Here is a 60948-nt window from a genome sequence, read left to right as displayed (position 1 = left end):
ACGTAGCCTTAATGTATAGGAATTAATTCGGACTTTATGTCACAAGAAACAGACAATGAGATACGGAGCTTTTCACCTCCAGAGCACCAGCCTTGGTCAGTTACCAGCTGAGAGTTATTTGGCGAAACCATTAGATGGCTTCAGTCCAGTTGTTCCATACAAGGTGGCCCCCACATGATCAGATGGCACAGGTAGTAGAGAGGGCAATGATTTAATGAACTATAGACACTCAAGAGTTAGAGGTGCTCCTTCTAAGTCAGAGTGAGTGCTGTCTGTCCTGCAAGACACCTGTGTTGTACCTATTCTGCAAACTGAAGTCCTGTAATCTCGAGGCCTATCAACATGACCCATTTCACCAGCCCAGAATTCACTTACCTCTTAGACAAATGTAATGTACAAGCAGTTACCGAGGTTAGAGTGGAGGAAATTAGAAGTCTCTTTGAGATACTGAGGCTTCCTAGGTTCCCAAGTTTGCGTGCCTGCAGTCAGGAGGGCAAGAAGCACGTGGCATGAAGAGGGATAAGAATCTCACAATTCAGGAGGTTATTTATCCAAAGGAAAGTTTATTTGAGAAAAATGACAAACTCCCCAGACCAGTAATTACAGGCAATTCTGTGCAAGTTCCCCATGTCTGTTCCGCAATCGCCATACCATAGGAGCTAAAAGCAGAGACAGAAGCTGAGCAGTATCAATGTGACTTCAGAGCAACAGTCATTTGGGTGTAATGCTAGCCTCACAACCTCAGTTATGAAGAGACCTCACTGTGCCATTTTAGAAAAAAGGGGGGGAGCGAAAGCAGAGATAGGAGAAGGTGCTCCAAATAAGTCTTTTCATTCTCACCTTTTTTAAGCCTTAGCAGCAGATTGTGGGAAGATAAACTACCTATAACTACCTTTTCTAGCTCAATCCCATCCTGAGACATCACTGCTGTGGTGGTGTAACAGCTTATCCATGCTTAAAGTGATAAACCAGGAGAGCCTTGGGTTCTGAATAGAACCATTAAAAAAGCAGAAACTAAAAGCAGTTTGGGCACTTGCAGGTAGAATTAACACGGTCAGGATCTTGTAAGTAAGGAAAGAGCAAAGAGTCTAAAAACATACAAAATTTCAGGACAAATGATACAAAACTCCAACATGTCTAATGAATTTAGAGGACATTGGAGGGTCTTTAGATATTCTCCTCTTTCTACCTGATAGCCTCTGGCCTTTTTTTTAAACAGCAGAAAGATAAATTCAGACTAGAAAACGTTCCACAAAGTAATTTCAGAAAACACAATGTTTTGTCTGACTAGCAGGGAGACCTATGGGCTGGAAGGATGAGGGGGTAAGCCCTGCGGGGCTTTTGGCTCTAAAGGAATGCAGAGAAAATGGAAAATGTTTCATCATTCTGCCCGGAAACTCCTGTGGGACAAATCTGAGAAAGGAACATACCTGGTTTTCTCCAGCATGGCCTGTTTAATCCAACACCATATTTGAACAACAAAGGACAACAAAGGACTTCTCAATCAGTGCAGCACAGCTGCTCTCACCAGTTTAAAGGAGCCCCCAAGACATTTCTGTCATTGTCTCATTGCTCTCATCAACTTAAGAGATCTTTAAGTAGGGGCATATCCATGTTCTCATTGTGTACTATACTCCAGTTTATCTGCACTCCCTCAGCTCCTCTGAATGTCAGCCTTTAGGGCAGTGTTTCCCAAATGGTGCTCCGTGGAACCCCGGGGTTCCATGAAGTGAAAGTAAGGGTTCCGCGAGAATTAGGTCTCCCCCCCCCCCCCCCCCGACCTCAAGAGACCTTCTTCTCTTAAACCTTCTCTGGTTTCCTGCTGGCTTTCAGACACCTCCCCTCCCCTCCCCCACTGTCACTCTGCATTTCCAAAGCCAGCTCAGGACATGCGTGACTGCATTTTGGCCGCAAGGTCTCCCTGTTTTTTGGGGGGTTTTTCCCCTCGACAAATTTTCCTCCCGGCTGTAGGGGTTCCTCAAAATTCTTCTGAGCTTAAAAGGGTTCCATGGCCAAATAAAATTGGGAAACACTGCTTTAGGGCATTCCACACATCCCCAGAACACAAAGTAGGGCATGTCATATATAGAGAATGAAGGCCCTCCAAGCTATACTCAACATTAACTCTAGCTGTCTCAGATGAGAAGACTTCACAAAATTCCCAACCTACCATGCTCCCATCCAAAAAGGGGCCCAAGCCTACACTGCCAATCTGTAGCTGAGCAAGTTTTTCTTGTTTGACAAAAAGGTCTCTCAGTGACCAAGGCACTTTCAGGAAACTGCCGCATCATTTCAGAAAGAGAAGCAAATCCAAGATAGACACCTGGGGACAAGGTGGGGCCAACTCTCAACAGCTTGTTTGAGTCAAGCAGGATTCTCCTCTTCAGGCTCTGCAACATCTTGCCAAGTCTGTTAGCTCTCCTTCTTCCCAACCCAACCCTTACGCACTTGAATGCACTGACCCATCATAACAAAAATTCCAGCTCCCACAGGAAGAAACACCAAGGTCTGTGACAGGTTAAAGCTCAGTGCTCTCTCACTTCTAGCACTGTAACCCCTGTTACTTTGCACCAAGCTCTGTTTCATTAAGGGTTGGGTTCCAGAACATCAGAGCTCAGAGTTCCCCCCTCCCATATTTTAGCTCATAGTACCTAATAAGCTTAGCCAGTTCAAGTGGTTCAGAATAACGTGATGGTCACAAACAGATGGGCAACATCACCAAGCTTAGAATATAAAAGGAGAAAAGACAGCGTGCTAAACCAACTGCAGCTGTCATTGAAACATAATGTTTATTTCATCACTGCCTTAGGAGTCCCCAAACCCACCATCCAACAGGAGATCAGAATCCCCTCTGTAGTCTCCAGTGCTTATACTCCCCTCCCCTCTTAGGGGACAGTTCCTGCAGAAAACCTCTAGTCAGCATGAATCATCTGCAAGATGGCTCTGAAAGGCCATGGCTGGGTCCCAATGGTGTCCAGCTAGGTTTGAGAAGAGGGGAAGGGGAATTGCCCCTTTACTCAATCAGCTTCTTGGCCTTGAAGAAGCGACGCAGATAGAAGACCTGCCAGGTGGCCAATCCGATGAGACAGAACATGGAGAAGATGCTGAAGTACAGGACCCGGGTGTTGGTCGACTCTGAAACAGACAAACCAAACCAAAGCTCAGATGCCCAGTGTCAGGATAAAAGATCCTCTTGAGGAGAGGAAGGTCTCTCAGAATTCCTCTTCCCTCAACCCTGCAGAATGTCAATGGTGAAATTTCAGGAGATCTGGGGGCCAGAGGGAGGGTACTGGGTACTGAGCAGATGCAGCACCAACATGAGGTTATTCCCATGGCAGAATCATGAGCATTGTGTGGGAGGGAAGGAAATGACTTCTAGAGAGGACTTATTGAGTGTACTCATCCCAGAAGCTTAAAGGTCTCTCAACAGAGTTCAGAACAGATAGCAACAACTGTAATTGCCTAATCCCACATTTCTCAAACTGTGGGTCCGTACCCCTCGGGGGGTCACAAGCAACTTAGAGGGGGGCTGCGGTATCACAAAGTTTGAAAACCCCTGGCCTAATCTTCAAATTCTGTTCCATTAACCAGATGTAGTGAGAATATAGCTCTTACAGCTTCAGTCTTCCTTGGGGGTATATGCACTCTTACCATTGGTGTCCCGCATCTCCTCCTCTCGCTTCTTCATATAAGCAAAGTCATTGACAATGGACTCAGAGAGGTCCTCCAGGCGCCGTAGTTCCACCTCCAGGGGCTTTAACTTCTCCACCTTAGCAATCTGTTAAGGGAGAATCGGTGATTCACTGAGCTAGAAACAGCAATCCTTACATGGGTCTAAGCAATCAGCCTGACATCATTTTTCAACCTCACATGGTCTGGGCCTGGGCCATTTCTCCCTTGGGATGGTGCCCTCTGCAGACCAGAAAACCACAGGCATCTTCAAAACAGTGAGGGTCTCCACACTATTACTCCATTACCCCATCCACTTCTAGCAAGATATCTATAGCTGCTCCTGCTCACAGCAGGAACATAGCATGCATGCACGTATTAAACATATTCCCTTCTGCTTCTGCCTAGTTCTTGTTCCTTCAGAATTGGTTTCTGGGGCTTGGGCTGATGGAGTCTGCCATGTGGCTGAAAGTTACAAGAAAAATTACAGGTTCTTTTGTGGTTGGTATGATAAACTCCATGCCAAAGACCTGCACTCAGGCCCTCCCCACAAGCTGCAAGGAGGATAGAGAAAAAAGGCACAGGAAATTCAGTTACAAAGCCCACACCAGTACTGTAACAATTTCAGGGTTGAAAATTTAAACATACCAAATCAGAAAGTTCTAAGTTCCCCTTTCCAGAAGGAATGTAACTTGATTACACTGCACTTAAATCTAAGGCATCAATGTGAGCACACACAATTAGGGATGTTAAAATGTGTTTATGTAAACATATAACCACTGAAAAATTCAGCGGTTACACCAGTGTTTCCCAGCCAGGGTTCCACAGAACCCTGGGGTTCCGCAGACCATCGTCAGGGGTTCCGCAAGAAATCATGGAATAAATAAATACATTTTTTTTCTTACAATGTAAGCTGACATATAACAGCTCTTTACAAATACATTTTCTTGACAATAATTTGGTCCTGCCTTGAGGGCGGGGGGCTGGACTCGATGACCTCTCGAGGTCCCTTCCAGTCCTATGATTCTATGAATTTAGCAGTAATTGAATTGCGTTCCCCGCTGTCAACTTTTTCTGGCCAAGCAAACGTTTTCATAGGTAGGGGTTCCTCAGGAAATGAAAAATTATTTTAGGGGTTCCTCCATGGGAAAAAGGTTGGGAATCACTGGGTTACATGGTCACATGTGGGGTGGCAGTTGCAGTTGGCTCCCACTGCCCCCCCCCATGCTTTTGTCTCTGATACAGAGGGAGGGAGGCAGCTCCAAGGGAGCTGGTGCATGCAGGGAGCCAGCTTTTAAGCCAGCTTCCCATGAGTACTGGGAGCCTGCGTGTAAATGCTGTTATGTTTTCACATCCCTACACACAATATGTGAATATTATGTATACAGGGGCTGCTGGGAACAGGATGAATACAAATTGTTTATTTTAAAATTTAAATCTGATTTTTTTTTAAATGTAAATACAGGATTTTTTAAATACACTTATTTTTTAAATTAAGACAAGCTATATTAAGGTCTAAAGTTACTATATTCAAATTAATTAACTAATATTAAGCAATATGTTTGGTGCCAATATTTAAAGAAATCAAACCACTGAACTTATTGAAGTCACTGTCTCGGCATCTAGAGTCAGCTTTTGACCACAGTAGCCTCTTCTTCGAGTGCAGAGAGAATATTTTCTTCATTTTAGTTTATTCATTCAGTTCAGTTTAATGACTAACTCAAAGTTAAGAAACCAATAGGAGTCAAAAGACCAGAAAACTAGTTTCCCCTCTTCCAGTGTATAAATTAGGGATGTGAAGGACTAGTTGACTATTCAATAAGCAAATGCTTATCGGCAGGGCTCGCCAAGTGGTGGCAAGCCCCGCTCGCCAGCCGCGCGGTTCTGGGCTCTGCACATGCACAGATCATTCTGTGCATGCGCAGATTGCTCTGCGCCGGGTCTTCCGGGGTGAGTAGATTACATTGTTTGTCGAGCCCTGCTTATCGGATAGTCAACAAGCTTGTCAACTAGTCGCTTCCCCCACCCCTTTGCTGCCTCTATAAGAAAGAGGCAGTAAGGGGGAGGAGGGAAAAGAAGGGAGTACTTCAAAGCGGCAATGCTGCACAGAATCTGGACCATACCTGGGCTCACACAGCGCTGACACTTTGAAACGCTGCTGCAGGAGCCTGGCATCAGTGGGGAGCCAGCCTGGCCGTATGGAGCCCAGGGTCAGTGGGGAGCCCGGAGTCAGGCTCCTCATGGCATTTCAAAGTGGCAGCACCACACAGAGCCCAGGGTTTGCAGGGAGTCCCCAGATGATCCCGGGCTCCACGCAGCACTGTTGCTTTGAAACATTGTGGGAAGCCTGACTCGGTGCTCCTGCAGCGTTTCAAAGCTGCAGCGCCACATAGAGCCTGGGGTCAGTGGGGAGTCCCCAGCTGACCCTATGCTCCATCTGGCACTTTCGTCTTTAAAGAGTAGCAACAGCCCTAGAGCAGTTTCTACACTTCAAAGGCGGAGATACCCTATCAACTAGACAAATAGGAGATGCAAAATGCATCAACTATTCGATTAGTCAATTACCCGCAATTTAACATCCTTAGTATGAATAGAGACTAGGATAAGATAATAGGACAAGATCTACTTGTTCTAAAATCCTAGACGTGGTGATCACAAAAATCATGTCAATTCATTAACTACAAATATTACCTTTGTTTAACAAATTAGTTAATTTTAATGCAAAACATGGTTTGATAAACTTTTTTCTTATATATTCAGCACATTTAATATAATTTTAGTTGTTTGTGTATTTTAATTGAATTTGAATTTTTATACAAATAAAGCTGGTCAGAAATTAGAATTAAAAAATTAATCAAACTAGGAAATAAGAAATGCATCATTCATTTTAATGTAATAAAAATGTAAATATAAAAAATTTAAATAAATGCAAGTTAAGCTATATAATAATTGTTTAAATATGTTAATGAATCAAATCAATTATTTAAATGAATCAGCCCTGGCTGGAAAGCAGTTTACATTTCTTGCCATTGCTACATTTATATTCTCCTCCCTAGTGCCGTAATAACACAGATTCCTGCCATTTATTCACCATTATTAGTATTGTCATCTGCTCTCTGAAACCATACTGAGGTGCTAATATGCTTAGTAAAGAATCTATTAATCAAAAATCTTTCCCTGGATCATTTCTGTTGTCTGCATTGTTACATAAGTCACCTAGGCTCCATAAATAAGGTAGGAACAATCGCCTTATTGGACCTGGATCTTGTTGTCCTGTAGGGAACAATAATTCTGTGCTTGTGTAGAGATGCAGAATTCCCCCAGGAGTCAAATAGACAGCAGAGAGTATTCTATAGCTCCAGCTGGTTTTTGTGGATTGTGTGTGTTTATAGAACTGGGGAGCGTGCTGCCCTATAAACAGTTGTTTTAAAAAGTAGCAGCAAGGGAGAGTGTATTTAAAAAGATATTTAGGATCAAAAACTAATATTAGCTAATTGATCTTTTCATTAAAGGGCTTTACGTATACCATGTGTACCCTTGGAAAGAATAGGCATTCCTACTGCCACTGCCTTCTCAATTAATCCCCTTCCCATGCAGGGGCTCACAGCAGACAATCGTTCCTAGTAGTTTAGGGTATATTTACACTGAATAAAAAAACAGACACACCAGTCATCAGAGTACTGGTTAACTTGTTCTGGCTCGAGCTGTGGGGCTAAAAATTGCAAGTGAGAAGTTTCAGACTTGGGCTGGAGCCTGGGCTCTAAAACCCCACAATGGAGATGGGTTTCCCAGTTCCAGCTCCAGTCTGAGCCTCTTTCCTGCCATTTTTAGCCCAAAAGCCTCAGCTTCATGAGCCCCGAGACAACTGACCCAGGCTCTGAGACTCGCTGTCACAAGTTTTTTTCTTTTTTGCTTCAGTGTAGATAGCCTCAGTGACTAAATCTCTGAGACACACCCCATGAAACAAGAGTGGAAGTGAGTGAGACTTGGATGACTTCCTCAAAGATGTTGCTCTCTTCATCCAGAATTGAAGGGTGGTGAATGGAAAGGCCGTGCTGGGAAAACCCTAAGCTTCTCATAGGCCAAGCCCCGAACACACCTTTGGCCAAACATGCAGGATTGAAGGGGGATAATAGGTCACGCACTGGTGCAGCTAAGGGGAGATCTGTTAATTCACTACAAATACACCCAGGCATCCAGGCACCCCTCCTGCTCACTATAATGCCACTATTCCATTACTAACAAGCATGGATGCTCTGAGGATTTGTCTAAAGCAGTTATTTTTGCAGTGGCACAATTACACTGGTGCATATTCCAACCCAGTTGTACTGCACTGGTGTGAAAGTGACCAATATTGGTGCGGCTTACCTGGTTTGAAACTAGGGTGAGCCCAATCTATAACAAAAACTTGCATCTGTGTGAACAATCTCCTCACGAACCCTGCTCATCCATCCCTCCCTCTCCCCAAGACTTAATCAACCATTTGTCTTTGAGGTAAGAATCAGAGTCACAGTTAAAGGGAGACTAGAAGCTGAAGTTTTGCAGAAGGCCTTGACGGGTAGCATATTTCAACATAAGAGGCAGGAGCAGAGTCCTTTGAATCCAGCTGTATCTAATTCACAGACTGTGCACTAGAGGGCAATCCTTCCTCTGCCAGCTATGACTGGGCCCTTCATCAACTTGTGTTGTGAAAACTTGGGAGGAAATATGCATGGACAGAAAGAAAAGAGCTCTTCTGCAGAAGGAGACTCAGAAACTTGTGTGGATACTAGGCACCCAGCTTTTTCACTGTCCCTTACTCTAGGCCAAGGAAAGTCTTCACCACAATGCACATGAGCTGTTGAATCAGGGAGTTGCCCATGACTGGACACTCTATTTTTAGATATTAGAATAATAGCCATGTAAGTCTGAAAGGGACCTTGATAAGTCATTCAGTTCAGTCCTCACACTGAGACAGGACTAAGCGTTACCTAGATCATTCTTGGCATGTGTTTGTCTAACCTGTTCTTAAAAACAACCAATACAGGTGGTCCCACAGCATCTCTAGGTAACTTGTTCCAGTGCTCAGCTACCCTTACAGTTAGGCAGTTTTTCTAATGTCTAACGCAAATCTCCCCTGCTGCAATTTAAGCCCAATACTTGTCCTATCCAGTGGAGAAGGAGAAGTATTTATTACCCTTGACTTTATAACAACCTTTTAGGTAACTAAAGCCTGTTACAATATCCTCCCTCCGTGTTGTCTTCATTACACTAAACAAAAACAATTTTTTTCAATCTTTCCTTGAAGGTCATGTTTTCCAGATCTTCATTTCTGCTGCTCTTCTCTAGACGTCTCCAATTTATCCACATCTTTTCTGAAATATGCTTCTCAGAACTCACACAGTTCTCCAGCAGAGGCCATAGCAGTACTGAGTCAAGTGGAATAATTACTTTTCATGTCTTGTTATAACACTTCTGATAATATTATGGGAACACTGCTTCAAGCTCTATTTCATCCTGACTGTTGTGGGACTGAATAGCCTCTCTTCTGCCACTCCAGCTGCTAGCACCTCTTCTCATCTCTTTTCCTTTGATTATGTTCATCCTAACACAAGTGAAGAATACAGAGTGGAGGGAGGAAGGGAGGATTCTGTATACTGAGTAAACATAGGGTTCCCTCTTGGCCTTAATGCCCAGCTTTGCCAGTGGGGATGATTAGGGATGCCTGCCCGCCCACCCACACTCTGCCTTGCATACACTGTGGGGTGGAAACACTGGGGCAGACCCAGCCTACTTCCTTGATGCCTAATCTCCAGGAGAACAATTCCCTGGGATGCTTATATGAAGGGGAAAGGAATCCAGGAGAGAATGCACAACAGGAAAAGCAAATAGGGTAAGCAACCAGATTGGCTTACCAGGGACATCCTTGGTGAGCTTAAACACAAAAAGGAAGCTTACAAGAAGTGGAAACTTGGACAGATGACTAGGGAGGAGTATAAATATATTGCTCAAGAATGCAGGGGAGTTATCAGAAAGGCAAAAGCACAATTGGAATTGCAGCTAGCAAGGGATGTGAAGGATAACAAGAAAGGTTTCTACAGGCATGTTAGCAATAAGAGGATGATCAGAGAGGGCGTGGGGCCCTTTCTGGATGAGGGAGGTAACCTAGTGACAGATGATGTGGGAAAAGCTGAAGTATTCAATGCTTTCTTTGCCTCTGTCTTCACAAACAAGTTCAGCGCCCAGACAAATGCACTAGGCAACGCAGTATGGGATGGAGGTAGACAGCCCTTGGTCAGGAAAGAACAAGTTAGGAACTACAGTAGATTTCCGATAATCTGGAACCTTTGGGACCTAGGTGGTGCCGGATTATCAGATATGCCGGAGTATCAAGAGGTACTCCGGTGCGGGGCTGTGACGGGCTTGCCAGGACCTGCACTGCATCTAGGGGGTGGGCCGGGAATGGCACGGGGAGGGGCAAACCCTTCGCCGTTTTGCAGGAAGGTGGGGGAAGCCCTGCGCCGCCGCCGAAAGTTTCCGGGAGGGGAGCGGGCTCCCCACCCCCCAAACTGCAGTAGTTATGTGGGACCAACTGGGCAGCACCCCAGCTGCTCTGCTCCGCAGCTTCAGTAGTGGCAGCAGCAGACTTGGGGAAGTGGCACGGAGCAGAGCAGCTGGGGTGCTGCCGGGTTGGTCCCACAGTACCACACCTCTTCCCCCCCCTTCCCGCCGCTCAGCGCCCGGCAGCACCCCAGCTGCTCTGCTCCGCGCCGCTTCCCCAAGTCCCTCACTGCTGCTGATGAAACTGACAAGCACCGGACTTGAGGAAGCTGCGGAGCAGAGCAGCTGTGATGCTGCTGGGCGCCAAGCAGGGGGGTGACGGGCGGCGCTGAGGGACCAAACGGGCAGCACCCCAGCTGCTCTGCTCCGGCACTTCCCCAAGTCTGCCTCGTCAGTTTCAGCAACGCCCCTCGCCGCACTGTTCCCCGCCCACCGCCCACCCGGTCGCAGTGTAGGTCCCAGCAGACCCGTCACAGGGGTATAATCCCCTTCCCCTGTTCTCCCATTCCCTTTCCCAGCTGCGAGCGCCCATGGGGCTCACAGTAGCTCCAATTGTCCAGCTGGCTGGAGCACTTCAGGGTTCTAGTTGGTACCGGACGATCGAGAGTGCTGGACCACTGGATACCGGACAATTGGAGTTTTACTGTATTTAGAAAAGCTAAACCTACACAAATCCATGGGCCCAGATTTAATGCATCCAAGGGTACTGAGGGAGTTGGCATTGTGGAGCCTTTGGCCATTATCTTTGAAAACTCGTGGAGATCAGGAGAGATCCCAGATGATTGGAAAAAGGCAAATGTAGTGCCCATCTTCAAAAAAGGGAAGAAGGACAATCCAGGGAACTACAGACCAGTCGGCCTTACCTCAGTCCCCGGAAAAATCATGGAGGGGATCCTAAAGGAATCCATTTTGAAGCACTTGGAAGAGGGGGAAGTGATCAGGAATAGTCAACATGGATTCACGAAGGGCAAGTGGTGCCTGACCAATCTGATTAGCTTCTATGATGAGGTAACTGGGATATCTGTGGATGTGGGAAAGTCAGTGGATCTCATATACCTTGACTTTAGCAAGCTTTTGATACAGTCTCCCACAATATTCTTTCCAGCAAGTTAAGGGAATATGGATTGGATAAATGGACTGTAAGAAGGATAGAAAGCTGGCTAGACTGTCAGGCCCAACGGGTAGCGATCAACGGCCTGATGTCAGGATGGCAGTCGGTTTCTAGCGGAGTGCCCCAAGGATCTATTCTAGGACCGGTTTTGTTCAACATTTTTATTTATGACCTTGAAGAGGGGATGGATTGCACCCTCAGCAAGTTCGCAGATGACATTAAGCTAGGGGGAGAGGTAGATACACTGGAGGGCAGGAATAGGGTCCAGAGTGACCTAGACAGATTAGAGGATGGGGCCAAAAGAAATCTGATGAGGTTCAACAAGGACAAGTGTAGAGTCCTGCACTTGGGATGGAAGAATCCCAAGCACTGTTGCGGGCTGGGGACCGAATGGCTAAGTAGCAGTTCTGCAGAAAAGGACCTGGGGATTACAGTGGATGAGAAGGTGAATATGAGTCAAGTGTGTGCCCTTGTAGCCAAGAAGACGAATGGCATATTAGGGTGCATTAGGAGGAGCATTACCAGTAGATCCAGAGAAGTGATTATTCCCCTTTATTCAGCTCTGGTGAGGCCACATCTGGAGTACTGTGTCCAGTTCTGGGGGGCCCCACTATAGAAAGGATGTGGACGTATTGGAGAGGGTCCAGCGGAAGGCAACCAAAATGATTAGGGGGCTGGAGTGCATGACCTATAAGGAGAGACTGAGGGATTTGAGTTTGTTTAGCCCACAGAAAAGAAGAGTGAGGGGGGATTTGATAGCAGCCTTCAACTTCCTGAAGGGAGGTTCCAAAGAGGACGGAGAAAGGCTGTTCTCAGTAGTGACAGATGGCAGAACAAGGAGCAATGGTCTCAAGTTAGAATCATAGAGCTGGACGAGACCTCAGGAGGTCATCAAGTCCAGCCCCCTGCCCAAGGCAGAACCAATCCCAACTAAATCAACCCAGCCAGGGTTGTAACTTGAGACCATTGCTCCTTGTTCTGCCATCCGTCACTACTGTGAACAGTGGAAGAGGTCTAGGTTGGATATAAGTGTGGGAGAAAAGGTTACAGTGGGAGAGGTCTAGGTTGGATATTAGGAAAATATATTTCATTAGGAGGGTGGTGAAACACTGGAATGGGTTACCTATGGAGGTAGTGGAATCTCCATCCCTAGAGGTTTTTAAGTCTCAACTTGACAAAGCCCTGGCTGGGTTGATTTAGTTGGGATTGGTCCTGCCTTGGGCAGGGGGCTGGACTTGATGACCTCCTGAGGTCTCTTCCAGCTTTATGACTCTATGATTCTAATCTTACCTATCTGTATATAAAATGAGCCAGCACTGTGGACTTCAGCGTGGATATAAAGGAGGGCCAGTGACTTCTGCTTGTGGGAAAAGGGGAATTTACAGGGTAATTTTATGAAAAGTTTCTTGAAGAGTAATTCCTCTGCTTTCTCTGTGGGGGCTGCCCCAGCCCAGCTGTGTACTTCAGGTTCCCAGGAGGAAAAGAATGGTCTTGTACTTGAGAAACAGGACTGAGACTGGGGCAAAGGTGAAAGTAAGACAGTGTGCCCTGTTGTAGCACACCAGAAAGAGAGTGCCCAGCTGGTCGCAGGGGTCTGGATGCTGTCAGCCACCATGCACTGGTGGGCCTACACCAGCACCTAAAGCCCCTGGGTAGCACAGTCACAGAGTATCCATAATCCAGCTCCAGGGGATCCAATGTCCGACTGTGTGGTCCCCAGTAGCCTCAGGGGATGCAGCAGCCAGGCAGCACCACCCCAGGGGATCCAACAGACCAGCAACATGGACCCCCACCAACCTACCCAGCCCCAGAGGATCCAGCAGAACAGCAGCACGGTCCCCCATCACCTGGCCAGCCTCAAGGGATGCAGCGATCAAGCAGTGCAGTCCCCGCCGCCCCAAGCTTTCCCCACCCCAGTGCCCTGATTCCTGCACCTCTCACCCCGTGCCGATTGCTGCACTCCTCCACACTGTGGCCTGACTCTTTCACCCCCCCCACCTCTGCCAATTCCTGTACTCCCCCACATTTCTACCACCTGCCCTGAATTCCCCTCACCTCCAAACACCCTGCCCTGAGCTCCACTACATACATACACACACACACACGACCCAAACCCTGTGCCCTGATCTCCCTGCACTCCATCTCACACTTACATTTCTTACAGGTACTGTGATATCACAACCCCTCCAAGCCCCTTCCCTAAGTCCCACAATATGACAGTACTGGTAAGAAATGTAAGTTACTTTCATCCCTGGACATGGGAGATTCCAAGATTCCTTTCCTGGCTCAGCTACAGGCATCCTATATGACCTCTGGAAAGTCCCTTCCCCTCTCCATGCTTCCACTCTTCATCTGTAAAATGGGGAGAGTATTTCCCTAATTTCTGGAACTAATGAGCAGACTGCAGGTCCACAGACCATGGAACTACCCAAACTAGACTCCCATCTCAGACACAAAGGACAAAGCACAGTTGGAGCCAAGCCAATCTCCAAATATCCCTCCCTCCCACAAATCCAGCTGCATGTGTCCATGTGTGATCAAGGCAGCAGGAGAGTGAAGTCAGCTTTCAGCTCTACTCCCAGCACAATGCCTTTCCCCAAAGCAGTCCAGCAGCACTGACTGAGGAGGACAAGAGATAGGTATCTATGAAGGGATAGCAAAATACGATGCCGAACAACAAAGGGGCTCAGACAGCTCCCTCCTGCCAGGCATGCAGAAGCTGTAGGAAAGTGTTAAAAGGGGAGCGGAGCTCAAATCTGAAAAGAGGACAGCTCTGGGAGGGAGGCCAGGACAGCAGCCCTTCCCCACCTAAGAATGTTAAGAAGTGGGTAACTGACTAATTGTGTAGTCAAAGACAACTAACATAATGCCAATATTTAGAAAGGGCTCTAGAAGCGACCCTGGAAATTACAGACCAGTAAGTCTAACGTCAGTACCAGGCCAATTAGTAATAGTAAAGAATAAAATTGTCAGACACGTAGAAGAACATAATTTGTTGGGCAAAAGTCAACATGGTTTCTGTAAAAGAAAATCATGTCTTACTAACCTATTAAGGTACGTCTACACTTGCTCCCTATCTTAAGATAGGGATGCAAATGCAGTGTACCGAAATTGCTAATGAAGTGCTTAATTAGCATAATCGTATCCGGCCGCTAATTTTGAAATTGCATTATTGCGAAATAAAATGCCCCGTGTAGCAGCATTATTTCGAGAGAAAACCCTTCTCTTGAAATAACTGTTAAACCTCATTGTATGAGGAGTAACAGTTATTTCGAGAGAAGGGGTTTCTCTCGAAACAACGCTGCTACACGGGGCATTTTATTTCGCAATAATGCAATTTCAAAATGACGGTCGGACGCGATTATGCTAATTAAGCACGGGATATTTAAATCCCGTGCTTCATTAGCAATTTCAGTACACTACATTTGCATCCCTATCGCAAGATAGGGAGCAAGTGTAAACGTACCCTTAGAGTTCTTTGAAGGGGTTAACAAACATGTAGACAAGGGGGATCCAGTAGATATAGTGTACTTAGATTTTCAGAAAACTTTTGACAAGGTCCCTCACCAAAGGCTGTTGTGTAAATTAGGTTGTCATGGGATAAAAGGGAAGATCCTTTCATGGATTGAGAAATGGTTAAAAGACAAGAAACAAAGGGTAGGAATAAATGGTACATTTTCAGAATGGAGAGGGGTAACTAGTGGTGTTCTCTAAGGGTCAGTCCTAGGACCAATCCTATTCAACTTATTCATAAATGAGCTAGAGAAAGGGGTAAGCAATGAGGTGGCAAAGTTTGTGGACGATACTAAACTGTTCAAGATAGTCAAGACCAAAGCAGACTGTGAAGAACTTCAAAAAGATCTCACCAAACTGAGTGATGGGGCAACAAAATGGCAAATGAAATTTAATGTGGGTAAGTGTAAAGTAATGCACATTGGAGAAAATAACTCCAACTATCCATACAATATGATGGGGGCTCCGTCGACGGAGCCATGTAGTCTAGACGTACCCTAAGTGTCCCTTCCTGTTTATTACAGGGTTCTTTACAAAAATCACTTGTTGGTGGCAGCCTATCTTGCAGAGTCAGTACATCTGTGATTCTGAGGAGGTTTTTTTTGTAAGCAGAGCCTATAGTGGCAAGGTGTTTAAGGTCTTCTGCAGGCCCCCACCTTCTCCACTCAAGAGTGCCAGAGTAGGGGAACAGCCCTGACACCAGGTAACCGATAACCTATTAGCATCCCTACTCATGACTGTGAGAAATGCTGCAATTGTCCCTAGAAAGGCAGCTGAGTCCCATGGATGTGAATGTTAATGTGTGTACATGATTAACGGATGAGCCTGGACTCATCGGTTAATCCTAACAGTTACATGCAGCAATCCTTGCCTCACTGCCTCTGTGTCAGAGGTGGGGGAGGGAGGAGGCAGGAGCTGGTGCATGTGTACCAGCTCCCGCAGAGCTGCCTGACCCCCACCCTTCTGCCTCTGATACAAAGGCACAGGGTGCCAACTCCCACAGGCAGCAGCTCTGGGAGGGAGAGCCGTGAGGGAGCCAGTGCTCAGAGAAAGCCAGCCTAAAAGCCAGCTCCCCACCAACACCAGCTCCTGCCTGCTCTTCTGCATGTAAAAATGTAACAGCTGTAAATTTCAGCAATTACATGTTTACAAAAATAAATGCATTTTAACAACCCTACTGAGTCACCTAGGAGACTATGGATAAGCACCTCTCATGATTGTGAATAGAAAGTATAACGCTTCACATTTAGGACAATTTGCCTTTTCCCTGCATTGCCCTCTGCTGTTAGGGCAGTGGAAACTATTGGCGTTAACCTGTTATTGACTCTAATACCTAAAACCATGCTGGCTGGCTAAGAAACTTATACCTTGGACCTCAGCCCTCCCAGAATTAGAGCAGCAGGTTTTTTTAAAACTCTACCACATGAGGTGCTAACAGACGCTTCTAGCTGCAATCAGGCTGTCATTGTGGCTGGGAAAGCAGTTTCCCATCACAAGTCCCTGATCCAAACACAGCATCACGTGAGTGATAGGAAAGAGCTCTGAGGTACTGGCACCAGAAAAGGGATATACCTCCTCATAGTTTTTTGCTTCCACTCCATGCTTCATGTCCAGGATCACGAGCTGGTCCGGCATCCGCCCCGTTCCTGGAAGTGCAATGAAAGGATTCATTGTGTGCAGTTTTCAGGCTGCCAGGAACTCACTATGCCCCCCATTGGAGAGAGACTCATATCACTCCTCCTTTCCTGGCAAGTCTCCAGCCAGCTGGAGAGGCAACACAGTCCTGCTTAAAATCACAGGACCTTCTGAACAAGCCCTGGCTGAGGGACAGGCTCCCACAGATAATGAGAACAAACTATAGCTAAAAACACTAAGCACACAGGACACAAACGGCTGCCTGGCACCGCGACAGCCAAAGTGCGCCCAAACTTTGAATAGGACTTCCCAAGGCAGAGGAGACACAGCCACCTTCATTCAGCAAGCAGGCTAGACACACACACAAGTAGAGCAAGGGCTAAAGCCAACAGCCACCCCAGTGCAATGCAAATATAAAGGGTAACAGCCAAAACACAAACCAGGAGAGAACAGAGGAGCCAACAGGCACACAGGACTACAGCCAACTATCACCTCTGGGAGAGGACAGGGGAAAAGAACACAAATATACAGAATTTTCCAGAGAACCATGCATTTCAGCCACATCAAGCTGCCTGTTCCACCACATGTCCCACCCAGGAAGTGTTTTTAGATGAGACACCCTCCCCATTCAAAACCCTCAGAGCCATCCCATCCATAGGACAATTTGAGGCAACCACTCCAGGTCCCATGCTTTGGGGGGCCCTCACAGCGGCTGTCCCAACCTCCTATGGACAGGACCCACAGTGATGGGAACTGGCCCGGGAAATTACTGGGGGTCCTGGTTTGAGGTGACAGCGAGGATCAGGACCCTCTGCACTCACCATGGCAGTGAGAGCTGATGGAAGCAGAGCAATGCAGCAGCCTGCTCCACACTCTGCCATCTCCCAGTCACTGGTGGTGGGAAGTGGAGTGGTATGAGTATGGGCGAGTGTACTGGTTAGGGCTGGGTCATTCTGCTTCCTTCTCCCATGAACCTGGCTGGGAGATAGCCAGTGGAACACAACAGGCTGCTGGGTTGCTCCACTTCTGTGGCTTCCACTGCTGCAGTGAGGGGAAGAGGACAGACAACCTTGCTGTTGTCCGATCCCAGGCACACCAGTAATCCCCTGGGTCTGTCAGGGAAGGGGGATTCAGGCAAAGGGTGCAAGCAGGATGAGAGAGGGGGGAGTATGGGCAAGAAGAGGTGAGGTGGTAGAGCAGGGGCAGAAGGAGGTCGGGTGGGGCCTGGGGCACAAGCGGGGTTGCCTCAGGCCTGGGACAGGAGCTTACCCCAGGTCCCAAACCCCCATAGAGATGGCCCTGAATACTCTGCAGCCTAAAGAAGGTGCCTGGACAGCACAAGTTCTGATCTCATCTCTCCAGACTGTGTACTTCAGAGTCCTTGTCAAGGAGCACAGCCAAGGCTTCCTTAGGAAATACTCAAGTGTCATTCCTCCAATTTACAAATAAGTAAAATCCAGTGTTACACCAAGTCACTTCAAGCTGAGGTGGGAAAATATCGCAGATCTCTTTATCCCCATCAGCTACAATTGTGTCAGAACTATGTGTTCAGCTATTGTCTCTAACCATTAGGTAACACTTCCCTCCGAGAGCAGAGACCAAAATCTATGAGTCCTGCTCTCCAATATCACATCAAAGTTAATTCGAAATAACAGCCCTTATTTCGAATTAACTTTAATAGTGTCTACACAGGCAAACCGTTATTTCGAAATAAAATCGAAATAGCGGAGCACTTATTTCGAATTTGGTAAACCTCATTCTACGAGGAATAACGCCAAATTCGAAATAGCTAAATCGAAATAAGCGCTGTTTAGATGCTTATTTCGAAATAGGGGGCCTCCAGCCCTTCCCAGGGTGCCCTGGTGGCCACTCTGGGCCAAACCAGGAGAACTCTTCTGCTCTCCACACCAGCCCCGGAGCCCTTAAAGGGGTAGAGTTTGTTTGGCCATAGTGCCTATGCCAGCTCCAGGTCTGCCAGCCCAGAGTCCGCAGGCCCTGCCCCTGACCCAGTTGCCAGCATGAGCAAGCCAGTCAGTGCCAGCCAGCCCTCCACCGCTCCCCAGGAGCAGGCTGGCAGCTCCCAAGAGCCTGCCAGAGGCCGGAAAAGCAGGTGTCTTCCTGTTCCAGTGCGGAGATCATGGACCTCATTGAGGTTTGGGGGAATCCTCCAATGTCCATGATCTCCGCACTAGACGCAGGAATGCAGCCGTCCACAGACGGATGGCCGACAGCCTGGCCACCAAAGGCCACATGTGCACCCAGGAGCAGGTGTGCATGAAAATAAAAGAGCTGAGGCAGGCCTATGCCAGGGCCACAGGGGACAGATCCCAACCTGGGCAGACCCAGACCCCTTGCCATGGACTGCATCTTGTAGGGCCGGACGGTCCATGCCCCCCAGGTGGTCATCGACCCTGGGGCAGAGGGTCCTGGCCAGGGCACAGAGCAGAAGGACGAGGAGGACGATGGCCAGGAGTCACAGGAGCCTGGAGGGAGAAAGACACTCACCCTGGAGCCCCGAGGCATTCCAGCACTATCACTGCTGTCTTCTGAAGCCGGGGAGGCCTCGACATGTGAGTGCCATCACATTGTCCCCTTATGCGGGGGAAGAGGGGGGGAAGGAGCCCAGGGACCTCACATGTGGGCCTTGCTGAGCACGGATCACGCAGCAACCTGTGCATGTGCCGTGCCAGTCAGGGCATGTGGTGGGGCATACTGGCGTCCAGCCGCTGCGCCTGCATGACCCCCAGGGGGGTCCAGAATAGGGCCTGGGGGTTGGGCTGTTGCAGAAGCTGCCAGGCAGTCTCCGGCACTTGCTGCCAGGCTTGCAGCAACACATCCAAAATGAGCACCAGAGTGCCCAAAGGCAGCTCTGGCTCCATGGTGCCGAGTGCTGTGGTGTCCCGAGTGAGAGCAACCAAAGCAATCAGAGAGAAAAATGCTTTGCTGTCCCTCAGCAATGTAGGCAAGTAAGCAGGAAAACCTGAGAACCGGCTGTCCAAGGGGGTCCCTTCAAGCACAGCCTCAGATAGCTGCCACACAAAGCAACTACTGACCTGATGCCCTGCTGGAACCATCCAATCAGTGTAGACGCGCTATTTTGAAATGCATTTTGTGTGTAGACGCGTTATTTCAAAATAACTTATTTCGAATTAACCATTTTGAAATAAGATATTTCGAAATAACGCTATAGTGTAGACATACCCACAGAAAAGAAAAATCCTTAAAACAGAACTAAAAAACATTATATCTGCCAGTGACACCACGATATGAAGCAAACCTCGGGGGTTTCACATTTCAGCATTTTGCCACACATTTTGTGTATGTCACGCAGACAGATTTGGAGGCTGAGATGGAAAATGGGGAGCTACAGCCAACAGCCATGCAATGTCCTTCAAAGCGCGCAAATCAGTGGGATATATTTTTTGCACATTATGTAAGTTACAGAAGTTTGGGTAAGATTTTTGGGACCTTCAGGCTGAGGTGAGGAGAGCGAGAAGCCTGGTGAACAGGACAACAAACCTTGAAGGGTGAGATAAGGGGATTGACACCACGCAGCAGGAAGAGTGTGAGAGTGGTGAGTGCAATAGGGGAGAGGAACAGGAACTTTATGAGGGGTTAACATGTTTAGGGGCTTTCAAGTGGTGATTCTCTGAAAGGCCGCTAGGTTTGGAGCCCAGGGTGTCTTTTTATGGGTCCCAAGGACCTTCAATAAATTCTCTGTTCCCTCTTGTCGCTGAGGAATTGGTGTAGTTAAGAGTAGTGATCCAGAGCTTTTAGAGATCGGGAGTCCTGATTCACTCTGCCCAGCTCCTGCAAAGCCCTTTGTGAAGACAGGGCCTTTCACAGGCCACATTAGAAGAGCTGCTGGAGCTATCCTCAAATGGGAAGGGAGTAACTGGGCATGGGGCAACTTCACTGGTGTCCACACTAGGGATGTTAGACATTGGGTAATCGAATAGTCGTGTAACCACATGAATTCTTATTGGTTATACAACTATTCAATAGTCCCCAGGGATCCTCATGCCACCCTGCTCTGCTGCCTCTGTATCAGAGGCATCAGCGCGGTTTGCCAGGTGGGAACCAGTCCACATGGGGAGCCAGTTTAAAAACCAACTCCCCATACAGAATGGCTTTCTGCCACCCTGTGCTGCTGCCTCTGATACAGAGGCAGCAATGTGGGGTGGCAGCAGCCCTTATCTGTGTGGTCATAGCTCCCCATGTACGGAGGCTGCTGTGAAGGATGTGGGGGGACGGATGGGGAAGGCTGCCAGAGGCAGCAAGGCAGGGAGTGGGATAAATGTGTAGTTTACAAGATTTAACAATAATCCTAGGCTTATCGGTTAATCGAATAGTGGACTACATGTTGACATCTCTAGTCCACACAGCTACTAATGTTATATCTCAAAGGGAAAACATGCAAGTTAACCTGTGTGTGTCAGACAAAACTGTTAAAAAAGTCTGTGCCTCCAAAAGAATATCAGGAAGAGAACAGACTACTCCAGACAGACAATCTCTCGTGTTCCTGAGGTAGGGTGCCAGATAGACAGGAAAGGAGCTGCCCCAAGCTTTGGTGGTGAAGTGATTCTCCAGTCCCTACTATTCCATTGGCAGGAGGGAACTGGGGGGCAAGATTTCCCCTAAGTTGCACGGCCATGGAGCTGCTTAATAACCCCTGTGGGGGGCTCAGGGCTGTGGCAGCTCCCTGCTGGGACTGAAGAAATGTGTCTCTCCCTTGGACACAGCAGCTTCCTGCTGGGCCTGGAGAAGAGGTGCACTCCTCTGGCAGCAGCAGAGCAGCTGGGAGCTACCTTGGCTGGAGGAGAGTTGCTCTCCTCCAGCGCCAGCAGGGAGCTGTTGTGACTGGGAGAGAGCTGCACTCCTCCAATCCCAGTAATGGGGACAGATTAAGAAAGAGATTTTAGGGCCTGGGACTACAGCCCGTAAAGCCCCTATGTTCTGTGGCATCCCTTCCTGGCAGGGACAAGTAGCTCTGTGCACTGCCATTCTCCCCACTGCCCCTGGCTAGACTTGCATTGTTGTGAGTGCTGAGAAGCTCTGCCCTTGGGCTGTCCTTGCCTGGAGGCTTTCCCCCCACAACTCCCACTGGCCAACAATTACGGACAATGGGAGCTGCGGGGGCAGTGCCTGCAGGTGAGTGCAGGGCTGCATGGAACTGCCTGTTCCCCTCCACCACCAAATGGGAACTGCCCCAGGTAAATACTCCATACTCCAACCTCCTGCTCCAGCCATCTCACACTCCAACTCCCTGCCAGATCCTGCACCCCAACTCTGAGCCTCTTCCCCCACCCTAAGTCCCTAACTCCCTTCCAGACTCTGCACCCCAACCCAGAGTCCCAGCCCTGAGCTTGTTGTACACCATTCATCCTTGGAAGAGTTGCTAGGAGAGATCCCCATGTCTTGCAAGCTGCCCTGTGCCAGATCCTAGGACCCTGCACAAGAAGCTGATCTGCCACCACTCACTTCCTCTTCCCCAATTCTGTGGCTGGGGGTTGAGAAATCCTAGCTATTCAGAACCCACTTGGCTCAACAGCTCTGTTTCCTCCAACTGTTCCTGCTGCCCAACCTACCCTCCCAGGGGAAGCCACAGCTCTGCTAGTGATGAGCCCCTCCCTGACTGCAGCACTAACTGGGGATGTTTTGCTCACAAATGTGAAAGGGGTCCAGTAGGAAACCCCTTAACAGGACTGCAGGGAGAATTATCCAACTGAATTAGCTCAGCAAAATTCAATCAATTCCACCAGAGCTGACATTCTAGAGGAGCCAGGATCTTCCTCTCCAAGAAACTTAAGCCCCCAAAGTCCTGGTTCAGTCTCCTGCCTTCACCACACCAGTCACCATAGTGCAGCCAACCAGCTTTCACACTCCTTTGTATCCACACATGGGGAAAATTCAGGTAATCACCCAACTTGCAAAGTGCACTCTTTGTAAGGTATCAGGTATCAAGCTCTGGGGCAAAGGGAATAAGGATTTCCAATTATCATGCAAAGCCAGGCACCCTCAAGTACAAGCCCCCCAGAGAGGACATTAGGGGCAACAGGCTCAGCTGAGCAGCTCCAGGCCACCCAACTCTGGAGTCACCTCACTCACTAATAAGTTTCTGAATGGAGGCTGCACCTGGCTATACTCTGCCCCCCTCACTATGGAAACCCACAATGATATAAAGGAGTCCAGAAATAGGCATTTAAGCCATGAGAGAAGAGCTGAGGGACTGGGGCCAAGCTAGGAACTCTTCCTAGCAGCTGTATGAGCAAGAAGCCTTGAAGCCATGTCACTCAGCCTGTGATTATGGAAGCTAAGAATGGGTAGGTGGGTCTGCTGGGAGGCTTCCCAGGAGAAGTCAATAGTGTGGGTGACAGTCTCCCAGATGAGTCAATACTGCCCCCAAACCCCAGAAGCAGTGTGATGGGGGATTGTGCTCCACAGGAGACATCTGAGAGAAGAGTAAAACCCAAATTCTAATTTGGTCCAGATGTTGGTTATAACTCCCTGATTCTTATGCAACATGGCACAGAATCTCCAGCACCGCAAAGAATCAAAGTGTTACAGCTAACCGACAGCCTGACCATAAATCCCAAGCCAGGTTATTCTCTCTAATTTCAGTTAGTCCTAAACCTGGTGCAGAACTGCTCCTCCATCCTACACCAAAGTGCATTTAGGTAGGGATGGGAGAGAAGCAATTTCTATGGTCAGTCTGCAAAGCACTCTGGGATCCTCCAGAGTAAGATAGGAGAGGAATGGCGTCACACAAGAGGGAACCACTGCAGTGACTGTGAGCAAGATGAGTACTCAAAGCCTAAGTAAAGCTACCACAGGCATCAGATCAGCCCTCCCCAGACCAAGGATGGAACCCAGATGCCTTCTGGTTTTCAGGGCAATTGTCCTGAACTTGATTCTAGCTACTCAGCCGAGAGTGGCAAATGCGTCACACTCACAGGAAATGGCAGCTTGGTGCTCATTAGGCAATTGTCCCTGCAGCATAATGACAGGACTGACGTCTGGCTCACTTCCTCTTCCCTCTGTCAAAGGATCACTCAAAGGAAAGGGCGCCCTGTGCAACTAGAAGCAACTATCACAGGTTGCTGTAACCCCTCTGGGAAGGGGCATCCCTGCATAGGGCTGTTGCCACAGGGTGCACCCAAGAAGGGGATTTCACTCTACCACAAAAGAGTCGAAGTAGGCAAATGCGGAGGACAAAAGGGTGTCAGCCTGCAGAGGCACCAGGGGAACAGCAAACACAGTCAGCCCTGCTCCTGGCTGTCTCCTCCCTTTAGACTTCTGGGCTGCTCACCTCCTCCTACAGTCACCATCACAATTCCCTGTTGGTGATCCCATTGCTCTTGTGCTTGGGCCTGAAAGATCCCAGTATGCTCCACAGGGAAGCTGCAAGGACCGTTTCACCCCTGACACCAATGCATGCAGCAGCTATTCTGCACCAGTAACACAAAACTCCTCATCCCAGAGGACTCCACTCCTCTCAGCATGAAGAATCCAAAGTGCTTTGCAAACTACACATTGAAATTGCTTCTCCCCTACCCCTCACCCAACATACTCCACCAAAGACAAGGAAAAGGAAGGGCTGGGAGCAGCTTTCTGCACTCACCTACTGGAAGCTTGCTCTCGAAGCAAGCCTCAAACATATCATAGTCTTCAGTGGTGAAGGCGAACTTGCCCTTAGTGGCATCCTCCTTGGAGTAGAGGATGTGTCCACTTGAGTCAGTTATCTGTAGGAGAGACAGACAGCAACAGTGGCTCAAGACGGTTGCAGGCAGGAGCACAGTCACCCAATGACACATGGACAAACTTAATAGGCTCTTCCTAGGCCCTATTAGTGTTTGCTGCCTTTTGCTTCCATTTGCCCCATTTCAATTCATCTTCTCCCTCAGGATGGCAAAAAACATGTAAGATTTTATTTCACTGGTTTTTAATTAAACATCCTGGACACAGGCAAATTTAAGTTTTCTAATTCTCAGAATCCTTGTTCATTGCCTCCTTAGCTTCTCCTTAGATGCTAGAATTGTAAATTCCCAAAGGACAGATTCTCTGGCTCCTACAGCAAGAGATAATGAGGGACAAACAGGACTGACTCTCCAGCTGCAGAATTGCAGAAGGGGCAGGCGTGAGCCATTAAAAGCTAAATGCAAATATGCTCTAACATGAGCATTATTTGAGTGTCAATGTCTCTGGTAGTAGCAATTCACATCACAGCTGAGATGCAGGACTGCAGATCAGACAAACTAAGTATGTAAAAGGAGTAACTGCTGATATGTGCTAACATTAAAAAATTATTTCGATTAGTCAAATCTAGAGACAATTCTCACAAAGTTACATTAATTGACAGCACATTGGCAGGTTCCACTCAGGAGAGCCATAACTTTGCACAGCTTAATTAAAACCTCTTCTCAGTATGCAGCAGTGTTAAAGGTTCAGATATTTATAATGAGAACAACCAGATCCACTGGACAAGATAAAAATAATAAGGACTGTACACTCTCATGCTTCAGAGTATAAATCATAACTGGTAGAAGGTTAGGAAGAAACTTTATCTGAAGGTAGTTTATTCCATAATTGTGTATTATGGGATTTCTTGCACCTTGCTTGGAACTATGTGGTACTTGTCAGTGTCAGATCCAGGATGGATCACTAGGTGGATCACTGCTTTGGTATTGCAGTTCCTATTCAGATCTCCATCTTTATCCAAGCATATGAGAGTCTACAAGATACACTTGGTCAGGCTTCTTGGTTAACTTATCCTGCGTATTATTCACAGAACAACTATAATTAACCAGATTACAATTATTCAGGCCGATACTGTACTGAATCTGCACACTGGAGTCTGCTGAAGGAAAAACAGAAAAGGACCCATTTTAAAGGGTTCTTTGTATTTGGAGTACTGCCTTTTAAACTTGACTCAAGGATGAGGTAACTGGCTCTGTGAATATGGGGAAGGTACTGGATGCGATATACTTTGACTTTTGCAAAGCTTTTGAAACAGTCTCCCATAGTATTCTTGCCAGCAAGTTAAGGAAGTACAGATTAGATAAATAGACTTGCAAGATGGGCAGAGAGCTGGCTAGATGGTCAGCTTCAACATGAAGTGATCAATGGCTCGGTGTCTGGTTGGCGGTCGGTATCAAGCGGAGTGCCCCAAGGGTCAGTCTTGTTTTAGGGCCAGTTTTGTTCAACATCTTTATTAATGATCTGGATGAGGGGATGGACTGCACTCAGCAAGATCGCAGATTACACTAAGACAGGGGGAAACATACAGGTTGAAATTCCCTCAGCTGGGATTCTCTGGTCCAGCACGGATGTTGCAGGACAAGAGAGTGCTGGTGGTGGGCCAGCAGCAAGGATCCTTGCAGAGCCAGCAGGACAGTAGGCTGCCTGCAGCGAGCTGACGGTGGGGCCACCCAGCACGTAGCAGTGAGGCTGCCCAGTACGATTGGGAGACCCCGCACATGGCTGCCCGGTTGGGCTGGGGGTCCCAGTAGCTCAGTGGGACAGGAAGCCACAGTACGCATGACTGGCCTGCAGGTACTGGAGCTCCAGCACCACATGCATAGCTGCCCAACAAGTCCTGGAACTCTAGCACCACGCACGCAGCTGCCCAGTAAGTCTCAGAGCTCCAGCACCATGAGCGGGGCTGCCCAGCAGGTCCCAGAGCTCCACAGCCGTGCATGTGGCTGCTCAGCAGGTCCCAAAGCCCCAGCGTGGCACACGTGGCTGCCTAGTAGATCCCAGAGCCCCAGCACAGCACATGTGATTGCCTGGAGGGTCCCAGAGTCATGGCAGTGATGGCTGCCCATGGGGCCAGCAGAAGGTAGGGAACCAGCCAGGAGTCCAGCAGCCAGGCCATGGAGTCTGGTGGCAGGGGTACAGAAATGACCTCCCCTGGTTCAGCAAAATCCCTCATCCAAGATCAGTCAGGTTCCAAGGGTGCCGAACCAGGGAGGTCCAACCTGTAGATACGCTGGAGGGTAGGGATAGAGTCCTGAGTGACCTAGACAAATTGGAGGATTGGGTCAAAAGAAATCTGATAAGGTTTGGCAAGGACAAGTGCAGAGTCCTGCACTTAGGACAGAAGAATCCCAAGCACCATCACAGGCTGAGGACCAACTGGCTAAGCAGCAGTTCAACAGAAAACAACTTGGTGATTATAGTGGATAAGAAGTTGGATATGAGTCAACAGTGTGCCCTTGTAGCCAAGAAGGCGAATGGCATACTAGGGTGCATTAGGAGAAGCATTGCCAGCAGATCTAGAGAAGTAATTATTCTCCTTTATTCAGCACTGGTGAGGCCACAATCTGGAGCCATGGTCCCCAACACGGTGCCCGCGGGCGCCATGGCGCCCGCAGCGGCATTTCCATGCACCCGCCAGGTGCTCGGGGCTGGCCTGGCACCGGGCACATGGCGGGGGGAGCGCCGGCCCCGGGCACGCGGCACTGGGCAGGGGGAGCGCCGGCCCTGGGCGCGCGGCACATGGCACGGAGAGCTCCGGCCCCGGGCGCACAGCGCTGGGCAGGGGGAGCGCCAGCCCCGGGCGCGCGGCGCATGGCGGGGGGAGCGCCGGCCCTGGGCGCGCGGCGCTGGGCGGGGGGAGTGCCGGCCCCGGGCGCATGGCGGGGGGAGCGTCGGCCCCGGGCGCGCGGCGCTGGGCGGGGGGAGCGCCGGCCCCGGGCGTGCGGCGCATGGCGGGGGGAGCGCCGGCCCCGGGCATGCAGCTATGGGGGGGGCCGCCCCTGGGCATGTGGCTATGGGGGGGGGCCGCCCCCGGGCGCAAGTGTCCCCGCCCCCTGGCGCCCGGCAACCTTGAAAGGTTGGGGACCACTGATCTGGAGCATTGTGTCCAATTCTGCCACCCCACTCCACCCATTAGAGAAAGGATGTGACACACTGGAGAAAGTTCAGCAGAGGGCAACAAAAATTATTGGGGCTGGAGCACATGACTTAGGAGGAGAGGCTGAGGGATTTGGGCTTATTTAGTCTACAGAAGAGAAGAGTGAAGGGGGATTTGACAGCAGCCTTTAACTACCAGAAGGGGGGTGGTTCCAAAGAGGGTGGAGAGAGGCTGTTCTCAGTAGTGATGGATGACAGAACAAGGAGTAATGGTCTCAAGCTGCTGTGAGGGAGGTCTAGGATGGATATTAGGAAAAACTACATTACTAGGAGGGTGGTGAAGCAGTGGAATGGGTTACCTACAGATGGGGTGGAATCTCCACCCCTAGAGGTTTTCAAGTCCCAGCTTAAAGCTCTGTCTGGGATGATTTAGTTGGGGTTCGTCCTGCTTTGGGCAGGGAGTTGAACTCAATGACCACCTGAGGTCTCTTCCAACTCTGATTCTAAGGTCTGAATGCTACCTTTCCACAGAAGAGGTTGTGTGGTACACAGGCCTGACCCCTTTTTGCTTTGTTTCTAACACTAGCAATAGAACACGTGTGTGTGTGGGTTGGGGGGGAGGGAGGGACATGGATCAGCGTTCAAATTACACTCCTCACTAGGGATGGGAAAGGTTAACCTGTAAGCATCACCCTTAACAGATGACGCTTACCAGTTCAGGTTAACCATTAACTGGTGGGGGCTGGAGCAGGTCTCCGTCATGGACAGATACTGCTCCAGTCATCTGGAGCATCACCTGTCCATGGTAGGCGTGGGTGCCCTGTAGGTAGATTGTCTGCAGGAAGCCTGGGGACATGGTCAGGCAAGGGTTGCTCCAGCCAGTCTGAAGCAACGCCTGCCTGTGGCGGAGATGGGGGGGACTCCAGCCCAGCCTCGGCAGCACGGGGGGAGCGCTTCCCATTTAATTGGTTAACTGATAAAACACAATGTTTAACCAGTTAAACAATTAAACAGGATTTTACATCCCTACTCATCGCCTCAGTACCCAGCCAATACCTGGGGAAGCTAATGATCCAACCAATGGACTAAATTAAGCAATGAATCCTGGTGATGTGCCACCCGAGGCACACTGCGCATACACTAAGAAGTGCAGTGCCCAGAAGTAGCACATCGGACAATGGCAGCTCTGCTAGCTCCTTCCATCAGTATTGGATGAACATTATCCAGACTCAATCAGGGACATTACCCATCAAGCTTGGCATGAGGGAGAAGCAGCTTATAGCCCAGCCAACACACTTATGGAAGGACAGAGTAACCTGAAAGAGGAGATTCTTAATGTTCAAACATTATTTACAGTAATGCCATCCCCTACAGACAAAGCATTGTTCTCTGTCTTGACAAACAGCCTATCAATTTCCCACTCTGTCGGCTTGAACAATGAGACAGTTGCATGTGACCAGGTCGAAGCAAGACGTCATCCACCCAAGAGTATCGACTCTGTGGCCAGCTGGCACAGTGTGCAGATTCCTCGGGAACAGAGGGTACCACTGTTAGTATTGGGATTTCACAAACACACAGGGCCCAGCTCAATTACAGGAACCATCCTCAATACAAGACACAATAGCTATCAACCTCCTACACCAGGGATGGGAAACTAAGGCCCACAGGCCAGATCCAACTCCCGGTGAAGCTCTAGGCTTCCCTCTGCAGTGCGTCAAGACGGCATTGTTGCTCTAGCCCCATGGTCAGTCTCCAAGCCTCAGCACCCACCGCCCCCATATGGCTGCAGCTTGAGCACTGGCTCCCTGCTGCAGGGTAGGAGAAGCAGCGAGGAACCGGCACTAAGGATCCTGCATGGTCAGCTCTGCCTGGCAGGAGACAGAAAGCAGTTCCACAAGCTGCTCTTCCCCACTCCTCCTGCCAGGGGAATAGCAGTGCAGAGAAGCTCCATTCCTGCACTTGCCTGCAGGCTCCACTCCCATTGGCTAGGAATCATGGTGGTGGCGGTGCCTGCAAGTGCAGAGCCACTTGTATTCCTCCCTGCCTCCCCCACACTAGCCAAACAGGAGCTGCAACAGGTAAGCACCCAATTCCCTGCCACCAGCCTCCACACCCTCAACTGCACTCTATCTCCCTCCCAAACCCTACACCGCTCCCCAGCAGCCCTGTCCTGCACACTGAATCCCTAATTTTTAACCTCACCTCAGACCTTAGGGACCCCCCACAAAATCTACTAGCCCCAGGTTTCCATAAGAGTTAATCGGGCCTTAGTGGAAAGTCCTGAATCTCTATGACCCACACACAGGGCTGGAACATGAAAGGAACACTAGAGCTCTGAGTTGCATGAGTGACATAAGTGTGTCTCTCGCTCTCTTTTTTGGGGGGCTGCTTCTCAGTTTGAGGCCATGTCAGTGATATTTTTCTTTCCTCCTAGTGACCCATGCTGTGGGGAAGGTGCCTCCCGCACTGCACAAACACACCCAATAGAAAAGGAGCTTAAACCTAGCCAATGAGTTAGCACCCTTAGAATACAAGGGCTGGCCATAACACTCCTGTATGACAATGGAAGGGGAGCAAGAAATTCCCCAGACTATTACAGAGCCTGAAGTGCTGCCAGGAAATGGAGATAATTTTCAGTTCAAGCTTGTTTAACATTTTAATAAATAAATCATGTTTCCCCCTGCCAGTCTAACCTCAATACCCCATAAGGCAGCAAAACCACAATCCAACCCTGGCACAAGCGTAATGCTACATCAGGAATCTGTGTGAGGCTTTCTGTGGAAGACAAAAGTCTTAGAAAATGAAGTGGAATCAGATGTACAAAGGACAGGCAAGCAAAGAGCCAGGCGAGACTAGGTCACTGAGTGAGAACAGAGGTGAAAGCACAGAGTTCTGAAAAGGCCTCAAAGCACCATCTCTGCTTGTATGGGGGCTCTATAATCCATATATACACCTATCAGAAAAACAACTGCAGAAATATTTGAAATAGTGAGTAATCCTGTGGCACCTCAGGGTATGTCTACACTAGCCCCCTAGTTCGAACTAGGGGGGCTAATGTAGGCATTCGAAGTTGCAAATCAAGCCCGGGATTTAAATATCCCGCACTTGATTTGCATCTTCCCGGCCGGTCGCCACTTTTTTAAAATTTACAAGTCCGGACTAACTGCCCGCGGCTACACACAGCAGGGACCCGGTAGTTCGAATTAAAGCCCCTAATTCGAACTACCTGTTATTCCTCCTGCAAGGAAGTTTAACAGGTAGTTTGAATTAGGGGCTTTAATTCAAACTAACTGCCCGCGGCTACACGCAGCAGGGACCTGTTAGTTCGAATTAAAGCCCCTAATTCAAACTACCTGTTAAACTTCCTTGCAGGAGGAATAACAGGTAGTTCGAATTAGGGGCTTTAATTCGAACTACCGGGTCCCTGCCACGTGTAGCCGCGGGCAGTTAGTCCGGACTTGTAAATTTCAAAAAAGTGGCAACCGGCCGGGAAGATACAAATCAAGCGCAGGATATTTAAATCCTGGGCTTGATTTGCAACTTCGAATGCCTACATTAGCCTCCCTAGTTCGAAATAGGGGGCTAGTGTAGACATACCCTTAGAGACTAACAAAAATATATAGTATTATGAGCTTTTATGGGTAAAGCAGAACTACTCATTGTTTTTAAAGTTACATACTGACAAGGCTATCCTGAGAAATATTTGAGTTCTTATACCATTTTGCATCCTTTGTTCTTACACTGTAACCGGAACGCAAGAATGTACAGCGCTGAGAGAGAGAGAGAAAGAGAGAGAACTTAGGCCAGATCTACACTAAGTTATGCTTACCCATATATCACTCAAGGTATGAAAAATCCATATTCCCTGTGTGTGACAGTTAAATCAATATAAACCCTGGTGTAGATAGTGCTTGATCAAAAGAATTCTTCTGTTGCCCTTGCTTATGGATGTTAAATTTAGATTAACTGTCTAATCAAATAGTTGATGCAATTTGCATTGACTATTCAATTAGTCAATGGGGCGCCTCCGCCTTTAAAATATAGCAACAACCTCAGGGCTGTTGCTACTCTTCAAAGGCAGTCAACTGCTGGCCCCATCCTCCCCACAGCATTTCAAAGTGGCAACGCTGCATGGAAGTTGGGGTCAGCTGGGGACTCTAGGTCACCAGCTGATCCCCAGCTCCATGTGACGCTGCCTCTTTGAAATGGTGTGGGGAGCATGGCATCAGGCTCCACACAGCATTTCAAAGCAGCAGTACCGCATGGAGCCCAGGGTCAGCGCAGGAGTGCCCAGCTGACCCCAGGTTCTATGTGGAGCTGCCACTTTGAACCCCCCTTCTTTTTCTCCCCCTCTTGCTGCCTCTTTCTGAAGCATTTGCTTATCGGATAGTCGACTGGTCATTCAAATCCCTACCCTTTGTACCGTCTCTCAGGGAGGTGGATTCATTAAAATGACTTGAGAACCCCACAGATCACTGCAGTGAGCATCTACAGCTAAAGTCTAAAACAGCATAATTGCAGCAGTTAAAGTGCAGACGTAGCTTAACATTTAATAAAATTTAAAATGATCTAAAAGAGCCTTTCAGACATAAAAGTAGCATAAGGGCTGATATATTGTGCCCCTCACTGAAACTGGGAATCTTCCCTTTCCAGTGGGATAATGTTCCTGTTTCTGACCCTGAGATTCATAAGACATTGGACTTACATTCATCATAAATTCTCATCCTGCGGGACCGAAAATAGGGACAATAAGGGGAAAATATTCCATATTTAAGAAAAAAGGAGCAGGTCACTAGGAAACTGATTCAAAAGGTAATACCAGTGGGTGGTGCTTGTGAAGTTAGAAGAGGCCACAAGGGAGGACATATTATTGGGTGCGATGCAAGCAAGGTTGTCAAAGCTGCATTACAATGGCAGTTTTTCACATAGATGGTGTCTTTGTATGATTCATGCACATGCTGCTTGGTCTTAGCCTCAGCTCCAACAATCGTTTCACATTCTCTCACATCTTCCTTGTGCTCACACTTCTGTGCTTTCTTCCTCACATCAAATGCTAGTGCACCAAACTGCCACCCTCCCCTGAATAAAACTGCTCCAAATACCCATGGCAACAGCAAGAATGGAATAGTCTCCCCATAACACTGTCTTCATAGCCTTCTCCTCAATAGACTATGCAACATGCAGAGAGTGAGCCTGGGTATGGCCCTCCAAACTTCTCCCTATCTGTATTGCCAACCCTGCAACGTGAAAAGTTAATCCCGGCAACACAGTCACTACATTCCTAGTGCAGAGATCAGACTGGATACGGCCATGCAACTCTGACCAATCCTTCCTGAGTGGCACAATCCTCTGGGAATATTATGTACACTGTGAGAACCCCACTATGTCTTATAGCTGTCAACCATCCCCCCAAAATGCCATGTGCACAGAGTGAACCCCAGTGTGGCCCTATGTCTGTGACCCATCCCCCCAGCATGCACATTCAGAGTGTGAACCCCAATGGGTTCTATGGCTGTTACCTCCCCAGCATGCTGTGTGCAGATCACACCCTGATAAGCCCTACAACTGACACTCCCCTCAGTGTGCCGAGTGCTCACAGTGTACCATGATGGGCCCTATAAGATGTCACTCCCCCAGTGTGCTGTGTGCGCACAGCGTACCCCGATCAGCCCTATGGCTGTCACACTCCCAGAGTGCCATGTTCTCACAGTGTACCATGGGTCCTATGTCTGTCACCCCCTCAGTGTGCCATGTGCTACAGCTATCACACACCCCCAATGTGCCATGTGCTCACAGTGTACTCCGATGGGCCCTATTGCTGTGACACACACTCCAGTGTGCCGTGTGCTCACAGTGTACCCCGATGGGCCCTAAGGCTGTCACCCCTTCCCACTAGCATGCCGTGTGCTCACAGTGTACCCGGATGGGCCCTATGGCTGTCACCCCTCCCCCTCAGCGTGCCATGTGCTCACAGTGTATCCTGATGGGCCCTATGGTTTTCACCCCTCCTCCCCCAGCGTGCCGTGTGCTCACAGTGTATCGCAATGGGCCCTATAGCTGTCACCCCTCCTCCCCCAGTGTGCCGTGTGCTCACAGTGTATCCCGGTGGGCACTATGGCTGTCACCCCTCCTCCCCCAGTGTGCCGTGTGATCACAGTGTATCCCGATGGGCCCTATGGCTGTCACCCCTCCTCCCCCAGTGTGCCGTGTGCTCACAGTGTATCCCGATGGGAACTATGGCTGTCAGACACTCCCCGTGTGCGCCATGTGCTCACAGTGTACCCCAATGTGCCCTATTGCTATGACACACACTCCAGCGTGCCGTGTGCTCACAGTGTATCGCAATGGGCTCTATGGCTGTCACTCCTCCTCCCCCAGCGTGCCGTGTGCTCACAGTGTATCACAATGGGCCCTATGGCTGTCACCCCTCCTCCCCCAGCATGCCGTGTGCTCACAGTGTATCCCGATGGGCCCTATGTCTGTCACCCCTCCTCCCCCAGCGTGCCGTGTGCTCACAGTGTATCGCAATGGGCCCTATGGCTGTCACCCCTCCTCCCCCAGCGTGCCGTGTGCTCACAGTGTATCCCGATGGGCCCTATGGCTGTCACCCCTCCTCCCCCAGCGTGCCGTGTGCTCACAGTGTATCCCGATGGGCCCTATGGCTGTCACCTCTCCCCCCCAGTGTGCCGTGTGCTCACAGTGTATCGCAATGGGCCCTATGGCTGTCACTCCTCCTCCCCCAGCGTGCCGTGTGCTCACAGTGTATCGCAATGGGCCCTATGGCTGTCACCCCTCCTCCCCCAGCGTGCCGTGTGCTCACAGTGTATCGCAATGGGCCCTATGGCTGTCACTCCTCCTCCCCCAGCGTGCCGTGTGCTCACAGTGTATCCCGATGGGCCCTATGGCTGTCACCTCTCCCCCCCAGTGTGCCGTGTGCTCACAGTGTATCCCGATGGGCCCTATGGCTGTCACCCCTCCTCCCCCAGCGTGCCGTGTGCTCACAGTGTATCGCAATGGGCCCTATGGCTGTCACCTCTCCTCCCCCAGCGTGCCGTGTGCTCACAGTGTATCCCGATGGGCCCTATGGCTGTCACCCCTCCTCCCCCAGCGTGCCGTGTGCTCACAGTGTATCCCGGTGGGCACTATGGCTGTCACCCCTCCTCCCCCAGCGTGCCGTGTGCTCACAGTGTATCCCGATGGGCCCTATGGCTGTCACCCCTCCTCCCCCAGCGTGCCGTGTGCTCACAGTGTATCGCAATGGGCCCTATGGCTGTCACCCCTCCTCCCCCAGCGTGCCGTGTGCTCACAGTGTATCCCGATGGGCCCTATGGCTGTCACCCCTCCTCCCCCAGCGTGCCGTGTGCTCACAGTGTATCCCGATGGGCCCTATGGCTGTCACCTCTCCCCCCCAGTGTGCCGTGTGCTCACAGTGTATCGCAATGGGCCCTATGGCTGTCACTCCTCCTCCCCCAGCGTGCCGTGTGCTCACAGTGTATCGCAATGGGCCCTATGGCTGTCACCCCTCCTCCCCCAGCGTGCCGTGTGCTCACAGTGTATCGCAATGGGCCCTATGGCTGTCACTCCTCCTCCCCCAGCGTGCCGTGTGCTCACAGTGTATCCCGATGGGCCCTATGGCTGTCACCTCTCCCCCCCAGTGTGCCGTGTGCTCACAGTGTATCCCGATGGGCCCTATGGCTGTCACCCCTCCTCCCCCAGCGTGCCGTGTGCTCACAGTGTATCCCGATGGGCCCTATGGCTGTCACCCCTCCTCCCCCAGCGTGCCGTGTGCTCACAGTGTATCCCGATGGGCCCTATGGCTGTCACCCCCCCCCCCTCCCAGCGTACCGTGTGCACAGGGCACCCCGATGGGCCTGTGTCTGGCCCCCTGCCGGTGCGGCCGTACCGATGGCCGGGGGGGAGGGGGGGGGGCACTTCCTTCCGTGGGTCCCGCTCTGCTCCGGTCAGGGCCGAGTCACCCCGCTGCCCGACCCGCACAGGCCCGGCCTGAGCGGGGAGCCGGGACTCTCCCGCGGGGAACCTAGGACCCCAGCGCCCGCCCGGGGCCGCCCCGCCCCCGCACCTTGAGATTGGCAGACGGGCCGCTGGCCGCCCCCGGCGGGGCCCCGATCTCGTACTCGCCGGTGACCAGCGTGTCGCGGTGGATCTCCTCGCGCAGGCACTTGCGGGCCTTGCCCGGCAGCTGGAAGGAGATGGGCCGCGCCGGGCCCAGCAGCAGCAGCAGCAGGGCCAGGGCCGGGCCGAGCCGAGGGCAGCCGGGCACAGGCAGCGGCATGGCGGCGGATCCGGCTCCCGCAGGCCGCGCCTCTCCTCGCCACGTGACCGTCGCCGGCCCGCCGCGTGAGGGAGGCGGGGGAGCCGGCGGCGCTGGGCGGCGTGTCGGGGGAGCCGGAGAGGGGGGAGCCCGCGGGTGAGGGCGAGTCGGGGGCAGGCGGGGAAAGGAAGCGGGGTGTCGGGAGAGTGCAGGCATTGGGGTGGGGGAGGCGCTACCTGCGTGGGGTGATCGGCCCAGACAGCGACTGACCGACCGTGGGAGAAGGAGAGAGACTCGGGAGAAATTGTGCGGGGCTGGAAGAGCCTGGAGTGGTCATCAAGTCTAGTTCCCCTGCACACTGGCAGGGCCGAGTAACGTAGACCATCCCTGTGAGGTGTCTGCCCAGCCTGGTCTTAGAAACCTCCCCTGGAGGCGTGTTCCAGAGCTTTTTAAAGACCCTTAGTAGTTACAAAGTTTCCTAATATGTAATCGAAAATCTTCCTTGCTGTCCGTTATTTGTCTCACATACAACTGTCGACTTTGAGAATACAGCTGGTCACAGTCTTCCTTGAATAGTAGTAGAGAGGTAGCCGTGTTAGTCTGATCTTGCTAAAACAAAAGGAAAAACTATGTAGCACTTTAAAGACTAACAGGATGGTTTAATAGATGATGAGCTTTTGTGGGCCAGACCCACTTTCTCAGATTGTAGTCCTCTTTGAAACCACCCTTAACCTATTAGAAGACATATTAATGCATCTGACAAAGTGGTTTTGAACCCATGAAAATGTATGCCTGAATAAATCTTTAAGGTGCCACAAGATTCCTCATTGTTTTTGCAGATACAGAGTCACACAGCTATCTGCTGAGACATATTAGAAGACAGTTATCAGATCCTCACCCAGGTCATCTTTTCATCAGATGAAACTTGCCCAGTTTTTACTTTTTCTTCTGAGGTCAGGCTTTTTAAACCTTTTATTTTTTAGGTTCCTCTCCTATGACCTCCAGTGTGTCATTATTACTAAATGTGGCTGAGATACAGTACTCCACCTTTCAGAGCTTAATTTTAATTAAGGAGGTGTTAAAGCTTAAGCAATTAGGTGAGACTCTCACAATTTTTTTTACCTTCAAAACAGATGCACCAAGCCCAGAGATGCTGGGACTATGAACTGCCAAGCCTAGAGATGCCAGTGTTCAGCCCCGGCAAGTCCTGGCACAAATTAAGCCTCGCACAAGTGTCAAGTAGAATAGGCCAATTACCTCCTGTGTCTCAGTCTATGTCTATGCTTAAGGTACAGTGGCTCAGCTACAGCTGCATTTCTAGACACCACAGCCATGCGCAGTGGGTGAACCTAAAGCTAGGGGAGGTGAGCTTTCCAGCCACTTCTCAAGGCCCCATAGGACCAAGCTTCCCACTGTCGTTGTAGGCCTCCAGCCCACCTAAGTTCCCTATAAGCTACATTGCCACGCAGCTATCTTTTTAGCCCCATGCAGGGTGGAAACCTGCAGCAGTTGGTGAAGGGCTGATCCACCCCACCTGCCTTCCAACTTGCTGCAGCCAGGGCTGCCTGGCACTGGCACAGATTCTGCCTTGGGCAGTTGTGGCCCAACTGTGCCACAACTGGAGTGACATAGCCCAGTTCCAGCCCAATCCTGCAGTGGCTGGGGTGACCAGACACTGCTGCAGACAAGACAGCCCAGTCCTGGCCCAGTTATGCCACAGCTGGAGCAGCACAGACAGACAAGCTCCAGCCCAACTCTGTAGTGGCTGGGGCCCAGCTCTGGCTCCCTTCCTCCTCCTCTGCTGCAGCAACACAATCCTAGACGACCCCACTCATCCACCACAGCCCAAACCCACACCTACGGCAGCCCAAACCTCCACTCCCACTGTGGCTAGAGTGGCCTCAAGCTTCCCAATAAGTTTTCCAATAAGTTTTTGGAATGGATTACTTTTTAAATGGATATGTGGATAAAGTCCCCCATTATGATTAGCTCTTTCCAAGGTCTTTCCCTACCAATGTTGGAGCCCTGCAAAGCCCAGCAACAGCACACACACCCTGTGGGGGAGCGCTCTGGGAGCAGGAGTAAGGTTGCCACCTTTTCGAGACTGGATGCCGTTGCCACAAATAGTGTCTGGTTGGCAACCTCAGACAGGAGCTGGGCAAGGAGGAAGGCTCACCTGAAGACTCAGGGGAGCAGGCAGGTGGAAGTGAGCAGCGGAAGTGAAGGCCACAGGATTCAAGAGAAGCCAGCCAGAGAGAAGCAGCAGTTTAAAGGGGAAACTGCTGCTTTCCTTCAGCTGCTGTCTGTGTGGCTGCCCCTGCTCCTCAGTCCTCTGAACTGTGCTCCCACCGCTTGCTGCTTCCCAGTGAGTGCAGGCTTGGTGCAGTCCATGGAGGTGGTGACAGCCAGGGGATGGGGCTGGCAACAGGAACTGGAGCAGAGCTCATAGGAATCAAGGCCAGCTGGGGGGATAGGGTTCGGACCCACCAGAATATATATGCAGCACTCAGCTGCATGGGCATCATGAAATTTGGGGCAATTTGGTGCCCCAAATTCTTGGTACCCCATGCAGCTGCATATTTGCATATATCACATCCTCCTGGACATCACAGTAACTGTATATATTCTTGATTTATAATGTATCATCTGCCTTTTTGTCCTCTGGGTCCTTCCTGACCAAACTGTATCCCCAATACCCGTATTTCAGCCATGAGACTTGTCCCACCAAGATGGCAAAGATGCATTGTGCTTTGTAAGAGCCTGTTACTGGATCATGATTGACTGCTACTGGCAAACAGACCAGGCCATGAAAAGCTGAACAATGTGTATACCCTAGTTTTGAGCAGAACCTACCTAGGTCTGACAGATTCCCTAGGGTTTTTTATAGTTTGGCAATATTTACCTATTTTGTTCTTCTTCCTTGAATTGATTGTGTTAACAGTATGATCATTCTAACATAACAAAACAGATTAAACAGCCAAAAGATTTGAAAAAGTTTGTTGAAAGCAGGAGCTATCCATGAGAACAACTGCAAGAACATTTTCAGATGCAAAGGTCTGATGATATAGAAAGTGCAAAATGTTGTCCTTTCACCTTTCCTTTTGTTAACTGCATGTTTAAGTGACTTCCTTTTGGGACTGTCTCAGCATAAGAAGTGTGCCAAAGCATTACATCTCTTGTCTTTGAGGAGCTAAATGGAATGAAATAAAGTAATTATAATCTAGTATGGGGGTGAAAATCATCAGCACCATAAAGTGAGACTGCATCGTGTTCTTTAGTGTGCCAAACAAAAGGCCCTTAAACAAATTTGAAAAAATAATTAAACAAGATTAAGTGCTAGATTGGACTGAACGAGATTGTTCTGCAGGACATATAATCAGTAACAAAGGATTTCCCCAAAAAGAGTCCTTACAGAAGCCACAAATGAGTGGTCCACTCAGAATGCTATTTGAGGATATTACTGCATGGCACTGGGCGGATTGACAAGAAGAGCTTTTAGGACTGCAAAGAAGTTGTCACTGAAACACTTAAACTGAAATATTTTCAGACTAGCTGGAGTTACCCGGCATTGCTCGGTCCTGCTCCCCGCCGGCCAATTTGCTTCCCCCGCCACCCCTGCTTCCTGCCAGCCTGTTCTCCTCCTCCCGATCTCCCCTCCCCTGGCGAGCCCTGCTCCTGCCGGCCACCCCCCCCCCCGATCTCCACCAGCCAGTCGTGCTGTCCCCACCCTCCCCCGACCAGCTCTTCTTCCCACCAGCCACCCCTCTCCCAATCTTCCCCAGCCAGCCCTGCTGCCCCAGCCACCTCCTCCCCATCCCCCAGACCAGCTCTGCTTCCTGCCGGCCACCCCTTCCCCGATCTCCCCCGGCCGGCCCTGCTGCCCCCGACAAGTCCCCCCGACCAGCCCTGCTTCCCAGCCCCCCACTTCCTCCTAGCCAGCCTTGCTCCCCTCCCGGTCGGTTCCTCTCCCCTCCCTCATCAAGTGTGGCTGGGTTTTTTTTTAAGACTACCTGGTAACTGTAGCCACAGGGGGAAGGGCGGTTGCCCAAGCTGTTGTGTGTGTGGGGGCGGGGCAAGTCCTGGATAGCGCTTTGGGGCCGCAGGTGGCCAGCACATGACCTAGGGTGGGCAGGGCTGCCCCTGCAGCACAGCGCAGCAGCTTATTTTTTATTTTTACAGGTTGAGATTGGGCCCAATCTGGTCCAAAAGTACCTTTAAACCTTCTGGAGGAAAGGTTATCCCACGGAAAGTTTGGTTACGGTAGCTCTTATAGTACCTAAGTTATTAGCGCACAAACTTACAAACATTCTCCTTTATATATTAGATTAGCAAAGAACTGAATACTGTAATTAATGCACATGCATGTAGGTTTGGTGCTGTCCTGCAACAAGATTGTTCAGTGACAGATGTTTCCAAAACACTGACTAAACACAATAGGCCTATGTTCAGCTTGAAGAATAAATTCCAGCAATTATTTAGTAAGCTAGAAGGGTTTACAGCTGAGATAGAAACAGAGCGTAAACAGAGCATTCATTACCATGCTGTGTTAAAGAAGCCATGTGAAAATTATAATACAATTGCAAAAGTACTCGTTAAGAGTGGAATTCATGCTTGGTGAGGGCAATGTAGTTGAACTTGGAAAAATTAGATTTCTATTTTTTTTTTACAATGTTCACAATACCAATGTTTATTTTTAAGCTTTTTATTATTATGGATTTAAATGTTCACAGTTGCACAAAATTATGTGTCTTTAGTATTTTTATATCTATGTAAATTTTCATATGTCAGGGAGATTATGGGGGATATAGATAATTATTTAATGACAGTAAATGTTGAGATTTAAAAAGTTGAAGCTTTATAACTATTAAAACACAAATTGTCAACATCACATCAAAATATACCAAATAAATATCCATCAATCAAATTCTGTGTTCTCACACAGCATTTTTCTTTGCTTCTCTATACATTTCTGTTATTGATGGAAATATTTTTTCATGGTTCTGTATGTGTATGGTGAAACTGACATTTACCAATAAAAATCTAATTCTTCCAAATCTAATTATAGTGAATCTGCTTTCAAGAGAACTTATGAAAGCAAGGTGCTGTAGGTAGAATAGTTTGAAGTAAGCATGACTCAAGTACTATCCATTTTTAGACAAAATTTGACAAACTCAAACAAGAAACATGAAATTACCCAATACTGTAAGGCTACGTCTATACTGCGCTCTCTTGCGCAATAAAATATGCAAATGAGGTGAAGCAGTGTTAATGAGCCACCATATTTGCATAAGGGGCTTTTGTGCAAAAAGGAGCCATCTACACAGTCCTTTTTGCGCAAAAACCCCCTCTTGTGCAAGAGCTGTTCTGCCTGAAAAAAAGCAGCAGAACAGCTCTTGTGCAAGTGGAGGTTTTTATGCAAAAATTCACCACTTCGCCTCATTTGCATATTTTATCGCGTAAGAGAGCGCAGTATAGACATAGCCTAAAAGTCTGAGACAAATATTCTCAGGCTATATCTACACTGCAGAGTTTTGTAGAAAAAATGGCCGATTTTCCAACAAAACTTGCAGAGAGTCCACACCTCAAGTGCATTTTTGTGCAAAAACATCAAAAGAACAGAGGGGGTTTTCCAACATAGGTATTCCTCATTCTACGAGGAAGAATGCCTTTTTGCGAAAGAGCTATTTTGCAAAAAGGTGTGTGTGGACCGGGAAGAGGGGTTTTTTGCACAAAAAGAGGAAAAAACACAGGTACCCTGCTGGTCTAGATGTAGCCTCAGAGTCCTTTTGGAACTACGGAGATGTAATTGCTGCATATGATGAGATTCTGTACAAAGGACATTATGGTACAATACTACACATCATGGGAGCTGAGTATGCAAAACATAACCAAAATGAAAAATCTAAGAACGAAGCCTGAGGTATCATATTCTGGACAGACATGAAAGCAACAAAAGTCATCTGCAAATGAGATTTACAACAATAAAAATGGATGCCAATGCAAGGAAGCCACATGAGATTTCTTAATTGCCTTTTTTCTGAGGTTGGAATAGGAACTATTGAAATTGAACGGGAAAGATTAATTCCTATTAGTGGGCAATTATTTTTTTTTAAATTATCTGTTGCATACTATATTAAGAAGCAATATAACACCATGTTGAGTCAATACAACCTTAACTTTGCTGTGTCAAAGGTAAAACTCACTGAAATCTTGTTGGTACATTACACTGAGAGAGTCTTTTAAAAAAAATAGGATTCATTATATTTTTCTATTCTACATAGCTGAAAGTTTCTTCTTCCGCAGAAATCTTATGCTATGTAATGATACCATGTGATTAAGATTAAGATAGAATAGTGTTTGTGAGCCAGATGAGATTAAACTGATTTTAAAGGCACATTTGATTTTTTTTCATCAGGAGTTGATTAAGGAAGCAAGAAGCTCTTCAATTTTGTTTTTAGGATCATAGCCTGAAGGACCACAGTAACTGCATTTAATTTCAGTGTGTTGGAACAAAGTTTGCTTCTGATAGCCCAGTCACACACAGACTGTTGGTTTCCATAATTTTTCAGGGCATCTCCTACCCTCGTTATATATGTGCCATAGTGCTATCCCCTAGAATAATGCAGAGAGGGGCACTGATGCAGGAATATGCTCAAAGGGTAGAGGAAAAGGTCACCAAATTACGGAATACTAAACAAAATCCCCATAGTGCCTAATGAAAGCTTGGAATAGGTGTGTTACTTTGTTGTCCATATTTCATAAAGGACCTATTTTTAATTTTAATATTAATTCCTATACTAACTAACAGGGCGCTTTATCAATTCTCAGAAACTTCATTCTGTACTGAAAGATGTAATTTGGGACAGGGTAAATGCCACTTTTCATATATACCGAAGAAGTTGATTCCCTACTTTAAATGCAAAACTATTTAAGTATGGAGTTACTATTGATGCCTTCATAATAATATCCCCACATCACTCTGGGAACAAATTGTATTACATTTACATAGAGTGCATTTCACCATGTATTTCAAAGGAATCTGCATGCCAGGGACAAGCACAGATTCAGTAAATAGTACCAAGCTAAGCTTTACATAGAAGGCCATGCTAAATGGCTCTATCCAGATTGAAGCCACATCTGTGCGACTCAAAAAAGCTTTGCTGGCTATTTGCAGACCTATATTAGGCACAGCTCTCTAACGACCTCCTGAGAGGGGCACATCTAACTGGTGTACTGCAAAAAATACCCAAAACTTTTAATAGCAAGGCCGTTGCATACTACCCAGATGTAGGATGCTTGGCAGTAAAGGAGACAATTAAATGGCATGTTTGTTGGATGTCATCCACAAACTGCACTCCGTGGTGACTTGAGTGTTATCAATATTCCCCTTTAGGAAAGGGGAAGTTGGCCTAATGAAGACTGAATCAGCAGGATACATTCATACCCTTTGCAGAGATCAGTGTACAAGAAGGCAGGAATGGGAAGCAGTGAATGAGCACTGGGAAGTACCTTTTCTCCATAGGCACATGAGGGGAGCACTTGTCCCTGGCAGAAAGTCAGCCTGGCACGTGGAGAGAAGGACTATTAATAACTTTTCTAAAGAGAGACTTCTCCTGGGCTTGGTGTCTCATCTAGACCACAGCAGATGTTGCGACTGTGAAAATATGCAACTTCTGCATTCTGGGGTTCCCTAGGAAGGGACAGGCTCAGCAACTGGGCTCAATTTAGGACCTGGAAGAGAGAAACAGAAGTCTCAGAAACACTGATTTTCTCAACATCAGTCAGCGACAAAAAAGCATCCTAATTGTAGCAGCCAAAGACAAATGGCCCTGGCAAGGTCTAAGCAATGCTGAAAAGAATGTGGTTAACAATTTCACACTCATCAATGTTTGATATGGAAGCAGAGACAAAAGCAGCATCAGACAGGCCCTGTAGCTGCCATGAGGACAGAAACAAGGGTTGTGGGGATGGATAAGCAGGTGGAGGCACATTTGCCCTGACATGGGGACTAGGAAGAGCTAATTAAGAGTGGATATATAGGAGCAGCATAGAAGATAATTTTGCTGTGCAGTGGGAATAGAAATGCTCCAGAAACCCTCTTTAAGGTCAGCTGGGAATGATTAACAGGTGCTGGTGCTTGCCTTCTGGGAAGGGTGAAATTCATTCTGGAGTCTGCTTTGTACCTGAGTCAGCTCTGAGTCAGCAAGGCAGCTTTAGGACTGGGGGATTTCCAAGTCGCCAAGGCTGAAATCCCCTGGGATGTCAGACTAGACAGGGTGCTCTTCCTTCTGACCTTGCTGGGAGCCCCTGCTTCCTCTTTGTGCAGGAGCTCCAGCTGCCAATGTGGGTTATTTCTGGGCGTAGGGACAATTGTGAATGAGCAACATTTGAGGCACTTTTGTTGCCAAAATCCCCATTAGACCACACGAGTGCCAGGGCTCCTTGCTGCTGTTCAAGGGAAGAGTATTCATTCCTGAGATCTTCCTAATGATTTAAATATCATGAGGGATACCTGGACTGAGTGCAAAGCTCATTATTGTACCCCGCTCCCCAAGGGCATTCTCAGGAGACTCCCAGCCACTAAACTGCAGCAGAGGTTGCAGATTAACTCTGACCCCTATCCATCTGACCAGCACAGATACCACTGATGTGCACGACTCTTTTGGATAATCCCACAGGGATCCCAACCTGAAATTTAGTTCCCACTAGAAACAGAGAGTAAACATGCTGCTCTCCATAATAAATGTTCATAATATTCTACATTCATGTATTACTTATGGCACCATTGTTGTGCAATTGATCTCCCAAGAGATGGACCAAGGAACAGAGGTACTGGAGTGCAGGGTGTTTTCTTGTCCTCTCAAGATTTCTGCTGGAGGCACAAAGGTTACATTTCTTTAGAGCTGTGCTACCTTCACCTCACTAACAGCAGGTAGTTCAAAGCCTCTTATCTGCTTTCAGCTTCCCTTGAGTAGGTTCCCCTGTATAAAGCAATGATGGTGCTGCATGATGAGGGTGCAGTATAACCAGACGGTGTGGATAGGACATAAGTATTATGCGATGTTGCACAGCTGGGATGTGAGGAGCAATTACTCCCCTTCTTAGATGATTTTTCATCATTAATGAAAGTGGGGATTTAAATTTTTAAAAAAGAGGAAATGTGGTATATGAGTCCCTAGCAGTATGGTAATCTGGACTCTTTTAGTTTTTGTCGAGATAACTGACTTCCGCCAGTATTCCACAATTCCTGACCTGATGGCTGTGCTCAGTGTTTTGTGATCTCTGCTGCACTGCAGGCATGCGCTGCCTCCCCCCCCCCCCTTTCAAAGCTCTGGGTTAGTATCTGACAGCTGAGTGAGTTGCTCTGTTTGGAACAAACAAAGAGCAAATAATTGGAATGCTACTGTTTTTCCTGCTAGCAGCAGAGTGGCAGGCAGACTGTTGCTGCAGAGGGAGGGCTGGAGACACTGCTGTGCTACTTTAACATCCTTAGCACGGAGAGCTCATAGAGCTAGGAAGGAATCCCAAGAAGTGCAGAGATCAGCTCTGCCTTTCCACAACACTGCACTGTGGGATGATTATCCACGTTGCTTTGCTCTCTCTATCGACAGGGTGCTAGCAATGTGGCCATGAAATGTTGACAATGGGAGGCAGAAAAAACAGTTTGACTGGTTTTCACTTTGGGCAACTTTTGCATGTCGACAGCACTTTCATTGCCAACCCTTCCCAGTGTAGACATAGCCTAAGTCTGAGACAAGAGAGAACAGATGGATACAGGTAGACCAACAGAGAAGTACAAGGAAACAATATTGATCAGCATGGCAGGCAGTGGTATCAGTATACCAACAAACCATCCATTGTCAAGTGTTTTTTTAGATATTGTAAAGAGGAGTTATATGGAGAGATGAGAAGTTGCAGAATGAGGTAGCTATGTGGGTGTTTACAGGGACTGCCACTGAAGTATGAGGGGTAGCATGGGGGAAAGCATAAAGGTGCTTATTTGCAGATGAAATTAATGAGTCTTCATTATTGTCTGGCGATGGTGCCTTGAAGTACTGTACCATACATTGGTTAAAAAAGGAGATGATAGGCAGACATGGATCCTCACTAATGACAGGCCCCCAGAAATAGTGTGTGACTCTCTTTGCCTTTGATGACCTGGAAACATTTTCCTTCCTTACCATTTCCAGTTAGCCAGGGTAGAGTCAAGACAGGACTGAGCCCTGATGGGTATGGAGCCCTCACCGGTCATGTCACACTTGGCTATTTCTCACCTTTCCTTTTCTGGGTCACTAATTCTCAGGGACTTATGGGGGAGATGAAGAGAGATTTCTTTCCTTCTCTTTGACTTTTCAAGTCCAGAGTGAGAAGCTGCTGCTATGATTGTCTAGCTTGATTCTTGCTGTGCTGCTATTTATACCTCTGATTCCTGCCTAGAGCAACCTACTGAGTTCTGAGCCATCTCTCCAAGGCCAGAGGCTTCCAGCACTGTCGCAAGGTGGGGGTGGATGGCAGAACCCCTGCGGATGGAGGCATACATTATTTTCATTAATGGATGCATGTGTCTCAGAACAGAAAAGTATTTTTAAACCTTATGTACTTTTTTTCTTCTTCTCTGTAGCTAATAATTAGCACTTAGATTTTCCCTAGGGCTCTTGTCCTTTTCAAAGTGCTTTACAAATATTAACTCCATCAGTCTTCATGAACTGCCATTTCACCTCCAGAATATTGGTGAAGGGCATTATCCTCAGGTAAAGAAAAGAGAAATTAAGACATATCCAGAGGGAAAGATCTACCCAAGGTCACAGAGCAGGTAAGCATCTGAGCTGGAGTTATAACTCATTGCCTGGCTTACTATCCTGTGCTCAGATTACTGAACATAACAACATTAAAGCTCAGACTGAAATGTTCAGACATACTGAGATTGGACACCTATATCAGGTTTAGGCACCTAACATATGATTTGACCTGATTTTTAGATGTACTGAGCATTTCCAGCTCCTGTTGCAATTCACAAGAGTTGTGTTCAGCACTTCTGAAAAGTGATCCAAAGCTCACTGAGTTTTCCCTTCAATATAGATGTAGGTGGCTATCATAGGACTGTGTGAACATTTTGCCTCAGTTCTGTTTGAGAAGGTTCTGCCTTCACATACAGCATTTTCTGATTTTGTTTTTCTGCCACTTTCCAAGTAACATATAGTTTGTCCCTCCACAAGACGGCAAGGGTCTGGGAGAGTCACCGCCAGCTCTGGGGCACCTCTCCACCAGGCAACTACTGCAAGTCTGCAAGGACCACCCCACTGCATTACAACTGTTGTACAGGTCACTCATCAGAAGCACATGTGCTTTGCAGCTTATATGCTCAAGGAGTCACTCTTACAGGGAATATCCTCTGAGCTTCACCTGCTTCAGGGCTCATCAGCTGTTTCTGAAGCAGGCTTGCTGGAGTTCAGAGCCGTGGGTGAATAGCTGGGAAATGCCAGCTTGTGTGCAAACATGTTAGGCTTTTTTCCCCAAGAGGCAGGGATTTGGTTTGGAACATTCTTATGACCATCTAACAGTAATGTCTCAGTCCTCTCCCCTCATTCTCTTCCCTATCTCTGTGCTTGCACTCACACCCTATTCCTAGTGACAGATTCTTTATGAAAGCTCTGGCAGCCCGAGCAGTTGATGGCAGAGCCCTGAGCCTGGCTCCCTCTGTCTCCCTGGAGTCCCTGTGCAGACGTAGGTGAACGTCATTGCCTGCTCTAATTTTATCCATGTTTGATGGAGGAGACTTAACTGAGCAGCAGGGAGGCAGCTATTTTGGTTTTCTCTGTGGCTCTGGGTTATATAAAGCATTCTGCCATGACCTGCATTGCTTTGGAGCTCTCTCATTCTCCCTCTCTCAGACACAGTATGTCATCAGCTCAGATTTTTACACCCTTAGCTCTTGGAGGCTAAGATGTGTGTGCATACATGGAGACTGTTTCTTGCAGGTACGTCGTATGTATGTGCACATGGGGCTTGGACATCATTAGCATGTTGTGTGGAAAGCATATGAACATCTATCTAGGATGGTGCAGATGGTACTGGGTCCTGCCGTCAGAGCAGGGGACTGAACTAGATGACCTCTCGAGGTCCCTTTCAGTTCTCGTGTTCTATGATTTTATGATTTGCAGAAACACTCTGAGTCCTGTCCATTTCTTACATATGTGCTGTGTTTGTTTTTGTGTGTATATATATATATACATATATATATATATATATAGCATGTGCTCGTGGAGTTTTAGATCTTTTAACTCCACCATATAGGAGAATGTGGCCACGTGACAAGCATAAATGCATGCATGTAAAACAGCACCTCCCACAGGTTGTCAGCAGGGTTTGAATCCAGGACATTTAGCACCAAAGCACACTATCACTTGAGCTAACAGAGTAACTCCATTAGTTTGCAGCCGTAGCAGGCTGTTATCTCTCTATGGACTAGCTGCTATACAGAAATTAGACAAATACAAGTGCATCTGTATGCATATTCTCATGAACCTTAGATCTTGTTCCTCAGCTATATACAAGCATGGGTGCTGCTCAGGTTCCATTCCTGGCACAATTCTGTCCCAGCCAGGGTTCCAGTAAGTTCCCTGGAAGAACCATCTGTTCCTTCACAGGATATTTAAAGGTACATGAGACAACATAATGTGGTCTGATTCCTCTTAAAGGGACAGCACCCATAGCATCACCTCCCCTTTTCTCTTACAACCAGGGCCAAATATGGGGCATGGGACAAACCCTTCACCACAAGCCCTACCCTGCCCCACTTCACCCTTCTCCAAGCCCCAACCCTGCTCTACCTGTGCCCCTCCTCCTCTTGTCCCTGCTCTGCTCCCTCCCACGCCCATTGCACCCCAAGCCCCCTCATCATGTGACGCAACCCTGGGCATTACCTGGGAGGGCCTGGCATGGGGCAGTAGCAACAGGGATCACCCCCTCCACACTCACTGTAGTGGTGGGAGCTAAAGCTACCTGGCAGCCTGCTCTGCTTCACCCTGCCACCCTCACCCAGTTGGGTTGATCCCCCAAGCAATGAAGGGCTCCGGGGAGTGGACTGGGGCCAAGAGCAGGGCACTTTGCTTTCTGCTGCTGTGGTGAAATGGAGTGACCCAGCTGGGGGATGGGCAGTGGAGCAGAGAAGTCTGCAGGGTAGCTCCACCTCCCACCCCTACAGTGAGTGTATAAGAGCAACCCCTGATGCTTTCCCACACCAGGTCTGCCCTCAGGTAATCCCCCACCATGGTCCATCCATAGGATGGTTGAGGCAGCAGCCATGGGGGGCCCCAAAGCTTTGCCTACAACTCAAAGGGAAATGTTGAAGAAAGAAGACACTTAGCTTATAATCCCTTTATGATACATCAAAGTAGGAACACCGGAAACCAAAATTCTATAAGAAGAAATGGCAGGTGGGGAAAGAAGAAATGAGATGAGATGAGCAGGAAGGGGAGATGAAGGGAAAAGTGATGACAGCAGATCAGAGACTGGGGAAAGGAAGAAGAGGACCAGAGTAAGGAGAAGGAAGGAAGAGCAAAAGAGATGGAAGCAAGACAGCATGATTTTTTCCTAAGCTGGAAGCCCACAATACATCCAGTCAGCATAGATGTAGTTTAACTTCTATATTTAGAGGGACAGAGACAATGGGGGCCAGGTGGAGTCATGTGGCCCCCAGAGGTGATGGGAGAGCTGCAGAGTCATATGCCCCAAGGGGCAGAAGTGACATGGTGGGGTCATGTGAGGTCACATGTTCCCTCAGATTTCTGCCTTCCATTTAGCACAGAGGTTTTCAAACTGTGCAGCCTGCTGGGACATGTCCTGCTGTTTCAACACATTCACCTACTGCCAGGAGCTGGCAGATTAGAAATGGGCAGGAGCCACCCAGCTCACTCAGGCCACTGGCTCTCCCCACTGTGGAAGCCAGAGCATTGGTTGGCTGCCTGCCCAGTGGCCATCCCTGTCCTCCTCTCTGGGCTAGACTGCCTCTGCACAGCCAGGAGCTCCAGGGCAGCAGTGAGTGAGCACCTCGGGGAGCATCTCATGGCAGCCAAGCTCTGCAGTCAGGAGCCAGCTCCAGGGTAATGGTCTCCTCCCACGGAGAGGCAAGAGCATGTTGGGGGCAGAGCTCAGAGCTGTGCCACCAGCCTGCTTGGGAAGTGTCCAGCTGTGTAGAGGTAGTTCACCTCAGGGAACAGGGTAAGAAGGGTTGTTGGGCAGCCAGCCATTGCCCTGGCTCCCAAGACATGAAGGGACAGGGGCCTGAGTGGGCCAGGTGGCTCCCATTAGCTTCTAATCTGCCGGCTCCTGGCTGGAGGTGATGGTTGTTAAACAAGAGGGCACATTCCCCTTGGGGGCCCTTTGATAATGACCCCTACTCTTCCTTCTTTCCCCCCATTAAGTCCAGCTCTGCTCCTACCCTGATGCCACCTCTCATCTCAAATACTCCAGCACTTGTTTCCAACCCCAGGATGAGTAGCCTCCTCCTTGACAGAAGCAAAGCTCTAAGTCATGTGTTTCTCTTCTCTCATTTCTGAGCTCCCTTTCTCCTCGCCAAATCTTCCTTGAGCTCTAGCTCAGCCCTGTTCTCTGATTCTGCTGCTTCATCACTGTTGCTTCCTCCTGCATAGCTCCCTAGAAGACTCACATCTCTTTCCCAGGCTGCTCAGATCATCTTCTTCCCCCACCACACACAAACACAATTATACTCCCCTTCATCCTTCTTCTACCTCCTGACCTTCATTAGCCACTGTCACAGCTGAAATCCCCAACCTAGCACTTCGAGTGTAGGTAATGGGGTCTGGCTAGGAAAATAAAAACTTTGTCAAATCCCATCTCTGCAGTTCTCAGAGCCAAAAAAATGTTTTCCTGATTTCAGTTTCTCCTGAAATCCAGTAGCACTACCACCACCAAGTGTACCCTTTTTTCCAGGAAAGAAATCACTTGGAATCTCTTCCCTGAGGGCAAAACCCCTAACCTCCTTTCCCCAAGGAGTTGGAAAACAAACAAGAACACTCAGGCAGAGAACAATGAACCTGTGCTCTCTCTCCAATAATGTGTCTGCAGCCAAGCCCTTAAGTTTAAGGACACAAAAGATCAACCAATACTAGTTAACAGAACAAAAAAAAAGGAAACGCTTTTATTATTAAAACAAGACTATCGTTGCAAGCATAGTAAATGACTTGGTGTTAAAAAGCCATGAATTGAAACAAAACTCAAGGATTCTCCCTAGGATTAATTCTTGATTACAAGAGAAAGAAAAAAAGACAATTAACCATCTCAGACATAATTTCCAAACCCCGAATAAGGAAAACAATAAATCTGACGGACAACCTAAACTTTTTCCTACTCACACATTCTGATGAAGCCAGGGGATCTGTTTGAGGGAAGTTAATTTCTTCCCTTTGTGCCTGAAGAAGATTCCCGTCTCTCTCTAACAAAGGAGACTGCTTCCCCCGGTTTGAAATTCTTTAGCTGCATTACATTGGCTCAATGCCCAAAGCCCCCTCCCTCAGGTGCAGAATAGCTTAAGGTTAGCTTAACCCTTTCCTCACTCTCCAGGTAAGTTAAGCTCTCCTTTGCAGCTCCCATTCGTGACAGCCATATATAGCACTTGCGTTCCTAGGTGCAGAACAAGATACACCCCTTCTGTAAGAGAAGGAACAGATTGTGGTCCAGCTCCAAGAAAAGCAAATGAAGCCTCTTCTGGGCACGTGCATTCTCAGAGTCTTTCTCTCACTTCCTGCTTCTCTGAATACCCTGTACTTTCTGTTCTCTAAACTCCCTAGCAATAATTATTTCATCCCTGGAAACAGTGTCTTGCCCCCAGTGTCTCTTTATACCCCCAACTCATTCCTACTCAGTCAAATCTGACTGACTTCAGTTCACCCTTTAACCCTGTCAGAGGAAAAGATTGACCTTTTGCAGATAAAAACAATTAATCTTCAGACTTTTGAACAGTCTTTGTGCGGATTTGGACAAATGACTTAATTTGGAAAAATAAAACCATTTGTATCTTGAGGCTAAGCAGACATCACTCCTAAACCAACCAGTAGCATAGATTATATGGACCAAGCACCAGCCATCTTATTCTGATCCACATTCCAATCTCAGACAGACATTCTGTTTATCAGTGCTTTTGCCGACAAAATACTTCCATCCCCAACGAGCAGGCTTTGCTTTTTTGACAGGAGAGCATTCCTGCCAAAAAAGCAGAGTTAACCATAGCAAAACTTTGTCATTCATGAGTGGGAGGGAGGATTAAACATCTGTGAATGACAAAAGTTTTGTCACTCAAGTTCGAGTGTAGACATACTCACAGTGATGCTACTGAACCCCTAGCCGTCTTTCAGCACAATGCCCAGCTACCCAATATACATCAATTAGAAGGGAAACATGACAGAACCCTGTGGAATATTTGGGGAAAATAAACAAATATTCAACATCACTTTCATGGATCCCTGAGGGAGAAAAGTGCAGAGCCACACAAACTCAACTCCCACCCTTACCGGTGTCTGTCAACAGGATTATTGCCTCAAGGCCAACAGTAGCAAACTGTTTTGCCAGGATGGCCTTCTTGTCCACAACCCGCTTTGAAAAAGGGAGAGTCTGAGGATAAATGGCAAGATTCACACCATTGTGTTGGTTATCACTTCAGTGAGAAATGCTGAAAGGAAAGGACAGTCCCATCAGTGGAACTTAGATCCCTCACTAAGATTTATAAGATGAGAAGGAGCAGGTCCATCTCACAGGCTATTCCTCAGTCATCTCCCATTACTTCAGAGGGCAAAAACTGCCAACAGCTCATAGGGCAGGACCCATGCCAGATAGACATAAGCCTCAGCTAAAGAAGACTGTGTTTACCTCCCCAACTCCAACATGGTTCTGACACTCTGGAGGCAGCCTATCCCCAAGCCCTAAGGCTGCGTCTAGACTGGCAAGTTTTTCCGCAAAAGCAGCTGCTTTTGTGGAAAAACTTGCCAGCTGTCTACACTGGCCGCTTGAATTTCCGCAAGAACACTGACTTCCTACTGTCTGAAATCAGTGCTTCTTGCGGAAATACTATGCTGCTCCCGTTCGGGCAAAAGTCCTTTTGCGCAAAGCTTTTGTGCAAGAGGGCCAATGTAGACAGCTCAGATTTGTTTTGCGCAAAAAAGCCCCGATCGCGAAAATGGCGATCGGGGCTTTTTTGCAGAAAAGCGTGTCTGGCACGGACGCTTTTCCGCAAAAGCACTTTTTGCAGAAAAGCGTCCGTGCCAATCTAGACGCTCTTTTCCACAAATGCTTTTAACTGAAAACTTTTCCGTTAAAAGCACTTGCAGAAAATCATGCCAGTCTAGATGCAGCCTAAGAGAAAAGTATTCCCTTATATATGGGATGAAATGTCCCCCCTTCTATTAAGGAAATACATTCCACAACTCCCTCCTCATCCTCTTCTGATATGGATTTGATGCTGTAAATGCAGATGAGACTGAATTTAAGAAGACTTATCAGCAAAGTAATAGGAAAAGCCATGACCTTGAGGACACTGGGGGGTGAAGAGGAAACTATCTTTGCCTTCATCACACTTCTGAAAGAGGACTTCAAACATCTCTGTATTTCAGCTGGTCAGTGTCAGAGTGTGATTCCTGCTTCAGGGAATATAGCCTCCTCTCAGCATCTTCCTCTCTGACTTTACACCTTCTCACATGTTACTATCCCTCAAGTATACAGGTAGTTGCTGGATGCTTTCTGGCACACATTCATTACCTAGGAAACACAGAGGCTGCGTCTAGATTGGCATGATTTTCCGGAAATGCTTTTAATCGAAAAAAGCACCTTTTGCGGAAAAGCGTCTGTGGCCAATCTAGACGCGCTTTTCTGCAAAAAAGCCCCGATCGCCATTTTCGCGATTGGGGCTTTTTTGCGGAAAACAAATCTGAGCTGTGTACACTGGCCCTTTTGCGCAAAAGCTTTGCGCAAAAGGGACTTTTGCCTGAACAGAAGCAGAATAGTATTTCCGCAAGAAGCACTGATTTCTTACAGTAGGAAGTCAGTGCTTTTGCAGAAATTCAAGCGGCCATTGTAGACAGCTGGCAAGTTTTTCTGGAAAAGTGGCTGATTTTCTGGAAAAACTGGCCAGTCTAGACACAGCCAGACAGCTTGTGGCTTGTCCATGAAAAGTAAATGGTAATTCCCACCACACCCTTTGCCTGCCTCGGGCTCTGGGATGAGGGTATCCCCAGACGTAAGCACTGTTCATGGTTGTGGTGCAGAAATCATCCCTCAAAAACCAGTGGGTTGAGCCTGCTACCCTTTGTCTGCCAAGTCAAACAGTGCTGACATAAAACACCTAATGATGACAACAGCGTAGGGGTGGGAAAGAACCTGACTTTCAGTTTGCCAGCCTCAACAGGTTGAGGTGCTGGGTATTCCCACCCTGTAGGCACCTGATGTACCATATGTGCCTCTAGACAGAGACTCTATGTTTTGTCCTTTCTCATCTAGCAGCTGTACGTGCACAGCTTGTCATGCCAGTATTTTCATTTTTAGGAAACCTCCTGGCTTGTGTGACCCACCCATGTGAGGGCATCATATCAGGAATTACCTGTAGGTGGGTCTCCCCAGCTTTATCAGACTGGGAAATCTCCCTGCTTTGTGTGTGTCACATAAAAGGGATTTCTCTACTGAACATCGCACAGCAAGAACCTGATGTGAGAAGAAAAAATAAACACCCTTAGCCCCAGTACACATAACCCTGCAAACAGGAAGCATATGCGTTGGAGGAGGATGGACAAAAGCTGTGCAGGAACAGCTATGGTAGCTGAGGATCATAGCTAGCCACCTCTCCCACAGCTAGCAACCTCAAAGGCTGAGGAGGGGACAATCATGGTTATCACAGGGGCCAATGTCTGCCCCAGCCTTTTTGCAAGGGCCAGGCCCTCTCAAAGGACTTAAAGCCAGGAGAGAAATGGGCCTTTTTGCTTCTTTCTGAAGAAAAAGTCCAGAGAGCTCTGTAAGTTTTAAGTTACTTCTTCCAGAACATGGGTCTTTTCAGACACGGTAGGGTCGGGAGGCCCTGTTCTGGCAGAGCCCGGGAGCCGCGGGTCTCCCTTGGCTTTGCGAGGGTGCGGCCTGGGCTCTCCCAACCCTGCGGGAGGGAGGTCCGGGTGGGGCGCAGGAGAGAGCTGACACGAGATCAGGAGATAGACGGGCCCAGGAATTGCCCAGCACGCCCCAGACAGAGCCCGCAGTTACGGAACAGACACACCCGCCATTCCGCACCCGTCTAATCACAACTACAAACAAACAAACAACAGCCGCTCCCGTTGTCATAGTGACTAGGCCCTACCCTCCACTAGCTGCTATGGTAACTAGGCTCCACCCCTCCTGTTCCCATAAGGACTGGGCCCTATCACCTCCCCTCCCCGCGACGCCGCGTCTGCGTCGCCCGCGAGCGCTGAGGGAGGAGGGAAAGGATGATGACGTCTCCCGGCCGTTGACATGGGAACTACGCACTCACGTCAACATCTTTGTATGTTTTCAACGTTCCGTCGTCTCCAGGGCAACGTCAGGCGGCCGGCTTGGCCCAGCAACAGCGCGAGGATTGGCCGGGGGGGGCAAGCCCGCGCGGGGCCCTCTCTCTTGGAAATGCGGGGGTCCGTAGCAGATTGGGCGGGTGTTGTGGGGTTTGCTCCGGGCCCTCCAAGTGTCCGGGCCCTCGCCCTGGATCGGCCTTTCCTCTGCTAGGAGCAAAGAATGAAACAGCCCCCCAACCCTGAACTCCATCAGGATTCGACCTCGCGGTCTCCTGTTCATGATGTGCACCTATATGTGCCTGTACATTGAGCGTTGTTGGCCATGCACCTGCGTGTGTGTGTGGGGGGGGGGGAGAGAGTTGTGCTCATGCGTGCCTGCATGTTGAGTGGGGTTGGTCATGTACCTGTGTGCATGCTGGTGCATGGAGTGTGTTGCACAACATGCGTGCATGCATGTAAATGCTCCTGCGCTTATGCCATGTGTGTCTGTGCAAATGACCAGTAGGTTCGTGTGTGGCCATGCACATGATCATTTCCTAGCAAGGAAGCAATACCATTTTTCTCAAAAACAGTTGGCAGTGGAGCTATCTAGTGCAGCAAAGGCTATTCTCTTTCTCCAAGCTGCCTTCTCCTAACTTGGCTCCATTCATACACATCCCTTTTTTTTCTGATTCAGCCCACACTTCCTCGCAGAAGCAGCTTTTCATTATTTCCTTTACCCCTCATGTAAAAATAATCATGTTTGTTTCTAGCAGGAGGCATGCATATATAGTACCCCAGTCCAGAGGATTAACAACATATGGGGCAGGTCAAGTTTTAGGGGTTGTGATTCCTGCTTGTGTGTCTCCCACTCTGGAAATATGTAGGTTCCCCTTTCTACAGCTGGGGCTAGGGATGGACACTGACTTGTGTTTAATTAAGCCTGAAAGGCAGCCCACAAAGGTGGGAAGGAAGAGGCTGGCATCTCTGCCACTGGGTTAGCTCTCAGCTAGAGGGCGGAGTGGCAGAACAGGTTTAACTTGGCACATCATGCATAAGACTTGGCCTGGATTTTTATATTAAATTGTCCTTCATCTGAAATTAAAGTTGGAACATCCAGCACATGGGAGAGCCAGAGAACAACACATGTGTGAATCCTACTATGGTAGTTCCTACCCCAGGAAGCAGTCAGCAGGCAGGGGATGTATATTTAGACAATGCAAACAGGAAGTTGGTTTTGCCATCCACTTGGTAAGAACCCTCTTCTCTCTTGACTTGTCTTCCAATTAGCTCCTATCTTTTTATTCCAATCTCCAGTTCATATCCCTCTGCTTCTACTCCCAACCTGCATCAGACAGAATGGATAATCGAATTTAATGCATCAAGTCCTGTGCTGGGTTTGTCACTCCACAGCATTGACTGTGGGACATCTGGTAGAAGCAGGATTTTTCTGATGAAAGGAATGGCTGAATCCCCATTTACTGAAAATCATCAGAGCAAACAAACAATTTAGGAGGATAGGTGAGACACTTTGGGGGGTTGCTTGAGGTGTCTGGGGTGAATCAGTACCACTGCTTGCTGTACAGGGAGCTTCGCAGGACAAATGATCCCCACTGTCAGCTGCTGGCAACCCAGATTGCTCTGGGCTCTGTGAGCCCTGCGTTGTTCTGACAAGCTAGCAGTTCACACCTAACTTTGTTAGATTTGAGTGCCCACTCTTTTAACTTCTGGATCCTGCACTATAGACTGTTTTGCTGTCTCCATGGGAGTAGCATGCCTCAGTTCACTGATTTCACCTCAGTTCAAGTCTCTCCTGAGCAAAAGTCACTTATGGTAAAACCAAAGTGAAGTTTATTTAACTGAGTTTAAGACTGAGATTCAAATAAAAGCAAGTAACAGGATTTGAGAACAAGGTTATAGGTAAAAGAAAAGCATAAAAATGCAATATAGCGCTTATACTTATTAGCCAATTAATATGGTATTTTTCATCCAATGGTTAAGTCTTACTTGCTTGTCCAGTTCAGAAATCTGGAATCCACCTTTCATGAGACTCCCTTGCTGTCAGAGTCCCTCCAACTAATGGATAACAACTTGTGCAATTTCATCTGATTTTACAGGCATAGGCTGTTGTCTCTTAAGCCAGTGGCCACCCTTCTTTGGAGAGCTTTTCTGGGGCTCATTTATCTTTGCAAATGCTCAGATCTCCACCAGGCCAGACATCACAAATTGCTTTCTTGATAAATGTCCATTGTTCCCAGCACTAATTGAGTTAGGCCTGAGAGCCCACCTCACCTTAAGCAACAAAGTCGCACTTCAACCCTTTTGCAACACAATACAGGCAGTCCCCGAGTTACGCGGATCCGACATATGTTGGATCCGCAGTTACGAACGGGGCTTTTCTCGCCCCGGAGGACGGGAGCAGTGGGACGCCCAGATGCGCCGCGGTCCGCCGCCCCCGTCCTCTGGGGCGAGAAACGCTGCTCCCCGTCTCCCTGGTCTGCAGGGAGACAGGGAGCAAAGCCTTGGAGCACGCCTGCAGCGGGACAGCCCAGGCGCGCTTGAGCTGTCCCCCTGCGGGCGTGCTCCGCGGCTTTGCTCCCCGTCTCCCGACCAGCAGACCAGGGAGATGGGGAGCAAAGCCTGGGAGCACGCCCGCAATGGGACAGCCGCTTTAAAAGATAAGAAAAAAAATAAAGTAATTGGACAGTCAAGAAGGGAATCATGATGACATTAAATTTTTGGGAATCCATAGGGAAAGACTGCAGTGGGGAATCTCCTCCAAAGGTGAAAGCAAGAGCTGGCTGTACTCCATCAAGAGCTGGATGGGGCACTCCACTGAGACCCAGCTGACAGGTGCCATAGCTTGCAGTGTGCTCTCCCAGCTGTGCTCCTGCTGCAGGCTGGTATCACAACCCTCCCATCCTCTGCCCTAAGGCCCCTCCAAGAGGGGGCAGGTTGTGATAGGACAGTACTTGTGAGAAATTTAAGTTACTTTCAACCCTCCTCACTTTCTTCCAGCCTGGAGGGGAGGCCCAACCAGGGGTTTTTTAGCCTCCTCTGCCCCTTCCCAGTCTTTCTGCAGGGAGGGGGAAGAGAAGAGGAACTGTCCTAACCCCATTACTCACATGGGAAGAGAAAGCAGAGCCTTCCTGATCAACTGGGCTTTTCAACTCTCTCCTCCCCTCCTGTGAAAATGGCTTGGGGTAGCTCAGGAAAGGACAGAGAACTTTGCCTGCAGTAGTTCAGATTAGTTGTTCAGCCTCAGAATGTGGGCAAGTGGGGGCAGATAACTCAAATTCACTAGTGCTCACATTCACTAGATGGAGCCCTGGATATTATGTCGTCATTGCAAGAGGGGGATCCTGCCCAGCCAAAAATCTGTCACTTGCAACAAGAATCTAGAGCACTGGCTGCTCAGCTGGCTGGCCACTGGAAGCGCTGAAAAGACAAACTGTCCTACACATTGCCCTACCACTGTGCTTTGCTCTGGCCCTGGGGGAGCTGCCTCCAAAGGGAGAGAAAAATTCAGCCTCTAAGGCCCAGCCCCATTCAGTGCTTGGCCCTCTGTTGAGACTTTCCAAAAAGGGGGCCAAGTTAGTGTCAGTAGAGGAGGAGCTTGTGAGATAAACAGCCACCAGCTAGAAGCAGGAGTCAGATACCCAACCATTTAACATTAAGATGTATTACCAAGTAGCCATGAAATAGTAAAGAATTTAAATCCCTAACAACTAGCCCCACCATTTTGTCTACCCAACAAGAGACTGGCTTGGAAATGATGAAGCAGACGAGATAAAGGCTCTCTTGTCCCTGTCCTGGCACCACCCAGGCTTCTTACAATAGGATTTTCTTCCTTTTGTCACACATTTTAATTCTTTGCTATACGAACTGCAAAGCTGAGTGGATTCTTAGATCACTGAACACATAGATCTGGGTATAGTTTGGGCATCAGGAATACAAAAGAAATTTGTCTTTTGTGTCAGAAAAGCCCGGGGATAGATCTGGTGCAGTCTAAAAAGTTTGTACTTTGGATAATTCCTTATAGTGGAGCAAGCCCACAGTTCTGCTTGTTTTTGTCATTGTATTGGATGGGAGAGTTTGGTGCAGTAGGTAGTTTGAAGTAATGTGTCCTGGAACTGACAGCTTTGAGACTCTCCTACTTTAGGGTTTGCAATCAGAGATGCTGTACTAATATTTCTGGAATATTTCCTGTGTGAGCACATTCTTTGCACTGTAGAGCTGGATTGGGAGCAGCTGTTTGGTCATTTGACTATCAAAATGTACATGTTTCATTGGGCGAATAAGTGCATCAACTACATCAGTTTAAGGTTGGGGATGGTCAGTAATCACAATTTAGGGTTAGGTTGGTTGTGTTACACTTGCCCCTTTGTATCAGTAAATGGTTTTTTTCCCCCTAAATGTTGATATTGCTGAAGGGCTAGTTTTGGATGAGGCAAAACAAAAGACCTCACTCCCAACAAAAGTGCTAGGGTTGGCAACTTGCATTCTCCCGTTATTACCAAAGCAAAAGGAGTGGGATGGCTGCATCACACAGTGTCTTTTATGTAAATATATTTCTTTATATTTTGAGTAACCATAAACTATTTTTAAAAGTTATATAAAATAAAATATTTATTTCAGTTCATAAATACTTGTTAACAAATTTCAGTTTCCTCAGGGTGATTTTCCACTGTTTGTTTCTAAGGGAGGGACATTCACTCAAGCTGTGGCTCTGTCTCATCCTATATTCTCTTGCTTCTTTGCTGAGACCATTATTTCTGCAGTGGCAGCATCTTTTCATGCAGCTGACAACTTTCTCTGTGTCTGTGTAATATTCAGTCTTGCTGTCCAGTGTGGTCTGCAGTTTATCTGGAACAAGCAGCAAACATCAAATCTCTCCATTTTGTTTTAGCACCAACAAGTATGTGTAATCCACACTGAGGTTTCATGCTGTAGCCTGGAATAAGTGAAATTGAATCTCTGAGAGTTCTTATGGCTTGGTCACTGGCATGTAGGATGAATGCTGACAGAGTTTAAAAAGGAAGTGTTTTGTCTAAAATCTTCCTTCTATGCAGCCTGTTCAGTAACTTGGTATCTAAATATAATACTGCATAAAAAGGAGGTGAGGAAAGGGTTTGGGGTTTGTTCAAATATACAGGTAGTCCCCGGGTTATGTACAAGATAGGGACTGTAGGTTTGTTCTTAAGTTGAATTTGTATGTAAGTCGGAACTGGTACATATTGTAGGGGAAACTCTAGCCAAACATTTCTCCAGAGCTCAGGTTTATTCTCCCACACCTCACTTCCCTCAGTCCTTTATTCTCAAGCTGAGGTGTCTGCTGAGAAAAGCTGCTCCACATCTCCCTGGTCTGCTGGGAGGGGGGCGCTAGCTTCGCATCTCCCTGGTCTGCTGGGGGGAAGCAGCTAGTGTGGGGTTGCCTCACCCCGTTTGTAAGTAGGGATCTGATGTAAGTTGGATCCATGTAACCCGGGGACTGCCTGTAGTCAGGTTGTTTCCCTAGTAAGAGGAAAAGTATTGGATTTTTTTCCCATGAGATCTTCAGTTCTGTGGCCCTTTGTGCCCCTGAAAAGACAATGATTCTCCTCTGGAGCAGTTCTCCAGGGCACTTTGTAGTCTCAGCATTCAGGATTTATTTGTTCATGGACCAAATAGTCTTTGACACCCTATCCCTTTCTTTGGCTTCTGCCAATTTGTTGAACTTTTGCAGAAAGATCCTCTCAACCAAACTGAGCTTCCGCCTCTTCTTGATTTCAACATTTCTTACATATATAGCTTAAGAACATTTTGTCATATTGTTGCTAGAGGGACACACCTATTTG

The 60948-nt window shown here is 48.3% G+C and overlaps 1 protein-coding gene and 1 long non-coding RNA gene across 3 annotated transcripts; both read right to left on the bottom strand.

Moving 5' to 3' along the window:
- Window positions 1-543: 543 nt before the first annotated feature.
- Window positions 544-35670, bottom strand: TMED10 (transmembrane p24 trafficking protein 10). The gene is made up of 5 exons (XM_075926857.1): window positions 35403-35670; window positions 24090-24210; window positions 16406-16479; window positions 3652-3778; window positions 544-3135 (listed from the first exon to the last, which is right to left on the bottom strand). Exons 1-5 carry the CDS (start codon window positions 35613-35615, stop codon window positions 3014-3016), a joined length of 657 nt encoding a protein of 218 aa, XP_075782972.1. The 5' UTR covers window positions 35616-35670; the 3' UTR covers window positions 544-3013.
- Window positions 35671-53138: 17468 nt separating this feature from the next.
- Window positions 53139-55448, bottom strand: LOC112544897 (uncharacterized). Of its 2 annotated transcripts, none has more exons than XR_003088259.2 (3): window positions 54946-55448; window positions 54202-54302; window positions 53139-53363 (listed from the first exon to the last, which is right to left on the bottom strand). It is a non-coding gene; the product is annotated as an uncharacterized LOC112544897 (long non-coding RNA). The 2 variants fall into 2 exon arrangements; XR_012903378.1 differs by having other exon boundaries at window positions 55013-55448.
- Between the last annotated feature and the right edge of the window lie 5500 nt (window positions 55449-60948).

Source organism: Pelodiscus sinensis, chromosome 4 (genome assembly GCF_049634645.1).
Source record: "Pelodiscus sinensis isolate JC-2024 chromosome 4, ASM4963464v1, whole genome shotgun sequence".
Classification (NCBI taxonomy): Eukaryota; Metazoa; Chordata; order Testudines; family Trionychidae; genus Pelodiscus; species Pelodiscus sinensis.
Note: the sequence above shows the minus strand (reverse complement) of the source record. Positions and strands in the feature narration are given on the sequence as shown.

Bases quoted from the DNA above. Each gene is read 5' to 3' on its own strand.
- TMED10 (XM_075926857.1), bottom strand. From the start codon at position 35,615: ATGCCGCTGCCTGTGCCCGGCTGCCCTCGGCTCGGCCCGGCCCTGGCC. The intron at 24,211-35,402 runs GTGCGGGGGCGG...TCTCTCCTACAG, and splicing joins GCCCGTCTGCCAATCTCAAG to ATAACTGACTCAAGTGGACA. The intron at 16,480-24,089 runs GTGAGTGCAGAA...TTGCACTTCCAG, and splicing joins CGAGAGCAAGCTTCCAGTAG to GAACGGGGCGGATGCCGGAC.